General features: G+C 48.2%; 1 protein-coding gene and 1 long non-coding RNA gene across 4 annotated transcripts; one reads left to right on the forward strand and one right to left on the reverse strand.

Moving 5' to 3' along the window:
- Positions 1-12,672: 12,672 nt before the first annotated feature.
- Positions 12,673-56,605, reverse strand: LY86 (lymphocyte antigen 86). Of its 2 annotated transcripts, XR_014061410.1 has the most exons (6): positions 56,459-56,590; positions 30,141-30,227; positions 28,798-28,926; positions 17,095-17,147; positions 14,577-14,785; positions 12,673-13,054 (listed from the first exon to the last, which is right to left on the reverse strand). XR_014061410.1 is itself a non-coding variant. In XM_081517708.1 (5 exons), the coding sequence occupies exons 1-5, from the start codon at positions 56,583-56,585 to the stop codon at positions 12,971-12,973; spliced, it is 480 nt and encodes a 159-aa protein (XP_081373834.1). In that variant the 5' UTR covers positions 56,586-56,605; the 3' UTR covers positions 12,673-12,970. The 2 variants fall into 2 exon arrangements, 1 of the variants encoding a protein (XP_081373834.1); XM_081517708.1 differs by lacking the exon at positions 14,577-14,785 and having other exon boundaries at positions 56,459-56,605.
- Positions 48,170-52,356, forward strand: LOC145516463 (uncharacterized). 2 transcript variants are annotated; one of them, XR_014061411.1, is made up of 3 exons: positions 48,170-48,273; positions 50,916-51,462; positions 51,738-52,356. It is a non-coding gene; the product is annotated as an uncharacterized LOC145516463 (long non-coding RNA). The 2 variants fall into 2 exon arrangements; XR_014061412.1 differs by lacking the exon at positions 50,916-51,462.
- Positions 56,606-70,840: the final 14,235 nt, after the last annotated feature.

Consider the following 70,840-nt stretch of genomic DNA (forward strand, 5'->3'; position numbering starts at 1 on the left):
GTGCAGGGGTGTGTGTGGGGGTGTGTGTGTGCAGGGGTGTGTGTGTGTGGTGTGTGGGTGGGAAACCCCCGCGCGCGCGTGTGCACTCCTGTGCAGAGTCTACAGACTCGCGCATGCATGGGATGAGCCCCAGGCCTCCATCAGCACCTGCTGGTGAGCTTGCTCTGCTTGGTGACCACTTCCCAGGTGGTCTCGGTCTGTGGTACCCAGCTTACCGAGCACGTGTTCTGGCTCAGGCACCATCCTAGGGACTTATCTGTCTGGTCTCGTTCCACCCTCGCAGCAGCCCCTGTGGTAAATACTTTCACCCCCACGTAACACATGTGGAAACAGAGGTTTGAGGCCTTCTGCTACGTCTCCGAATCCTGAAGCCGGGTCCCTCTGATGCCACAGCCCACAAGCTCTTCTGCCATCACTTGTCTTGCTGGGGACTCCATGGAAACAGGGCTATTTTTTTGGCAAAGATGAGGCAGAGGAAGGAACCCGAAAAACATCTCCGCTCGTCTCAGCGTGCCGTGAGGAGCACGAGAAGGGTGACTGGATGCTGGGAGTCGGGGACGGCGGAGAGCTTCCTGTCTCCTCCCGTTCGCCACTTCTGTCTTCTGCTCCATCTGCCCTCTCCAGCTGCAAACTTCAACCGGCAGCACTGGGTCAGGTCTGGACTCCTTAAGTGGCTTTCCCAATCCTCCCAGAACCCTTCGCTGTCTGAGCAGCCGGCCTAGATCTGTAGCTAGAGAGGTGGCGATGATGCCGATTCAGTGATCACCTCTCGGGAAAGACCATCGGACCCGTGTTTGAATGAGGAAGGCATGTGGGCATCACTGGTGGGAAACACTTGGCGTGAGTGAGTCAGGACGCGGGGCCAGCACGCCGACCTCAGCACAACAGCCACCCGGCTTCTTGTTATTTCCTGCAGAATCCTCCAGCTGCTCGGCCTTCCCGGGGCTGGGATCAGTCTGGCAGTCTGCGGAGCCCGCCCCGTTTGGACCCCTTCTGATAAGACGGTGGGGCTTCAGGGAGAGGTCTGCGGCCACCCGGCTTCCCATGATGTGCCAGCCTCTTGCTGCTGGGAAAGTACTTACTGAGGGTCTGGCTAGAGCTAAGAGAGCTTGTGAGGCACAAACAGTCTTTATCTGCAGGATGAGGTTAGTTTCTGTTTGGGCCTGATGTTTTCATAAGAAGGAAATCGCTTTCATAAGAATCAGATTAAGTCCAGGAAGCATCCACCGGCCATGAACAGCTGATAGAGGCAGAGCCGCAGGATTTTTCTCATTGGTCATGACTGCCACCTGCTGGTCACGCTTGTGAACTACACAGTATGGACTTGTGCACGCGTGCCAAGTCCCTCCAGTCCGACTCTTGGCGACCTCACGGACCATAGCCTGCCAGGTTCCTCTGTCCATGAGATTCTCCAGGCAAGAATACTGGAGTGGGTTTCCATGCCCTCCTCCAGGAGATTTTCCTGACCCAGCGATCAAACTCGAGTCTCCTGCATTTCCCGCATTGCAGGCAGATTCTTTACCACCGAGCCATTGGGGAAGACCTAATTTGTTATGTGGAAAGAGGCAATTCATACAGTCCTCTAGCTGATGCTTCCCATCAGACAAGTTGTACAACTTGCAGGAAAGGGCTGCCTTAGTGTTACTGATGCACTCAGCCCGGAGCAGCTTGCAGGAAGCATGACCTCCCTGCAAACGCAGTGAAGGTTTTTGGAACACAGCAGCTGGGGACGTCCAACGATTGTACTCCCTCCAGTCAGAAGTCTGAGAGGCACATTCGCGTGTTGCTGCAGACACACCAGATCAAAGATCACATTCCTTGTCCTCCCTGGGAGCTTTGATGGCCGTGTGTTGGGCTCTGGTCAGCATGGCTTCTATGTAAGCTGTGTATACAGCTTTCAGAAAGAGTCCTTAAGAGAGGGGTTATTCCTTCCCTGCCCTTTCATCTCTTTTGCTGGCTGGAATATGATGATATGGCTGGATCTGGACAGCCATTTTGGTCCATGAGACAGAAGCCATCTGGGGAGGGTGATAAAGCCACAAAATAAGACAAACTCAAGCCCTGCTCATCACAGACTGCCTGGGTTCTTGGAGGAGAGAACTGAACTTCTAACTTGTGTAAATCACTACTTGAGTTTCTGTCCCTTGAAATGGAACTTGATCCTCCTACATTTCATAGGTTCTTTTCAATTAGGATAGTGAAGTCTTTAACAGAGGTAAATATTTCCCAGAGGATAAACCGTGGCACAAAGAAAGGTGCAATTACTCAAGTCTATTGCTGGGAGGTGATCTTTTTTCCAGTTGTTGAGGGTGGGGACAGATCTCCCCTTCCTGTTGCTAGGAAGTCATCTCTCTTGGTTTTCAAGGACAAGAGAAGGAAGCCACAGGTGCCCATCCCGGAGAAGTGTTTGAAAACAGCACGTGAGAAAGCAGCTACCCTCACCCTCCAACCGTGTGCCCGGCTAAGAACACTGGCCCCAGAGGCTGACAGAGTTTGCTCCATGAAGGAACAAAAAGGAAACCAGCTTGATTTTAATCATCTGTCAAAACTGTTGAAAATGAACTTTCTCTCAGCTAATTCTTTTTGAAGCTTTCAAAGCCTAAGAACATGATAAATGCTACCCTTTGTCGTGTTTCTCATCCATTTTTCTGGCCATGGCACAGGGAGGTAGCTTTTAGAAGTATACGGCTGTCCTCTCTGACTTTCAAAACAAGGATTTGCTCGTCAAAACTTTTTTGCTATCTAAGGCTTAGCAAATCCTGTGCTTACTAAGTGTTCCATAGGTCAGGAGGCAGTGGAGATGAGTGGTAAGGACAGTCTCTTAATCTCTGAGGCTGTTTCCTCGTTTGCAACATGGGGTTAATACCTGTCTCTAGCTTGTGGGATTGCTGTGAAGATTAAGCTTATTAATGCATGAAAAGTCTCAGAGGCTCAATAGAGTCCTGGGCAAGTGACAAGGACATCGTCTCCACTAGTTATTACTACCCCACCGCCTGTCCTGTGCTGTCCAGGGCGGCAGTCACTGGCCACCTCTAGCCACTAGGCAACCAAGCGAGACGAGGGTAGTCTAAAGTGAGATGCGCAGTCAGTGAAGAGTGTAGATGAGATGGTGAAGACTTAGCATGAAAACAAGAATGTCAGATATAGTCCTGACAATTTTTTACAACTATCGATTGCATGTTGAAATGATGACATTTTGGCCATATTGTGTCAAACAAAATATATCATTAAAATTAATTTTACCGGTTTCTTTTTCCTTTTTAATTTTGTTTGCTTATTTGTGATTGGCCGTGGTGGGTCTTGGCTGCTGTGTGCCCTTTCTCTAGCTGCGGTGAGTGGGGTCGCGGTGCTCGGCTTCTTTGGCCACAGACGCGGGCTCTCAGGCGCATGGGCTCAGTGGTTGCAGCTCCTGGGCTCTCACAGGCTCAGGAGCTCTGAGACGCGTGGAATCTTCCCAGATCAGGGGCTGAGCCCGTGTCTTCTGCTTTGGCAGGCGGATTCTTTACCACCAGGGAAGCCCTCTTCTCTGTGTTTTGAAATACGGCTTCTAGAAAATCTAAAATGGCATGGATGGCTTCTGCATCAGATTTCTCAGGGATGGTGTGGGTGTAGGCCGACAGGTGGGGCGGGGTGGAAAAAGTGAGCTGGGAAATGGTGGTCCACATGGTCAGTATCGGTGGTCGAGATTCAGACAAAGGAGACAGAGATGCAGAGGGGAAAGTCTAATTCCCCGGGCACTGTGGACTCTTGTACGGTTTAATTCCACAGATGATGTCTGGGATTAAAGGGCAGCCCTCACAGGGACCAGCTCTCTGTCCTGTGAGTCTGAAAACAGGCTAACAATCTGTGGGCTCAGATAAGGGGGGGTCTGGAGAGGGCACACCACGATCCCCTGTGGGGAGACCAAGCCCCAGGGGGAGCATATATTTGACAGGAAACCACACAGCGGGTAGTTATCAGGGACCTCAACCAAGGGGGTGGCAGTGGAGAGGTAGGAAGCCCACTCTGGGGTCTCTGCTGCTACGGATACAATTCAACCCCACAGATGATGGTCCACACTCACTCAGGGCCAGGCCCTCTGGTAGAAAAAGCAGATTGAACACAGAGCCTGCCTGCAAAGAAGGGTGAGGAAGACAGAGAGAAAGAGGTGATCGTGGGCCAGAGGGATTAGTGCCGTGAGAGGATGGGATGGAGCTCACTGGCAGGAAAGCGAATCTGTTCTCTTGGATAAGGGACAGCTCTCCGGAGAGCAGCACCCTAACAGAGACCTTCCCGTGGGAAGCAGCCAGGGAAGAAGGGAGAAGCAGGGTCTAGGTGGAGGGAGAGTCTGTGCGAAGTCAGGGGAGCTCTGTGCTCCAGGAGGTGTGAGCAGATCCCGGGTAGCTTCACAGTACCATGAAAGGAGGGGGTGCTGGCCAGTGGAGAGCGGCTGGCTTAGAGTCTCAGCATCGCAGAAGCAGGCATCTGTGGGCACAGGGCAGGGGGCTTTGAAGAACTTTATGCAGAGGAGTAGGGTGACCAGGTTTGTGCTTTAGAAACATCTCTCTGATAACACTGTGGGGTTCGGGACCTCGTTCCGGGTAAAATGGACTAAACACACATTGCTACTGTTCTAAGCCATTCATTCTGTGTTCTTTGCTATAGCAGCCCTAGCAAACCAGCACATCATCACCTTATTTTTCTTTCTTAAGCCACTCATTCCCATCTCATGGCCTAAGTCTCTTCCTCCCAGTTAACTTGCTAGTCTGAACTTTTGCTATACGTCTTTTGGTTCATGACGCTGAGGTTGAGATTAATATCTGGTTTTCATGGAGCCTAAAGAGAAGAGGACACAATTTCTCTGAGTGATTAGCTAATAACTCATAAATATTGTCTATGTAGGTAGGACATTGTCCCCTACACAGTTCACTTTTGTCCTTTACATAGTAAAGATCTAATATGCTGTAATACATTGTAAAAAGATGCTTGCTCCTTGGAAAGAAAGCTCTGACAAACCTAGACAGCGAATTAAAAAGCAGAGACATCGCTTTGCCAACAAAGGTCCATATAGTCAAAGCTGTGGTTTTTCCAGTAGTCATGTACAGATGTGAGAGTTGGACCATAAAGAAGGCTGAGCAACAAAGAATTGATGCTTTTGAACTGTGGTGTTGGAGAAGACTCTTGAGAGTCCCTTGGACTGCAAGGAGATCCAGCCAGTCCATCCTAAAGGAAATCAGTCCTGAATATTCATTGGAAGGACTGATGCTGAAGCTCCAATACTTTGGCCACCTGATGTGAAGAACCAACTTGTTGGAAAAGACCCTGATGCTGGGAAAGATTGAGGGCAGGAGGAGAAGGGGATGACAGAGGATGAGATGGTTGGATGGCATCACCGACTCAACGGACATGAGTTTGAGCAAGCTCTGGGAGATGATGATAGACAGGGAAGCCAGACATGCTGCAGTCCATGGGGTCACAAAGAATTGGACACAATTTAGTGACTGAACAACAACAATGTTGTAAATTACCCTGGGTTTGGTGTTTCTTCTGCTATACACCCCACCACAAATTTCCTTTGGGAGTAAGGTGAACGGGGAGCCATAAGGATTGGGGGTGCGTGTGGTCCAGACCGTAAACAGAGTCCAGTGCTTCTTGTCAGGAGAGTGCTGAGGGAGGGAGTCCAGGGTGAGGGCAGAGCATCCCGCCTGTCATCAGGGAGACAGGAAAACAACAGAACTGGGACAGCGTGGAGGTTCCAGGGAGGTCCAAATGGACCCCCACATGTCTGCGGGGAAACAGAAGGAGCTGAGGTGGGAGCATGTGGGGAGGAAATGGGATTCCAGTTCTGGGGGGAGGGCTCTGCGGAAGGGACACCCCACCCACCAGCAGAGCTGGAATGTCTCAGGCGTCTGTTTGCGGGTTCACGTGAAGAGGTTCTGATGACAAGAGCCGAATTAAACGTCCCTGACGGAGCCCTCGACTCGCAGACTCTCCTCCCGTTCCCCGCTGGTTATTTCTGGGGCCTCTGTCAGCAGAAGAGCAGTTCTTTCCTCTCTCATTCTCGGGTGCCTCCCCTGGGCCCTGATGCAGGCTCTCGGGGTGCAAGAAGGCTGAACATCTCTGCCCTTGGGTGTCCTGGGGGCACATGGCACCGTGCCCAGACCTGGCTCTCCCCTCCCTGCTTTGTGCTGGGTCCCCTGCCCCCCGGTTCGTGGAGAATCCACCCGATATTCTACCCTCTGGTGCCTGTACGCCATTGTCATGGGGACCCCACAGCATGCCACGGGGGGTCTGGAGGCCCTAAGCGCCTGGCGCGTCAGCTACTGGCTCAGACTCCCGCGGGCATTCATTCTCTCTCCTCGAGGCTCGATGCATGTCTGCAGGGCTGGGTGGGGGCGTGGGACCCCAGGCCCCTTCCCCTCTGTCTCTGTCCTCGGAAGCTCGCCCACAAGGCAGAGCCCGCATCACGACTTCCACCCTGAAATATCCAGAAGAGACGACATGGTGCCCTTTGCTCCGGGAGGACTGGCTTCCGTCCACAGCTGTGCTGAGTCTGTTTCCAGTTTGAGGGCCGTTTCTCCAGCATCTGGGGGAGCTCCCCGAGTGGGGCAGGTGTGACCCAGCTCCCAGGGGTGACCTTAGCAGCTCGTCCCCAAGTCCAGCGTTCTGCAGCCTGAGCGTGGCTGTGAAATATTGAAGTCAAAACACGTAAAATATTGAACAGTGAGATCCAATTAAAAAATTGAACAAGAAGCAAACAGCTGCAGACAGACAGCCCTCAGGGTATGTGAAAGGGAAAGGAAAAAACGCAACTGAGACCAACAGTCTGGTACCTTTGGAGGCAACAAAGGGAAAATCCAGCGCGATGATGAAAAACTGTGGACAGGAAACGAGGCAAGAGTGAAGGCACCTTTCTCTTCTAAATGACAGCAGACCAGACGTTTGTCACCCAGGATGGTGGAGAGGGTCATCACTGAGAGTGCAGACATGGACAGGTGACCACGGATGGTTTATTCCTTCATTTTTTTTTAAATCAATTATATTGACATACAACATTGTATATATTTAAGATGTACAAGATATTAAACAATACAGCCATGTACTGTAATGATTGCTGTCAAAGTGATATTTACGGCTTCGATCACACTGCATAACTGCTCCTTCTTTTTGGCGGTTGGGATCATTCATTTTCAATAGGGGAGTTGCATCGTTAAGCTATCTTTCAGTTTCTTCCATTTCAAGATAAAAAAGGAGCTGGGAAAAGGAAAAATAGGAAGTGTGAGGTCTGAATGTGTGCGTCCCTCAAAAATTCACATGTTGAAACGGACCCCACTCCTGTGATGGTGTTGCCAGGTGAGGGCTTTGGGGAGTGGTTGGGTCAAGAGGCTGGACTCCCCTTGGGTGGGTGTGCAGTGCTTGTCAAAGAGGACGCAGGGAGCCCCCGTCCCTTCCAGCGTGCAGGACACAGCAGGAAGACAGCCATCCGCCTAGAACCAGGAGTCAGGAGGGCCGTCCCCAGACACCCTGGACTCGCAGCTTCCAGAAATGTGAAAAGGGGCGTTCCTGTTGCTCCTAAGCTGCCCATTCCATGGTGTTTTTGCTCCAGCAGCAAACGGAACTAACACAGGAGGAGAGGCTACAAGCACGTGGCCCTTTTCTGGGGAAAGGTGTGACTCGGGGTGTTACTGCGTCTGGCTGGAGAAGTGAGTGCGCGAAGAAGCCGATGGACACGGGCGCCCCGAGGGCCCCACTGCTCACGGTCCCACTGATCCCCGAAGGCGCAGGGCTCTGCTTCTTCACTTCGCTAATCCTGACTTCCTCTTCTATAAAGTGGGCCATGGGATTATCCTCCACGGGCTCAATGAGACCACGTATTGAGACAGAGGTTGGACTCCCCTGGTGGCACAGTGGTAAAGAATCCACTTCCCAATACAGGAGACACCAAGAAACTCGTGTTTGATCCCTGGGTGGGGAAGATCCCCTGGAGTAGGAAATGGCAACCGACTCCAGTATTCTCACCTGGAAAAATCCCATGGACAGAGGAGCCTGGAGGTCTATAATCCATGGGACCTCAAAGAGTCAGACAACGCTGAGTAACTGAACACAAAGTATCTAACACAATGCCAACACATAGCAAGTGCTCAAAAAGTTGTTAGCTTTTAAACTGACGATATTACTATTGCAGTTGTTCTCTCTTCTCAAACGTTATTTTTCTGTATCATATATTTTAACCTTTTTAGCCTACCTTTATGTGGAATCCTTGATTCCTGATGCGAAGAGCTGACTCATTTGAAAAGACCCTGATGGTGGGAAAGATTGAGGTCAGGAGGAGAAGGGGACGACAGAGGATGAGGTGGTTGGATGGCATCACCGACTCAATGGACATGAGTTTGAGTAAACTCCAGGAGTTGGTGATAGACAGGGAGGCCTGGCGTGCTGCAGTCCATGGGGTCACAAAGAGTCAGACACGGCTGAGCGACTGAACTAAACTGATGTGGAATCCTTGCTGTAACCCTATGATTATTTCAATAACATTCTCTGGCCCCTTCTCCAGTTTTCTCCAACCATTTCTGAGTAGAGGAAAAGGAGGGAAAACCTGACATGAGCTTGTGTGGCATGGACTTTTTCCTCCTTTGCATCCTTGGTTGAGTTTCAAGGAATCCATAAAAACATCAGCTGGAGGAAGAAATTATTATTTTCAGCTGAAATAGCATCAATGCAAATATTCTTTTTTTCAAGAGTGAGGGACCAAGAAACTGAAAGAAAGAATTTAGTGTGGTCCTACCTTTTAAAGGAAATCTGGGTTTGGGGAGAAAAAAAAATGAGGTTGGTACATTTGAAGGCAGCTAAGGGCTTCAGTTCCAATGGAACAACTGAAGTTATTTACGAACTAGATGTTAAGTGGCTGATTCCCAGTTCCCCTGGAACCCCTGCATGCCCAGATCAAATGATGGGAAACTAGACAGAGGAACTTGTCTGAGATAGCTGGCTGGGAAAACTGTAGCTGATTCAAATCCGAAACTGAACCGCTGGGATAAGTTTTCCCTCCTTAACAAGTCAGGGTTAAAATCAGCATGTGGCCTTTTTCTTGCTCTCACTAGCTATTTTGGGTGATTTTTTCTGGAGGCAGACGTAATTGTTAAATTTGCAGATGTTACATTTAGTTCTTCACATCCCCAATGTGTATCTTTTCTTTTTTTTTTAAACAGGAAACAAGTTTAATTAAAAATTACATGCATTTTCTTTCCTAGGCCTTTTTTTCGGCCTGGAAAGTTTCTGTTTCAGGGGAAACTTGTCCCTGAATATTTCCCTTAAATTCTTTTCAGGGTTTATGTAGTTCAGCGAACATGTCCCTAACCCAGATCTACTTAAACCAGTCACACTTAGAAGAAATCAAGGTGCCAAGGAACCATGTCAGGACATAAAAGGAATGTGGGCTTCTGGGTGAGGTCAAGGCTCAGAGACAGTTTGCACCCGACAGTGTTGAAGGGAAATTAGGAAACAGGTCTTCAGCTCCAAGGTGAGTACCCATCTGCTTTGGATTGAATATCTGTGTCTCTCCTCAGTTCATAGGTTGAAATTCTAACCTTCATCGTGATGCTGTTAGCGGGTGGGTCTTTGGGAGGTGATGACGTGATTCTTGCTTCTATAAAAAGGGACCCCGGAAAGCTCCAGCACCCCCCTTGTCATGTGAGGACACAGCAGGAGGACAGCTGTCTGTGGTCCAGGAAGCAGGCTCTCACCAGACATCGAATTTACCAACAACTTGGTCTTGGTCTTTCTGAGCTCCAGAAATAAATGAGAAAAATGTGAGAAATCAATGTCTGTTGTCTGTAAGGCACCCAGCTTATGGTATTTTTATTATAGCATTCTGAACTGACTCACGCACCTCCTGAACAGAATAATAACTCGCATTCATTGAGCTACACGCCTGGCACTGTTCTCTCATTTACGTCTCAAGGTATCCTGGTAAGTAAGGTGGGTGTTATTACTGTGGATGAGTGCAAATGAACAAACAGAGGCTTAGAGAATCTGAGGCCCCTGCCCAGTTAAGAACTGAAACGATGGCCTAATTCTAGACGCTTCTTCCACCCCCTCTTTCCTCCCTTTACACTTTCCAACCTCCCCAGGGTCCACCAGGGGATGGTAGGGTTCCAGTGGGACTAATGCCAATCCAGCTCTGGGGTGGGTCATGTGACACAGGCAAGCCAATCAGCACTGGGGCAAGGTGATTGGCCAGGAGTGGTCACCTGATCCAAACCATTGCACTCAGAGTGAATGCAGGGCCTGGGGAGAAAGGCCCCTCTCTCTGTACTTTGGACAAGTGTGAAACCATTTACTATTATAGGAAGCACTGTCGGAGGGTGAAGCCGGTATTCGGGGAGGCCAGAGGTAAAAGAACCGCAGAGAAATAGAGGTGACATGCTGATGACCGCGTGAGGCTGTCTAGCTAACCGTGGCTGAAGCCTGAACAACGAGGCCTCAGCAGTGAGCGCTGAGCCGTATGTGTAACCAGACGGAGCTGGTGTCCGTTCCTTACAAACATTCCAAGCGGGGCGATCACACTGACCCAATGCATCTTCAGGTTCTGCCTGAACCTTGCCTGGGGAAGCTCTCCTTGGGCACCAACGGTTCCTTAAAAATAATACACACACACACACACACACACACACACACAGTTTCCCTTAAAATATAAGGAAGGGCCTATGGACACTTAAATGACTGGAGCTCGCTTATTTCCACTTGAGTCCCTTGGTTTGGAGGCATCATAGCATAATCTTAAATCAGGGAATTTTTTTTTTCAGAGAAATTTATTCAGGAGTAAATCTTAGAATTCCCAATGGTGATTTTTAAACAGTAGCAAATCACTGATAAGAAGTAATTAAGTTAAATTCTTTGGCAGGGCCCCCTCCCCCCTCCCCCCACCCCCACTCTGCCCCCTGGGCACACATGGGTGACCAGCCTAAGAGAGCTTGCCCCCAATACCTCCCGCTTCCTGTGTTGGCAACTCCAAGCTTCACCCTAGTTATGATGTTCTGCCTGAGTTATGATAATTACTCTGGCATGTCTCCTACCAGGACAGTTTGTACTTTTTACTAGGAGAGTCATAAACAGGGAAAATCTTTCTCAACTTGCAGGAGTGAAGCTCGGTGAAATGTAAGGGCAGACATATCTAGAGGCCGAGAAACACTTTTTCCTCCTCAAATCACACCCTTAGTGCAACTGCTGTGAGCTCCTGTGTGCTCAGCCAAGGCAGGGTCAGCCCACGCGTGTGTGAAAGTCTCTGTTTAGCTAAACCTACAGCATCTAAAACTACCCCCACCCCCCACCCTGTCTCTCTGGCTCTCTCTTTCCTTCTCTCTCTCACACACACACACATACACACACACCGTCAATGAATTTTAAGAAGAGAGCAAAGAATAGAAAAAGGAACAGCTGAATTGTGGAAGATGAGACGTCCACTGCCACTTCTTCCCCGTCCCCATCTTTGGAAGGTGGCGACAGCTGTCTTGAGCCGTCTGTGGAACCTGTGAATTCTTGGACTCCACCCAGGGCCGCTACTGGACGTGGGGATGTTTCTGGAAAGGGAACAGGGAATGTCTGGCTGGGAGGAATGGAGAAGGACCAGCAGTCCAGTCTGCCGTCTGGATCCACAACCTTTCCCCCCGCCCCCGGCCACGTGTGTGCCTAGAGCTCTGCCCCCGAGCCTGGCATGGCCACTGCACGTCTTTACCCGGGAGCGTTTTAGGAGTCAGCGAGAACACTGCTGTAATTTTGTCTCTCCACAACCCAGGAAACCTCAAATGCTGGGTTTAAGGTTTTGATTCACCAGGCATTTATGGCCTGCTATTCCGGGTAGTTCAACTACGGACAGACGGTAATTAATAGCAACAGACATTTTAAAACTATGCTTTTCTTTCCTCTTTTCATCGCTAACACAGTGGCACCTTTATGGCTATAAAAGACCTACAAACAAGACGGTCAACCCCAGTCTCTCAACTCTAGCCCCTTCGCAGGAGCAAGAGGAACAGACGTGGGAGCTGGGGGTGCTGGAAGCAGAAGCGGGGAGCAGGAGGGTGTGGAAGGGGGTGGGGCCCACCGGAGGATTCTGCACATCCAGGGACAGGAGACATCGAGGGCTCCATGGGTTCTGGCAACAGCAGGCGACCTCGTCGTTTATGGGGGGCATGGAAGGAGGCAGCTCTACACATGCGTGATATGGCCCTGGGGGACACGTGAATTCTTAATATTTCAGGGGTCCGCAGGCTCCATGAGGGCAGAGACAAGGTCTCTTTTGCCCCCTGGAGTAGCCTAAGTGCTGAGCAGAGGGCCTGGTACGTGAGTGACCGGCAGTGACTCGGGGTGAATTAACGAGCACACTCAGGAGAGCCGAGGTGCACTGGGGCCAGGACAGCTGCCCTTCAGGATGAAGTTATCAAGAGGTTAGTTCAGTGGAGACTGTGATGTCTGCGTGTGAGGTTTCACCAGCTTCCGGGCCTCACGTCCAGAGTGTGGGGCTTCCCGGAAGAAGGGACGGCTCCCCCCCAGCTCTGCCCTTTCAGGCAGGCTGTCACCTTCCTGCTTCTCTCAGCATCACTTATGTTGTGGCAGCCTGCGGCTCTGGGTACAGAGGAGCTCACGCTGTAGCTCCAGGGCTACACCAGGATTCTTCAACAAACCATGAGGCACTCCTTGTAGGCCAGTTTCTTTATTTGATCCTGGGCTCCCAGGAGCTGGAAAGAGGTAAGCTTTGTCAGGAGAGCACTTAGGGACTCAAGACTGCTGGGTTGACCCCCAGGAGCTCCTGGGAGGCAGATACTCCGGGGACTTCGTTGCATCCATGGAGTGCAGGGACCTCTGGTCCTGGGGCTGACATCAGCGCTGGCCCCTTCTGAGAGGCTTGCTCTGTGGTCCGCTGGTCCTCCCTCTCGGCAGGGTCTGTGGGAGGAGCCGCTGTTGCCACGGGACAGCTGACCTCGCTTTGAGACGCTCAGGAATAGAGGATGGTGGCGTTGGCGCAGGCCACGGTGGCATGGTCTTGGTTGTAGAGCTCCAGCAGGACCTGGTAGTCTCCCTGAGGGACACGGGGAAGCAGCAGCTGTGAGACCCGCAGAGCCATCACCTTCCAGCGGGCGCTCACCGAGCTCATCATGTGCAGCCTCGGCTCTAGACCCTGGGGGTTAGGTCAGCGGGACAAACCACGCCCGCCCCGTGGGCCCCCAGGCTGGCCAGGAGAGCAGAGAGCGCCCGGGATGGATGGCTAAGCCTGAGATGCCGGCGCTCCAGATGGTGCTTCCGCGGGGAGCGGGCCGATGGGGTGGTGGGGTGGCTGGGGCTGGTGTGCAATTTTGAGTAGGGTGCTCAAGGCAGGTCCCCTGAGCAGGTGACCTCGGGGCCAAGACCTGAAGAAAGTGCGGGAACTCGCCATTCCCCTGGAGGCTGGGGGCCCCGCATTTGAGGAGGTGGACAGGACTCCCGGGAGAGGCCTGCAGGAGGAGAGGGGAGGAGGCAGGGGACGGCCCCGCGGGCCGCGGTGGGGGGCACTGTTCTCCACTCCGGGGGGTGGCAGGGTCCCTCCCGCTGCCTCGTTGGAAGGAGATGGGGGGAGACGTGGGAGAAGCAGGTAGACCAGGTAGGAGGGGCTGCAGAGCCAGGTGAGAGGTAGGGGGCGGTTTGGAGCAGCTGGGGGAGACAGGGAGAGGTGGGTGTCCTGGCTGGATTTGGAAAGAAGAGCCGAGATGGTTTGCCGAGGAAACCCAGGTGGGTGGGGAAGAGAGGGGTGAAAGCTGACCCCAAGGATGCTGGCCTGAGCAGCGGGAAAGACAGTGCTGTGTGCTGAGACAGAGGAGACAGCTGGGGGGCAAAACTCGACAGCACAGAGCCCGAACGCGCCACTAGAAAAAGTGTTCCTGCCTTTCAGGGGTCCTTTCTGGCCGTGGCCGGCCACAGAGGAGCCCCTCTGCCTGTGGTCAGGGCCGGCCGGCCAGGCTGTGTGTGGCGCAGCAGAGAGGACCCGGGCTGGAGCCATGTCTGCAGTGCTCACGGCCAAAGCCCTGCCCGCCCCCACAGCCCGCGGCTGTGGACACTCTGCCCTGAGGAGAGAGGCTCTGCGTGGTGGAGGGTGGAGGAAAGTCCTGGAACTCTTGGCCCATCTCTGAGGAGCCGGTCACCCAAGGGAAAGTGTGTGTTAGTTGCTCAGTTGTGTCCAACTCTTTGCAATCCCACGGACTAAAGCTCATCAGGCTGCTCTGTCCGTGGGATTCTCCAGGCAAGGATATTGGAGTGGGGTGCCTTTCTCTTCTCCAGGGAATCTTCCTGACCCAGGGATCAAATCCAGGTCTCCTGTGCTGCAGGCAGATTCTTTACCATCTGAGCCACCAGGAAAGCCCCCATCCAAGGGAGGGAGGGCGTTTAATCTGTATCAGCCGGAGGGCAAGGCCAGATCAGACTACCGGATGGACGGTACATGACTGGTCTCAGGCTAGGAGAGAAGAACTTTCTAGCAATCAGCAGAGGCCCAGGAGCGAGCGGGTTCCCCAAAACTGATGGTGTCTTGGGTGTGAGGGCTGCTGAAGGTGACCTTAGGCACATTTTACCTTAAAGACTCTATGACGGTCTAGGCTCCCTGGGTCTGCTCAAATAGCAGCAGCTATGACTTCAGAAGCAGTGTTACGGGTTTCAATCGCAGTGTAAAAGTCAGAGAATTAGGTCTGGATAAAGACCAGCTCACACATGCACCTGAGTGGGTTTCCTCCTCATTGCCATCATCGTCATCACCATTATCTACTCTTCACAGTTCACGTGCCTTTAAGAACATGCCACACAAAATTATTGTAACCCAACTGAGTCTTTCATCCTTGCTTTAGAAGCCTAACAAAAGATGCAGTATTTAAAGGAAGGGGAACACATGTAAACCCATGGCTGATTCATGTCAATGTATGGCAAAAACCACTACAATATTGTAAAGTAATTAGCCCCCAACTAAAATAAATAAATTTATAAAAAAAAAATAAAGGAAGGGGTTCAGGATTCTGAATCCCAAGATATATTAATACATACTCTGCTCTAAGGGGTGAAAGTGTTCAGGCAGTTGTGCCCATCTGTGGGCAGGAGGACGGGATGAGGCACAGGACAGGGGCCTTTCTGCGGTTTGGATTTGCCAGGTAGGAGACTGTAGTTGCACCCTTGACACTTATATGGTTCAGGCCGTATCTGCAAGTTGGCAGCCAAGTTGGAAGCTCATAGGGTCTCTAAATTATAAGTCAGAAAGCAGCCTCCACAGACAGATGCCCGCTGCAGGGGGGACTTCAGTGGGGCCAAGAACTGGTTGTGATAAAGAGAAAACAATACCGACATGGAAGACTGGTGGCTAAATGGGAAGTTTTCAGCTGAGCAAGGGTGGAATTAGCATGAGCCCATCTCTGGGGGGTTTGGTGGGAGGAGGGGGGACCTGGGGAAGGTCTTCTAAAACCGAAAGTCTGCGCACCATTTCTGTCCCACATTAGGAAGCAGCGTCTCTGTGGCCTGCAGGCTGGTGGCTGGCCAGGGGCGTCTGGGCTGGCCAGGCTGGTCTCAGGCCAGCAGGGGAGCCCAGGTTGGGATTAAGGCCTCCAGCTGCCTGTGCGGCTCACGTGATGGGTTCACATGTGTCCGCTCTGGTTCTGTCCCCTGCAGGCCTGGCTCGGGGGGTCAGGACTGGCCAGGTTCCTGCTCCACAGGCCCAGAAAATCTTGAAGAGGTAGGAGGACCAGGCAGAGAGCTTCTGTGGATGCTTGAACAGGCAGGCGGGGGCAGGCAACCTGACCACTGTCTTAGCCTCACACTGGGCAACATCTCAAGGAGCATTGTTAATGGGCCATGGATGCAGGTAACGCATTCACCCACGTATCGTACGTGGATGCAATAAACCTCCTTACATCTGGGCTTCATTTCTTTCAAAGCGATCCTATGACTTTTAAGTTGTTCCTATTTCATTGCTAAGAGTAAATGCTTTTTTTAAAGTCAATAATGCAAAACAAAAGTTAATTGCTTGCAAATTTCAAGTTGATGGATTGGAGGTGCTTTGGGAAGGATCCACAGAAAAATGGAGAAAGAAAAAGAATTCAAATAGCAAAGATTTAAAGCAAAAACTTTGTGGGAGAAATTTGGTCTCACATCCTAGAAGGGAAGAGAGTTTGCACAACTTGTGTGTTACCCTGAAAGGGCCGAGGAGAAGACTCTGGAAAGCTGGCCCTGCCCCAGCTGCCAGAGCATCGCTGGAGAAAGACCGAGGTGGTCTGGAGACTTGGAGGCTTGAAACGGAGGAACCCAGCAGCTAGGACAGAAAGGGAACACGCCCGGGGGATGAAACAAGTTCAAGAGATTCTTTATGGAGAAGGAGGTCCTCTTCTAGAGTCATACTCAGGCTTTGGAAGATGAAAAGGATGAAATTGAAAACCAAAAAATGAAACTGATTACACTTCTGTGATTCTCGTGATGTTTTTCCGAAGGATGCTCTCAGGAGTAGCTATTGAGCATGTCCAAGCTGCTGGAATTAGGCTATTTCATAAAGTAATGGTATTTTAAATAAAAAGGACTTGTTGGAAAAACAGTGAAGGCGTAAGACATGGGCATTTTATTTACTGGGTGGGAGCTTGTGGGTAACTGTGTAACTGAGTAACTGTGGCATAGTAACTGGGGAGCTTAGCACTTTCTGGGCTGTCTCTCTTCCTTTCTCTGAACAGCCAGCCCTCCTGGGGCTGCCTCCCTCGCCTCTAACAGCTCTGGCCACGCAGAGGCCCCTGGAAAGAGCACTCCAGCAGGACAGGGCCCCAGGGCCCCTGTCTACAGGTGCTGTCTCCACAAGGGGTGCCCCAGGGTCCGGCAGGACAAAAATGTTAAACACCAAAATGCCAAAACCCGAGCGTCAAGCTTTAATTAGCAAGTGCCCATGATGAAGTAACGGCTTCACCCAGAACGGATCTTCTCCGTGACCGGCTACACAAAAACTTGAAGGTTTTAGTTTAATTCCCTCTCCTCCTCCTCTGTTCTCTCTCTCCTACCCACCTCCTTCTTTAAGAAACGGCTCGATACAATAATTAAGGAACAAAATAAAACAGAACACCAAACCCTTACCTCGGGAATTTCAAATCCGGGATTATTGATAGGGCCGGCATAATAAATCTGCTCTGGAAAAACAGACAAAATGCATATAACATCATTCAATCCTCGAAAACAAAATTGACTTGCTCTATTATCTATGCTTACTGTGCCCTGGGGATCCAGCGATGGAAGGAAATGGTCTCTGATCATGGTACATAAATCCCTAAGTGAGACAGAATCCAGGCTGTAGCAAGTAGCAGGAGACACTCAGGTCGTGAGAGAGCCAGGCAGAATGAGGGCTCAGAGGCTAGGCTGGCCCTGGGACGCTCAAGGTTAAATCCTAAGACAACTTCCCGTAACTGATTGACCTTGGACAGTTACGATCCCTCTGGGCTCAGTGCCCTCGTTTTTAAGAGTGTTAAAGTAAGGACAACAACAGAGTTTCGAGGAATGAAGAGAGTTAGTCCGTATAAAGCACTAAAGATGTCTGGAAGCTTTGCTAAAGTTACGAACGGAGATGCTGCGTTTGAGATGGTGGTTGGTGAGGGAAGACATCACTAAGGAGACGCCGTTTGGATGACAAGATCTCCCCGAGGCTTCTCGCTGATTCTGTGACTTCTCGGTAGCCTTTCAAGACAATCCCTTTGCTGTTGTCGGCAAAGGGATTGTCGACACCACCCTTATGGCAGGTTTCTGCTGCTTGCAGCTCAACAACCATAACTGCTTGGACCAAGAACCAGTTAAAGTCCCTCAGGCAACGGGACCCAGCTGACAGAGGAGCAGAGTCCCAGCACAGCCGTGAGTTCGCCCTTCCCCGTCAGGTGTGGCTGGATTCTGCTTGGATTCCCTTGGACGCGTTTTATACCGACCTCATGATTCTACTTGGTGTTCTAAGCTGACATGGTGCAAACGGCTGGACCCTGGGGGCAGGACCCAGCTCTCCTCCCCACTAACTGTTGGTGGACGGTTTGCTTAACTATCCTGTGACTCAGTACTGCACTTAGAAAACAGAACTAGGAGCGCCTTTCCCACAGGGCACCGAGAGGATCAGGAGCTCGTGTGTGAGCTCGTGGAGATCGGGGCCCCGGTAAGGGCAGAAGCAGCAGGTCTTCACCGTCCGGTTATTCACCTTACTCACCCAAAGTGAGGGAGAGGGACATGAAGGTTCCTGTGGGGGACGCGGAGAAACACACCAAGGCTGGGTTTGGGAACCTTCTTCCTGAGCCAGTGTGAACAATTGCTAGGTTCTAATGGTGTCTTTTTTTTTAGCTTCCGTTTTAAAAAATGGATGAGTGCTGTTTTTTGAAGCATACCACACAAATGCTACCTAGCACTTTGTTATGCTCACTTAATGCTCTGAGATCGGCTGATTTGTGCTTCACTATGAGGGACCTTTGCTGGGTGAGAGATTGCCATGAACTCGGTCTTCACTTTACCGTTTCACCTGGAGCTTTTCTGTGGGCCCTTGAAGTTCCTGAGAATTGCTGCAAGTAACTCGCGAAATTTTTTTTTTTTTAACCTGATGAAACAACACCTAAAATTAAATTCTTGCTCCTTCCTTTTCCAGATCATCTCGGGTTCTGAGATTCCTTTAATTAACACCCTCACACTCCAGGCTATAAAAAGGGCCGCAGCATATCTATACCCACCTCTTCCTCTCCTTCTTTGGGAGTCTTGATCAGTTTTTAATACGGAGCGGATTAAAAATTTCACCCTCCTGCTTCTGAATACTTGAGGTCGTTTCTGCCAATCGACTTTTTTGGGGGACCCAGATATTTGTGTGATTGGCACACAGTGTCTTTTTAGAGAGGGAATGGATTTTTAAAATGTGGAAATAAAAGCGCCCAAAGAGTCGTGGACCAGACTGCTGCCCTTTCACTAAGAGAGTAATCTAATGTTGTTTAAACTTGGCCACATTCACTGTGAACTTGCAATGGGGCATTTATAAAACTATGAAATGAGCAGCCTTCTAGGGCTTACTCACTCATGGTCCTGCCACGCCCCCTCTCCAGGCATTCAGAGATGTGCTTGTTACTCCAGTCTTTCTGCCCTAATATCGCCTCCTCTCAATGACAAACTCCTATAAGGACTCGTTGACAATCTTAGCCTCTTTCTCTGCCAAGAATGGTTCCGACAGACACATGGGTTGTGTCCCCCACTTCTAGCCAGATAGTTTCTCCTCTGGGCAGGAGACTTGGCTGGTGGGAGCTTTTTGGGGTCTGGGAAAGGGTAACAGGAACAGTGCAAGAAGGCAAACCTATTCTGAGCAGTGATAGGATCCCCTAACAGAGAAATTCACATCTCACCCCAGCTACATGAGCAGCTGTATCACCGGTGAAGTTCTTGGAACTTCTTGGAGGGCGTTTTCACTGGAAACATACAGAGTTTGAGTTTTCCTTGAATGATGCACAATTACCTGGCCTCTTCACATGGTCATGGTATGCGCAGGTCAGACAAGCTGTACTGGTTCTCCATTTGGAGGCTGTACAGGCTACTAATGCCCGCCCCTTCCCCCCACAAAATGTCCATGTCCTGATTTTTAGAAGCCGTAGATACTTTACAAGGCAAAAGGGATTTTGCAGATGCAGTCATGTTAAGGATTTTGAGATGGGGAGATTATCTTGGATTGTCTGGGTGAGTCCAGTGTAACCACAAGGGTCCTCATAAACTGGAGAAGATCAGAAGGGGATGTGAGGATGGAAGCAGAGAGGAAGGATGTGGCTACAAGTCAAGGAATGCCAGCAGCCTCCAGAAACTAAAAACCTCAAGGAAAAGCATTTTTATCCATCCTCTGAATTCTCCAGAAGGAACACAGCCCTCCTGATTCTGGTTTGAAGCTTCTGAGGTCAAGAATCGTAACAGAATTCCTTTGTGTGGCAAGTCACTAGGGTCCCAGCAGCAGTAGGGCATTAATACACTGATATTGGGTTCAGAGAGGAGACTCTAGATTGGTTGACTTCAGAAGGGCCAAGAGTGGTGGCTTATATATACTTGAAGTGAAGTGAAGTGAAGTGAAAGTCGCTCAGTTGTGTCCTACACTTTGCGACCTCATGGACTGTACAGTCCACAGAATTCTGCAGGCCAGGATAATGGAGTGGGTAGCCTTTCCCTTCTTCAGGGGATCTTCCCAAAGAATTGTCACTATTAATCTGTTAGGCAGCCCTTTGAGAGCAATGTCTAACCAAATAGAGAATATCAATGAAGTGCTGGGCTGGAAGAAACACAAGCTGGAATCAAGATTGCAGGGAGAAATATCAATAACCTCAGACATGCAGATGACACCACCCTTATGGCAGAAAGCGAAGAAGAACTAAAGAGCCTCTTGACGAAAGTGAAAGAGGAGAGTGAAAAAGTTGGCTTAAAGCTCAACGTTCAGAAACTAAGATCATGGCATCTGGTCCCATCACTTCGTGGGAAATAGATGGGGAAACAGTGGAAACAGCATCAGACTTTAGTTTTTTGGGTTCCAAAATCACCGCTGATGGTGATTGCAGCCATGAAATTAAAAGACGCTTACTCCTTGGAAGGAAGGTTATAACCAACTAGATAGCATATTTAAAAGCAGAGACATTACTTTGCCAACAAAGGTCCGTCTAGTCAAGGCTATGGTTTTTCCAGTGGTCATGTATGGATGTGAGAGTTGGACGGTGAAGAAAGCTGAGCGCCGAAGAATTGATGCTTTTGAACTGTGGTGTTGGAGAAGACCCTTGAGAGTCCCTTGGACTGCAAGAAGATCCAGCCAGTCCATCCTAAAGATCAGTCCTGGGTGTTCATTGGAAGGACTGATGTTGAAGCTGAAACTCCAATACTTTGGTCACCTCATGCGAAGAGTTGACTTATTGGAAAAGACCTTAATGCTGGGAAGGATTGGGGGCAGGAGGAGAAGGGGACGACAGAGGATGAGATGGTTGGATGGCATCACTGACTCGATGGACATGGGTTTGGGTAAACTCCGGGAGTTGGTGACGGACAGGGAGGCCTGGCGTGCTGCAATTCATGGGGTCGCAAAGAATCGGACACGACTGAGTGACTGAACTGAAGTGAAAAAGTGAAAGTTTCTCAGTTGTGTCTGACTCCTTGCAACCCATGGACTATCCAGACCGTGGAATTCTCCAGGCCAGAATACTGGAGTGAGGTAGCCTTTCCCTTCTCCAGGGGATCTTCCCAAAGAATTGTCACTATTAATCTGTTAGGCAGCCCTTGGAGAGCAATGTCTAACCAAATAGAGAATATCAATGAAGTGCTGGGCTGGAAGAAACACAAGCTGGAATCAAGATTGCAGGGAGAAATATCAATAACCTCAGACATGCAGATGACACCACCCTTATGGCAGAAAGCGAAGAAGAACTAAAGAGCCTCTTGACGAAAGTGAAAGAGGAGAGTGAAAAAGTTGGCTTAAAGCTCAACGTTCAGAAACTAAGATCATGGCATCTGGTCCCATCACTTCGTGAGAAATAGATGGGGAAACAGTGGAAACAGTGTCAGACTTTAGTTTTTTGGGCTCCAAAATCACCGTTGATGGTGATTGCAGCCATGAAATTAAAAGACGCTTACTCCTTGGAAGGAAGGTTATAACCAACTAGATAGCATATTTAAAAGCAGAGACATTACTTTGCCAACAAAGGTCCGTCTAGTCAAGGCTATGGTTTTTCCAGTGGTCATGTATGGATGTGAGAGTTGGACGGTGAAGAAAGCTGAGCGCCGAAGAATTGATGCTTTTGAACTGTGGTGTTGGAGAAGACCCTTGAGAGTCCCTTGGACTGCAAGAAGATCCAGCCAGTCCATCCTAAAGGAGATCAGTCCTGGGTGTTCATTGGAAGGACTGATGTTGAAGCTGAAACTCTAATACTTTGGCCACCTCATGCGAAGAGTTGACTTATTGGAAAAGACCCTAATGCTGGGAAGGATTGGGGGCAGGAGGAGAAGGGGACGACAGAGGATGAGATGGTTGGATGGCATCACTGACTTGATGGACATGGGTTTGGGTGGACTCCGGGAGTTGGTGACGGACAGGCAGGCCTGGCGTGCTGCAATTCATGGGGTCGCAAAGAATCGGACACGACTGAGCGACTGAACTGAAGTGAAAAAGTGAAAGTTTCTCAGTTGTGTCTGACTCCTTGCAACCCATGGACTATCCAGACCGTGGAATTCTCCAGGCCAGAATACTGGAGTGAGGTAGCCTTTTCCTTCTCCAGGGGATCTTCCCAAAGAATTGTCACTATTAATCTGTTAGGCAGCCCTTGGAGAGCAATGTCTAACCAAATAGAGAATATCAATGAAGTGCTGGGCTGGAAGAAACACAAGCTAGAATCAAGATTGCAGGGAGAAATATCAATAACCTCAGATATGCAGATGACACCACCCTTATGGCAGAAAGCGAAGAAGAACTAAAGAGCCTCTTGACAAAAGTGAAAGAGGAGAGTGAAAAAGTTGGCTTAAAGCTCAACGTTCAGAAACTAAGATCATGGCATCTGGTCCCATCACTTCGTGAGAAATAGATGGGGAAACAGTGGAAACAGTGTCAGACTTTAGTTTTTTGGGCTCCAAAATCACCGCTGATGGTGATTGCAGCCATGAAATTAAAAGACGCTTACTCCTTGGAAGGAAGGTTATAACCAACTAGATAGCATATTTAAAAGCAGAGACATTACTTTGCCAACAAAGGTCCATCTAGTCAAGGCTATGGTTTTTCCAGTGGTCATGTATGGATGTGAGAGTTGGACGGTGAAGAAAGCTGAGCGCCGAAGAATTGATGCTTTTGAACTGTGGTGTTGGAGAAGACCCTTGAGAGTCCCTTGGACTGCAAGGAGATACAACCAGTCCATCCTAAAGGAGATCAGTCCTGGGTGTTCATTGGAAGGACTGATGTTGAAGCTGAAACTCCAATACTTTGGCCACCTCATGCGAAGAGTTGACTCATTGGAAAAGTCCCTAATGCTGGGAAGGATTGGGGGCAGGAGGAGAAGGGGACGATAGAGGATGAGATGGTTGGATGGCATCACCGACTCAATGGACATGGGTTTGGGTAAACTCCGGGAGTTGGTGATGGACAGGGAGGCCTGGCGTGCTGCGATTCATGGGGTCGCAAAGAATCGGACACGACTGAGCGACTGAACTGAAGTGAAAAAGTGAAAGTTTCTCAGTTGTGTCTGACTCCTTGCAACCCATGGACTATCCAGACCGTGGAATTCTCCAGGCCAGAATACTGGAGTGAGGTAGCCTTTCCCTTCTCCAGGGGATCTTCCCAATCCAGGGATCGAACCCAGGTCTCCCGTATTGCAGGCAGACTGTTGGGTTCCCAGCAAAGATCTCTTTGGAACCATGACACCCGCGTGCTCTAGGTATTCAACAAAAGAGAAAGTACCTGGGCTAGAGAGTGAAATTTCCAACACAAATTCCAACTAAACTCAGGACAGGTGGTTAAGAAAAATGTAGAGCAACATAGAGCCTACCAGGTCAGTGATGCTCAGCATAACATTCCACAAAGGTGTGACTATCCTGGATCTGCATCACTGAATAAAGCAGACGCTATCCACACGTGGCCACTGAGAACTGGAAAGGTGGCTAGTGTGGCTAAGTTTTTAATTTAATTTAAATGTAAGTGATTTCAACAGCCCCCTGTGATGAGTGGCTATCATATTGGACATTGCGGTTTTAGGTCAGCACTATCTAATGGAAATATAATGTGAGCCACATTTGTAATTTGCATTATTTTTAAAAAGGAAAAAGAAACAAGTGAACTTAATTTAATAATACATGTATATTAACCCCAATATTAAAATCATTATAATTTCAATGAGCCTATTTGCAAAGCAGAAATAAAGACACAGACATAGAGAACAAACGAATGGACACCAAGGAGGGAAAAGAGGGTGGGATGGTGAATTGAGAGGTTGGCATTGACAGATGTACACTATGGATACGATGCATAAAATACATGATGAGTGAGAACCTACTGTATAGCACTGGGAACTCTACTCAGTGCTCTGTGGTGACTTAAATGGGAAGAAAATCCAAAAAATGGGGGATATGTGTATGTGTGTAGCTGATTCACTTTGGTGTACAGCAGAAACTAACACGACATTGTAAAGCAACTATACTTCAACAAAAACATTTTTTTTGCAACAGAAAATATAATTAATACATTGCATACAAAATACAAATTTTGAATTTAATTTTTAAAAAAAATCTAAGTCCCTAAAGGCAAAGAAAGTGTTAAAGAACTTAAAGCCATTGACAATGAATATTTATCTGGCAGAGTGAGACCAGTTAACAATTAAAGGGAAGAAAAAAAAAAAGATGATGCCTGTAAGACAATGACATGCATATGAAAGTTAAGTTAAACTTGAAAAATCTGATCAAGCCTTTCAAAATCCTTTTTCAAAAATGGCACCCTTTATGATCATATTGAAAGTAAAACATGCATGAATTAAAATATGCCATTAATAATTTTATCTTGAAGTTATGTGAATCATCTCAGCTTGAAAGATTTTTTCAACAAAATTTTTAAAAAGGCTATAATTTCAATATATTACCAATATAGAAAGCATCAGGACGAGATTTTTAAATTCTTTTTTCATACTATGTTTTGTACAAAGTCTTCAAAATTCGGTGCAAACTCTGCATTCAGAGCCCATCTCACTTGGGTGGGCCCCATTTCTGATTATCAGGAGCCACACGTGACTAGTGGCTCCTGGACTGGGCAGGGTCAACGATGGAGCCATGGATGGCCCCGGAGGTGAAATGATTTTCTCCAACTTCATTCCTCCTACAAGAGCTTTCTGCCTTTGCCGCCCAGGTTTTCTCTGTAAGAGCTATAACTTCTGGCAGCAAGAAGGGAAGGAGGATTTAAATTTTTTCTTTCCTTACCAACCTATTTTTGGATTTCTGTGGATAAACACTTAATATAACTCTCAAAATACAGCTTGTGAATCGGTGGGCTGATTGCATTGCCAGAACTGGAAGCAAAGAAGATGGTGATGGAAGAAAGAGAAGTAACGGAGACGATCTTCAGAAGCCTGGGGCAGCCACAGGAAGGCGATGTGACCGAAAGTAATGAAACAGACGTCACAGAGGGTGGTCGTCCTCAGGCTGGGGGCTCAGGTGTTCACGCACACCAGAGCTCTCAGGATGTTTGTTAAGATGCAAATACCAGCAACCCATGGGGTCCAAGTTTTGGAGTGGTACAGGAGAGCTGCCAGTTCGCCTTCTCAAATAGCTTCCTACGTGGTGATTACACAGAATTGTGAGTACTGGCTTCCCCGGTGGCTCAGACGGTAAAGCATCGCCTGCAACGCGGGAGACCTGGGTTCCATCCCTGGGTCGGGAAGATCCCCTGGAGAAGGAAATGGCAACCCACTCCAGTATTCTTGCCTGGAGAATTCCATGGACAGAGGAGCCTCGTAGGCTACAGTCCATGGGGTAGCAAAGAGTCAGACACGACTGAGCGACTTCACCTCACTTCAATTAGATTTAATGAAATTCCACAACAGGCTGAGAATTTGTAAAGGATCCCATATTACCTTAGAGAATTAAAAACACTTTGGTCCTTTGTTGCTGTTCAGTTGCTAAGTCATGTCCGACTCTCTGCCACCCCATGGACTGCAGCATGCCAGGCTTCCCTGTCCTTCACCGTCTCCCAGAGTTTGCTCAAGGTCATGTTCATTGAGTCAGTGATGCCATCCAACCATCTCATCCTCTGCTGCCCCCTTCTCCTTCTGCCCTCGGCCTTTCCCAGCATCAGGATCTTTTCCAATGAGTTGACTCTGCATCAGGTGGCCAAAGTATTGGTGCTTCAGCTTCAGCATCAGTCCTTCCAATAAATATTCGGGAATGATTTCCTTTAGGATTGACAGGTTTGATCTCTTTGCAGTTCAAGGGACTCTCAAGAGTCTTCTCTAGCACCACAATTTGAAAGCATCAATTCTTTGATGCTCAGATTCTTCATGGTTCAACTCTCACATTCGTACATAACTACTGGAAAAACCATAGCTTTGACTATCCGGATCTAGGTCCTATGTCATTATTAATCTGAATATTCTGGGCTCAACAAAAAGAACTGGTGGGTCTCAAAGGACAAGTTGAACACATTCTTGGCTCATTTATAAGAGGCTTGATTTTGAGGATGGAGGGAAGCTCCCAGGGCTACAGGATTCCTTAACAGGCAACATGTCTTTCTCTTTCTTCTTTCTTTTCTTCCTTTCTTCCCTTCTTTCTTGTTTGTCCTTCTGTATTTTCTTCCTTCCTTCCTTTCCTTCTCTCAGTAAAAAAAAAAAAGTCTGAGGTGATCATTGTTTCTATTTTTTTTTTTTTGTAGTTCAAGGGTGGGTGTTTCTTGCCAATGCAGTAATAAACCACTGTTTTTGTTGATTCTTCATGAACTTGCAGCAGCGGCAGCTGCCCAGTCACTGCAAGCAGGAAACCCACAGCTGCTTCAAGTATGCAGACAAAAAATAAAACATGAAGAGAAGAAAGGCTGAAGACTGAGTTGCTGGTGCTTCCAAATTGCAGTTTCATGAGAACTGCAGGCAGGGGTCTCTCCCCAGAGGTGGAAGGGGGTTTCGGGGGCTCTGCTCTCTCAGCCAGCAGAGGATATACAACCTGGACCTAAGTCAGGCTCCCGCTACCTCCAAGGAAAAAGGTCTTAAACTCCTAAGCCCCCGAGGCTCTGCTGCCTCTCCAGGCCTTGTTAAAATGCAGACTTCCACTCTGAGATTGATGACTTCAGGGGCTCAGAGCCCTTGCTTGAGAAATCCCTCATCTCCTGCGGGCAGTTGCTGCCATTTATCACTTACTGAGTCCTGTGTGCCAGACTCTGTCCTAAGGACTTTGTATAATTGTCCAATTTATCCTTACTAAGAACCCCATGAGGTCTGTGTAGAGATGTGGAAACTGAGGCTCAGACACATTGAGTAATTCTGCCTGAAGTCCCATAGCCATGAGGGACAGCAAAGGTCTGCTTCTGTATAAGCCTGGCTTCCGACCCCATGTTGGAAAAAGCCCAGGGACCAGGAGGATCAAAAGCCTGAAAAAGCGAAGCAACTTGGAGACACAGGAAGTCTTGCTGTTGTTTAGTTGCTCAGTCGTGTCTGACTCTTTGCAACTCCATGGACTGTGGCCCACCAGACTCCTCTGTCCGTGGAATTCTCCAGGCAAGATTGGAATGGGTTTCCATGCCCTCCTCTAGGGGATCTTCCTGACCCAGAGATCGAATCTGCATCTCCTGGGTCTCATGCATTGGCAGGTGGATTCTTTACTGCTGAGCCACCTGGGAAGCCCAAAGATGAGTAGCTCCCACTGAGACTTGAACTCGGATTGCTGGATTCAAAGTCCAGAGTGCTAACCATTGCACCACAGGGCCACTATAGGAGGTCTACAATGGCCCAGAAATCACGGATGTGCAAACAGGTAGGAGATGCTACCCCAGAGAAGATGTATTTTAAAACTGAGGCCTCAGACACAGCCACTGGCTCCCCTCCTTTCAGAGCAGAAATCAGTGGCTTAGTTCCTGGGACTGCATTTGTTACGAACTGGCTTCCCTGGTGGCTCAGACGGTAAAGCATCGCACACTAACGTGTGCCGTGAATGCAGGACAGTTGCAAAGGGAGGCCCCAGGCGGGGCTCTGGGTGCGTTCAACAGAGGCTGTCCGGCCCTCGGCATAGGTTATCGCTGGAAGTCTTCAAGGTGGCCTTTGCCCGGAAGGTGTTTTGTCTTGTTTTCTACCATAGCTGTGTGAGGTATAAGGCGTTTTGCAGAAAGTGTTTGGGGCACTTTTTCCAAATCTAGGCAATTTCCAAATTTCCTTCAGTTCTTAGACCCACAAAAAGCAGCACTTCGAAATGGAGACAGTGAGGCAGCGGAACTCTGGCTGATGAAACGTGAGGTGCTGACCTAGACAGAGCTGTCAGGACTGACTTTGAACAGCTAGAGACAGTGAGACTGAGAGGCCTCTGCAATCGATAATCTCAGGGCATGGCCAGGCTCACGTGTTCAGCGTGAACCAGGACTGACAGGATATGCCCATGTTTGCGAAAGGGAGGGCGGGGAGGTGCCCAGCCCCAGCGTCCACTAAGCTTCCCGCTTTGTCTTACTTGCAGGTGTGAGATCAGTGACCTTTGTTGCGGAAGCCCTACAATTCCAGCTGCTGTCAGGAATGACACCTGCCTCACGGGCGATGTCCTGTCAGACCTGAAAAACAGCTCTCAGGAGACCTTCTCCGCTGTGTATTGAAATTCATCTTATTATGATGTGTTCCCCGCTTTGGACAAACTCTTAACATAGGTAAGATCGGAGTGACACAAAAGATGAACCAGGGAGCAATTATCTCTTTGACTAAAGGACTCATCAGCTTGCAAAAGGTGTCAGGGTCATGTTCATCTTAACTCCAAGCTTTGCAATGCCTTTAAAATTAAGTCCACATCTAACGTTTTCATGTAGCTTACTTACTGTACCGGTCATTTTTCACAAGGTGCCACTGCTAACACTAACAACAATTTTCTCTTTGCAAACACCTGATAAACACATTTCATTTCATGTCCACACTTGCCCTGTAAAGCAGGTCCTGTGGGATGGGCTGTGTGGTCATTTTTATACAACACGTGATGATACATGAGGTTAAGCTCATCCACAGGGGAGGGGGGACCCTAGACGCTGGTCTGGATATCGTGACCTTGGCCGCAAGCTCCCGTCCACCTCTCTCTGGGCCCCAGCCGGCCATCAGCCGACCGAACACCTACCTCCTTTCCTTCTGCCACAAAAAGAAAACTTGGGAAGATCCACTTCGCAGACAGGGTAGGAGAAGTTAAGGATGGAGAGTCCTTTACTGAAGAGCGCGACGTCCAGAAACAGCTGCTCGATGTCCTCCCCTGGGGGCAAAGCGCAGACCCGCCTTCCTGTTAGTGTGGGTTTCGCAGAGCATCAGAGTGTGCAGAAATCATAGAAGCCTGAGCTGAAGGACCTTTCATCGTCAGAAGTCTGCGCTGTATGGCAAACAGCTTTCTGTTTTGGTACAACAGCATTTGGCCAATGCGACTGGGGCAAGTCTGCGGATGAAAGACAGCCCTTTCACGGACTTCCCTGCCTGGAGCAGCTAGCTGACCTGTGCCCCTACCCTGATGCTGTGGAGCCAGGAGACTTGCCTCCTACGGCTTCTCAGCTACGTGGTCCCAGGTGCCTCCCCCAAGAGCAGCGGGCTGCGGTCCAGCCTGCAACCCCCACTGTTGATGCCCATTATCACACAGGCAGCTTCCGGCCGCCCTGCACGGCCAGCTCCTGACTCTCTGCCTTTTTCTCCTTTCCTCCCGTTTAGATTCTCTCACTCCCTTCCTTCTAGTCCTCTGTTTCTCTGTACAGCATTCCTGGAGCTGATGGTATGGAGCCCAGACACTGTGCAAGGTCTGGAAATACCAAGATGCCTGAGAGTTCTTGGCGTCCGGGAATGTTCCCTTCATTTCTCTGGAAAGATTCCACGCGCTCAGTTTATTAAACCCTTCTGCTCTGATTTTGAGGAAACTGTTAGAAAGGAGAGTCTAGCATCTATAGCAATGTGATGACCAACTGTGGTGACACGGCCACGTAAAAATAAAAATAAACAATCTGAAAGCATTCTGGCTCGTTGACTTGGTGGTGGGAGAAGATGTCCCATGTCTTTGCCCGTGTCCGGGTTTAGGAGCTTAGATGAGCTATTTGTGGAATGAAATAACGCAAAGATAAACCATGCTGCTGGTACCAGACTTGTTTGTGGCTGAGCAACTAAGCAAAAAAGCTCTCTTTTGAGCAGGCATCGATACTTAGGCTCAAAATATTTTCTTTTTTTTTTTTTTTGCTGGATATACTGATTCCAGGTGCTTATAGCATCCAGATGAGTGTCTAGGGTGTCTTCTCACAAAAGAACAGCTTTAAATGAGAGTTCTGCTCTATCTGGATATTACCCAGAGAGAGAAATGAAAATGGAAATAGTTAATTCCAGAGAGTGATGGGCTGCAGTGGCTCAGCCACTACAGTAAATACGAATAACTGGGTGCCTGGGCCACACAGAGGTTGTGTCATGTTTTATATTATGTCAATAATTTTTACTTACTCAGAACAATTCCAAATCTAATGTTGAGATTTGGTTTTAATTGTCTGGAACACTGGTCGACAGAAAAGCCAAAATCTTGCAATGGGTCTGCCAAGAAGTAAACAACGGGTTAGATGTGAGGACACCACACGGTCTGCAAGCTCACGCTCAAGACTCACACCCACTCTGTGCCTTTTTTCCACGTGAGTCACTGAAATGGACTTGGCAGCACATTGCCCAGTACCCTTCTTGCCGAAGTCCGTGATGCTTTCAACCGCCCTGCCCCGTCTCTGCAAACTTGATGTCGTGTTCACTCTGACGGCAGGTCTCAGGCTGAGAAAAGAGTGCAGGGTCCTGGTGGGTGGGTTTCCTCTTTTTTTTTTCCCCTAACTTTTTGGCCGTGCCACTCAGCACATGATACTGCGGCCCCTGCAGTGGAAGTGTAGAATATTAACAACCAGACCACCAGAGAAGTCCTGGGTGGGTTCTATCTTTACTTGTTAAAGCTCTGATTATTGTTTGCTTTTATTTCCTGAACTTTTGTCCTTAAAATTGATTGCCTCAAATATTTCACAAAGCATTTGGTACTAACCCTAACCCTATATTTCAAACAAGGGAAAATAGGTGCAACTTTTCAAAGTTAAGACCTGCCTTTATCATCACTCCATCCCACCCCATCCCATTCAACATAGCAATTGTTTCCAAACATCCCACTATCTGAAAGGTATTGTGTTAAATAGAAAAGCTACAAAAGCAATATTTTTTAAGTATAATTTCTGCTCATTCCGAATATCCCAGTGGCTCGTCTATGCCTTAGAGAGAGTCAAGAAATTCTCTACTGGCCCCAAGTTCCGTTTCCCACATCACGAGTCCACACTCCATTCTCTGAGGTCTTGGTGGCAATGTCAGCCCAACCTAGCAAGTTTTCCAGCAAGTTCCAGGCGCTTTCTCCTGAGTCTCATGGTCTTACCGATTCAGGCCATTGTCTAAACACTAAAGTCGCTCATTCCCACTTTTTTTGTGTGTGTGAAGGTTTCTCTGTGCTGCGCTAAGTTGCTTCAGTCGTGTCTGACTCTTTGCGACCCACGGACCATAGCCCACCCAGCTCTTCTGTTCATAGGATTCTCCAGGCAAGAATCCGGGAGTGGCTTGTCACGCCCTCCTCCAGATTTCCCTGACAGTCCCCCAAATATTCTTCTGCTTCTCTGAGTTCTTCAAACAGTTGTGTCTGAAGTACTGTTTAAGGCGTACAAGCACGTGTGACTTTGTCCCTTGATGTCTGACTTGTCTCACAATAATTAACCTAAATGCAGACCTCCCAAAAGGCGAGAGCCAGAGTTTTGTTTCTTTCGTGTTGTTTTGTTTTTCATTTCCTTTTTCATTATGTTTCCCTCTGGGGCCCAGAGAAGACAGCTGATTTTAAGTGAGGCTCTGCGTTGTATGAGTCGCTGAGCCATGCACTTCATGGGGTTTGCACTTAATTCCCCAGACTCCCCTGCACCCAGCGCAGAGCCTTGAGGTCAAACGCAGAGTAAGCCCTCCATAAATGCACACAGTGCGTGGACGAATGGGTTATGTATTAAGCTATTTTCTCTCAGCTTCAAATCTAGCCTTCAGGGCTCTGCTGTGTGCAGCTGGGGGCTCTTTGCATTCACATTTCCGCTTTGCCACCTGCCAGAGATGTGCCAGAAAGAGACAGGCTGAGCGGGAGGACTTCTCCTTCTTACACTCTTGCTGATGCTTGAGAGTGTCCCCTGCTGGTGGCCTATCGCCTGGCAGTGGCAGCTGGTCCCAGTGTCCAGCTCTCTTTTGTACCTTCCTAGAATCAGCTGAGGCTCAGCTCTGCCAGCCCCAAAGCCTCTGTGGCGATGGTAACTCAGAGGGTGGCATCCCCTCCCTGGCTGCCTGCATCTCAGCCCTTCAAGGGCTCTTCTGTCAAACCTGCACATTCTAACAATCTTCACCTCTGTCCTTTGCTCACAGCCCTTGGGCGGCAGCTGCTTCCTTATTGGTTTTTTTTTTTTTTTTTTTTTGCTTTTCTGGTTCTCTAACAACTGCTTGTGAGAGTTGGACTATAAAGAAAGCTGAGCGCTGAAGAATTGATGCTTTGGAACTATGGTGTTGGAGAAGACTCTTTCAAGTCCCTTGGACTGCAAGGAGATCCAAACAGTCCATCCGAAAGGAAATCAGTCCTGAATATTCATTGGAAGGACTGATGTTGAAGCTGAAACTCCAGTACTTTGGCCACCTGATGCAAAGAGCTGACTCATTTGAGAAGACCCTGAGGCTGGGAAAGATTGAGGGCAGGAGGAGAAGGGGACAACAGAGGATGAGATGGTTGGATGGCATCACCGACTCAATTGACATGAGTTTGGGTAAACTCTGGGAGTTGGTGATGGACAGGGAGGCCTGGCGTGCTGCATTTTGTGGGGTCGAAAAGAGTCGGACACGACTGAGCGACTGAACTGAACTGAACAACTGGTTAACCAATACCCTGTATTAAATTTTCTGTTGAGATGACTGACGGGGTTTCTGAATTTCTGACTGGACCTGGACTGATGGAATGAATGACAATCTTGAGAGACAGGCATGGTCATCCTCATTTCACAGATGGGAAAATAAAGACTCAGAGAGGTGGGGTTGACTTATCCAGGTTTAAGAACTAGAAAATGGCAGAGTCGGGATTCAAACTCAGACTTAAAAACAAACAAATAAAAAGTTGCCACCCAGTGTTGCGCAGAGGCATGCACAGAGTAGAGCCCTGAAGGTGTATGTCACTGATCTGATTAGTAAGATTGCCTGGGATATTTTGTGTGCAGGCGTGTGGCATCTGGCAGTTCTATTTCATAACTGGTTTCAATTTCAGCTTAGCTATGAGCTCACATTTGTTGGTGGGAGCATTCCAGACAGTTTAATCATCCACACTGCTGACCTGGAAGACGCATAATTGTCTGTGGTATCCGCCGTGGAAATGATCACTAGGCTATTCAGCCCTGTGAATCTAATCTAGGTGCCCTTTTGTCTGATGAAACTCCTATCATCTGGTCACTAATTTCCTGGCGGGATAAGCCATTTCTCTTATGCCCATTTTACTTGTTCATCAGCATCTTTGAGCCCTCCTGGCATTTATTTCAGCTTGGAATATGGGAGCAGGGTTTAAGGAGACAATTTTTCCCGCTACATATTTGGCCCTCGGTATTAAAAAAGAGGCCAACCAACAGAGGCTTAGAAAAGTGCATCCCCAAAATTGTGAACAAATTTAAGTTGCGATTTGAGGAAAGATAAAAGAGGATAAGCAGGTGTCAATTAACTAATTATCAGGCACAGAATCCCACTGTGTTTATCGATATTTTAAAGGCGTAGCTGGAGAGGGTAAAGTGAGGCCAGAAGAAGGAAATAAAACATCTCCCTGCTACTGGAAAAATATTATTGTGAAGAAAATCATCTTAATAAGGAACAAAGTCACAAAGAACGCAGCGGGTTGCTTCTCTCTGAGGATGTGAATATAAAACAGAAAGATATAAAAGATATAAAACAGTGCTTAGGGCTTCGGTGATCTTTCCTGGCAGTTATTTCAATTTTATATTTGAGAGTGAATTTTATTTTTTTAAATTTTTTTTGAGAATGAATTTTATAGAGTGAACATGCATTGCAGTTGTCTCTGTTCCTTCTGTCTCCCAATCTCACCCTCACACACTTACGGCCTTTCCTCTGTTGACTGATATTTTCACTCGGGCACTTAGCATGCTCCGGAAAAAATATTGTTTACTTTCTTGTACACCTCTGTCATTCCTCTGCTAGATGCGTCAAGGCGAGCTGCCCAGCCTCAGAGCCCAGCATCCTGTGCTAAGATTATACTATGTGGGACTCCCCTTGTGGTCCAGTGGCTAAAGCTTCTTGCTTCCACTGCTGGGTGCGCTGGTTCAATTCCTGGTCAGGGAACTAAGATCCCACATGCCATTTGGCATGGCCAAAAAACAAAATAAATTAAATAAAACACAAAGACATTCGTAAGAGAAAGATTATACTAGGTTCCAAGTAGTAGTTTGTTGAATGAATACATTAAACTCATCAAGAATTTGAAAGCCAGATTTCTCAACTTTGTCACTATGGACATTTTGGGTCAGAAATCCTTTTGGGGAAAATCCTTCTTTTTTTTTTCTTCCTGTGTGCTGTAGGATATTAGCTATACCTCTAACCTACTAGACCCCAGTAGCATCCCAGCCCCAAGTTCAACAAAAAAGGTTATGGATTTTACTAAATACCCTCTTGGGAACGAATTCGCCTGGTGAAGGACCACTGCTTTGAAGAACTGCTTTCTCAGTTGCCAGACAAACGTCTATAGGATCAGCTACCACAATAAAGAAAGTGGGCTGCATTTTTAAAGCAGTCTCCTTATATGGTGTGAGAGTTGACTGGAGACCAGGGTGGGAGGTGTTTCCTTGGACACTTGCCCCAGGTAATTTTGACCACATAGAAATGGGTTTATCTGAATTTGGATCTTTTGAAAGGATAAAACTGGGAAGTTAATGAGAGTGGTGTTCCTGGTCTTCAAGGACAGAGATAAATACTTCTTCCCGACACTTCACCGTACAGCAGCGAATGAACCAAGAAAAGAGGAGAAGCTTCAGGGTGAGATATACGATCGCTTCATTGATGTTTTTTTCCTTAGCCTCTAAGCTCTACTTCTATCCTGTCTGCTCAGTCCTTCTGTACAGTGTCCGCCCGAGAGAGGGCAGTAGTTACAGTGGGTGAGTGTAATGCTCCCCAAGCTGCCCTGCTGCCCCCACGCCCCTGGGACAGGTGTGCCTGGACGGCAGGCTCCCCCAAACAGCGGACACTAGATCCCCGGGGAGAAGGGTGAGGGAGCGGCTGGGGAAGCAGCCAGGAACATCTGCCCTCTCACTGAGGGCAGGGGCGGCCACATGCATCCTGGAGCTGGTTCGTGCTCCTTCGTGGAGCAGAAGAGATTTACACAGACAGGTGTGGCTTAGCGTGTACAGGGTCTTTACACATCTCAGCTCCAGAGCCATTCTGGGGCCTTAAGATCTGTTGGTTGCCTGTGCTCTCCCAGGAGGGGCTGGACTCAGGCGGTCATCCGGGAGAGGATGAGTTGGCCTGAGGTGTTTCTGGCCAGTGTTGGGCTCTCAGCTGGCATCAGGGCAAGAAAACAAAATCCAGTGGCACCGGCTCGGGGAGTGCAATTCCTCTCCAAGGTCGGTGCGGTCTGATGGGGCCAGATGGGTGCACCGGGCTGGGCTCCCCGCTGGTATGTCTCAGGCACACGCGTGTCCCCAAGTCCTCGAGTCCTCGGCAGTCACTCTGCTCCCTGCAGCCTCCGCGCTGCTGGTTGGGTGGTCTGAGGGACACGGCAGGGGACAAGTCTCATGCTGCTGGTCCCATTTTCCAAATTTCACAGCTCTGCCTGTTGTTGTTCAGTTGCTAAGTAGTGTCCGACTCTATTTGACCCAGTTGCCTGCAGTGCGCCAGGCTTCCCTGTCCTTCACCATCTCCCAAAGTTTGCTCAAACTCGTGTCCATCGAGTTGGTGATGCCAACCAACCATCTAAACCTCTGTTGCCCTCTTCTCCTTTTGCCCTCAATGTTCCCCAGCATCAGAGTCTTCTCCAAAGAGTCGGCTCTTTGCACCAGCTGGCCAAAGTACTGGAGCTTCAGCTTCAGCATCAATCCTTCCAGTGAATATTCAGGGTTGATTTCCTTTAGGACTGACTGGTTTGATCATAGTGGACATGCCCACAAATCACATATCTCAGCTGGCTGGATACATAAACGGAAAAGAGGCAAGGTTGAGAGTTGGATGAGAGCAGGAGGGAAGCTGGACTTTCCCGTCGGCTCTGGTGGGCGCCAGCAGTCACTTGGGAAGCCTAAGTTTTGAAGCCAGTGACTAATTTCCCCTGTACTTGGAAGACTCTTCGGAAAGGTGTTAGCACATATTAACTTTATCATCATCATAACAGAGGTATTTGCTTTGGCACTCAGGATAGAGTTTCTGAGTGTGGATGAAAATCTAGTCTCAGGCCAAATATTAGCAGATGTACCTCTGCTGTCTTTCAGAATTCTTCTGCAAATAAAACAAAATAAACAGATCTTCCTTTTGACTGCTTCCTTTAGGTTGGGTGGTTACTAGTTTTGCAAGCTTGTGCTGTGTTCACCATACAGGCCTAGTTGTGCATGGATCTGAAAGTTTGCCTTCTTATATGGCTGTGTTTTGATGGGGTGTTTTAATTTTCTTGCGTGATTCCTATGATAACATTCAAGGGTCATTGTGGATCCTTGAAAAAAAAAAAAGATGATGGGAAGGCTTCTGTGAGATGCCATGGCTGGAAATCTGTTGCCATGGCAACACAAAATTAATTTCCTCTTTTCTGTCCTTGGCGTGCTGTGGTGTGCTCCTTTCCCCCTTGCCCCATCCTCTTTTCCTGCCTTTGAAGAGAAAGCGATGACTTACGAGGTGGTGAATGCATTCTAGCTAGTTGTTCTGCTATTTCCTGGTCTCTCCTTTTCCCCCACCTGTCAAATCTTATTACTGTAGAATAGCATGGCCGAGCTCCCCAACGGGCCATTGTATCTCAAATAATAGCAGTTCTGCCCTCATTCCAGGCTCCTTGGTCAACATTTCATTGAGAATTGACTCACACAGCCAGAGGCGGGTATGTGATCTGGATTTTTGTTTCTTCAGTGTGGTTATGTAGAAAAGTGAAAGTGTTAGTCACTCAGTCATGTCCGACTCTGTATGACCCCGTGGTCTGTATAGCCTGCCAGACTCCTCTGTCCATATAACCCTCTAGGCAAGAATACTAGAGTGGGTAGCCATTCCCTTCTCCAGGGGATCTTCTTGATCCAGGGATCGAACCCGGGTCTTCCACTTTGCAGGAAGATTCTTAACCGTCTGAGCCACCAGGGAAGCCCTGGATATATAGAGTGGGTATTCAAAAATGCTTAAACATTTGCACAATGTAAACAATCCTGATTTCAAAGACAACAAAACGCAATGAACACCGTCACAGCGGAACAGCTACTGTTTGTAACACAGAGGGCAAGAATGCCTACATCCCACAGCCTGCCTGTAAGCTTGGCGAATGCATTTTTGAGTGTGAACGTAGGTTTTGGCTGCCAAATTCAAAATTCTGTATCCTTTATCTTGTTTACTTCTAACTGCAAAAGAAACAGGATTCATTGGAACTCATTACTGACAGATAAAGGGTGTGAATCTGCACCCTCTTTTGGCCTCTGAGTGAGTGGAACTCACCCAGGGACAACTGGAGTCTGGCTTCCATGAGCTTAGGCGGAGGTGGTTTTTTATATTATAAACATTTGAGGCCAAAAAGAGATAAAAAGCAATGAAGATGAGCTTTCATCCAAAACACCTTGCCAAATGTCTCAAGGGAAACAACGACCCATTTGAAGCTCTCACGATTGATCTTTTGCACCCCAAGGGTAGATGGATGACACACACTAAATGCGGTTTTGCTGTGTGTTACCACGGGGGCATCACACACACCGTGCTCAGTCACTCGGTCGTGTCCGACTCTTTGTGACCTGTGGACTGTAGCCCACCAGGCTCCTCTGTCCATGGGATTTCCCAGGCAAGAATACTGGAGTGGGTTGCCATTTCCCACTCCAGGGGATCTTCCCAATTTGGGGACCGAACCTGCATCTCTTGTGTCTCCTGCATCGGCAGGCGGATTCTTTACCATTAGTGCCACCTGGGAAGACCTGGGGGTATCGTGGTGCCACATAAAATCTTAACATGAAAGTACAAACAAACTTGAACTTGTCTTACCACTGACAGTGCACATTAGCGGCTGAAGAATGAGCAATGCAACTCAACTTCTCATTCATTTTACTGAGGACCTGATACACGGCCTTGGGGATACACAAACGAACCAGAAAAGGCTTCTGCTTTCATCTGGAGTATAATGCTTCCATCACCTAAGTATGATATTACATGGCCAAAACATAAACTCAATAAAAGATACATGTGTACTCTAAATCTCTTATTTTATAGTCAACGCAGAGTCACACGGTCTTTCGTGTGCAAGCCGTGTCTGCCATACGCTCACCCCACATTACCTGGCCTGATCCCTTTGCGGGTTAAAGTCAATCTTAGTGGTGGTGTTGCTGTTCATAGCTTCAACTTCCACCACTACATTCAAGACACAGACACGAAGAACCTTCCTGGTGCTGCACCTTGACAATCACTCCTGACTCCACCTCCCCTTTCCCACCCCAGCAACCACAAATCACTGCTTCAGCAACATAATTCTGTCATCTTGAGAAAGTTACATATGTGGAACCATATGGTATGTAAGCATTCTTCTTAATCTGTCATATATTTATTAAAATATAAAAATATGTACATTTTTAATTGAGTATAGTGGACTTACAATATTGTATTATATTAGTTTTCTGCATGCAGCATAGTGATTCAATGTTTTTAGACATTATAAAATGGTCAGCACATATGCAATCTTTTAAGATTGGATTTTTTCTTTCTCCAAGTGGCCCTGGATACCCATTCAGGTGGCTGTGTATCTCAGGAGTTTTTTCTGCAGCATGGATATTTCACAGCCTAGCTACGTACCTGTCCTTCATGTGGAAGGACATCTGTCCAGTTTGGGGCCATTACGAATAAAGCTGTCATGATCTTTCACACACAGGTCTTTGTGTGAACATAGTCTTCATTTCTCTGGGATATATACCCAGAACTGAGGTTCCTGGGTTCTATGGCAAGCCTATGTCCGGTTTTACAAGAAACAGCCTGTTTTCCAGAGTGACTGTGCATTTTACATTCCCTCCCAGCATGGTAGGCAGGTTCTCTTGGGATAAGCTTGTTCCCTGGGAGAAATCAGGAGACGGGCTTGTGGTCACTATGGGGTCAACAACTTCTATGCTCACTCAACCTTCAAGGTTCAGGCAAAACTCCTTCCATGACATGAGATGAATGTTCCCAGGAAGAGCGAATCCTGGAAGCCATGAGCTGGGCACGCAGCAGTGGCTCATTGCTGTTAACGTGTGTCGGGGGAGGCTGGCTTGGGTGGCCAGCGATGGGGGTTTCCTTTCTCAGCCTCCCCTGCCTCCTTCCCATTGCTGTCTTCAAGACCCCCAGGGCAGTTTTGGCCACACTCTGTCACACGGAGGCCGGCAGAATTCCTAAGACTCATTTCCCCTGTGCTTCTAGTATGAGGTCAATTTATTAAATATTTCTTCTCCCTTGAGTACTGCTCTCCCCACACTTGGTAAGAAATTGTCCACTGCTGCCTCCAATCCCCCATCAGAGTCACATGATGAAACATCAATTTACACTTTTCCTAGGAAGCAAGACTACTGATGGAGCTGATGGTCTATCTTAGTCTGTCGGGCTGTCATAATAAAATACCACAGACTGAGTGGCTGAAATGACAAACAAATGCTTATTCCTCAAAGTTCTGGGGGTTGGGAGTCCAAGGTCAGGATGCTGGCTGATTCGCTGCCTGGTGGGAGCCCTCTTCCAGGTTTGCAGATTTCTGTATGTGTCCTCACCCAGCAGAAGCAGAGAAAGCATCCACTCTGGTCTCTTCCTCTTAGAAGGGCACTAATCCCATCATGGGCCCCCACCCTCCTGACCTCATCTAATCCGAATTACCTCCAAATACCATCACCTTATGGGCTTCCTCAGTGGCACAGTGGTAAAGAATCTTCTGCCAATGCAGAAGACATGGGTAGGGAAGATCCTCTGGAGGAGGAAATGGCAACCCACTGCAGTATTCTTGCCTGGGAAAATCCCATGGACAGACGAGCCTGGCAGGCTGCAGTCCATGGGATTGCAGAGAATCAGATTCGACTGAGAACACACACACACACACACACACACACACACACACACACATACACACCTGTCACATTGGGTTTTAGAGCCTCAGCATATGAATTCTGAGTAGCAACATTCAGTACATAACACGTGTAAAGAACTTCCTCTCCATGGTTAGCATTCAGCCAAGGGGACAGAGGGTGACACTGTTTCTGAGTCCGACCACCCTGATTTAGAAAGACCGTGAGTGCCCCACGAAGGCCCTGGAATGAGGAGGGACGTGTTCTAGGGGGCCCACAGACTCATTCTTTATCCGAGAATTAGAGACCCAGTATCTCCAGGACATGCAGTTGACTCTTCCTAAAGAGACCATGGAGCTTTCCTGGGAAGGCGTCTGTTGTCGTTCAGTCACTCAGTCGTGTCCTACTCTCTGCGACCCCATGGACTGCTGCACGCCAGGCTTCCCTGCCCTTCACTATCTCCCTGAGTTTGCTCAGATTCACGCCCATTGAGTCAGTGATGCTATCTAACCATCTCATCCTCTATCGTCCCCTTCTCCTCCTGCCTTCAGTCATTCCCGGCATCAGGGTCTTTTCTAGAGTCAGTTCTTTGCATCAGGTGGCCAAAGTATTGGAACTTCAGCATCATTCCTTCCAATGGATATTCAGGGTTGATTTCCCTTAGGAGTGATTGGTTTGACCTCCTTGCTGCCCAAGGGACTCTCAAGAGTCTTCTGACAAGGTGGAGAGGTTCCCTAATGGGAGTTTCTACCAGGATGCCTTGTACTGATCAGGGAAGCAAAATTCCTCATTCCTAGAACTACGCACCACCCTTTCCCCCTGCCTCTCTCACATTATGCGATGAAGCCAGAAGGAGTCTGCTGGACATTCCAATTCTGCAACAGAGCTCTCCCTGATGGGAAGGAGGGAGCAGTTTCTCATCTGCATGGCGTGGACCACCCAAGAGTAGGATCTCGTGGCATGAATGACACAGGTCTGCAAGCACTCACTGCTAGATGCCAGAGGAGAGAAGAACCAGCTGCCTTTGGTTTGGACCCTCTGCCAGCAAAATAAATTCCTAACTGAGAAGAGGAATCATTCCTCTGCTTCCTGAATCAACACAATTCTATTATATTTTCCTCCTGTTTAGAGAATTAAAAATACTTGTGCTAAAAATATAAAAAGAATTCTGTTGGAAGATAGCAAACTGAAATGAAAGATAAGATGGGAAAGCTGACTTCGGATTGATAAATGAGAGCCATGCACCGGCTGAATAACCACAGCCTTCTTACGCCCACCGAGCCGCACACAAGTTCAGGGCAGCCCATGAGCTGAAAGTAAAGTTTCAAGCAGGCCTGACTCAACACCTCACCCGTCTCCTTCACGCCATCGCTGGAACCATTTGGATATCGTTCAGCCTTTTCTTGCCATCTGCTCGTGTGTTTTCAGAACATAGCATTTAAAAACCGTTACTGTATGGAAACATTACCAGACAAAACTGGTGAAACTAGAGAAATTCTGCTTCATACCTTTGCCCAGGCTTAAGCCTCAGAGAAATGGAAAGAAAAGTCCTGGGCTGGGAAGCTTTTTTCTGACATAAGGAGACATAAATAATAGATGCTCACAACAGTTTGTAACTGTGAAAAATTGGAAGCAACCTAAATATCTATTAGAAGGAGAATGTATATAATTGTAGTCTATGCACAAATGATATGTTCTACAGCTGTGAAAGTGAATTCACCAAAGCTATACATACCAGCTATCTCTTGGAATAATGCGATACATTAATTTAAAATAAACTGCTAATTCAACTGTCATTAATTCCACACATTTTAGGTTAGACGTTTCTATGTTGTCATATTGCATGCCTACAATACTATTTTGTAGCCTCTCTTCAGATCCTAAAATGCTGTATTTGCGGTGCTGGTGAGGGCCTTCAGCACCATGTTGAATAGAAGTGGTGATGGTGGGCACTCTCATTTGCCTGATTCTTGGTTTTAAAGAGAAGCTTCCAACGTTTCACCATTCAGTGGGATGCTCACTGTAGAACAGCATTCTAGGTGCATTTCTTTAAACAGCAGGGAGCTGATTTTCAAAATCCAAGCTGGCAGACCCTCAACAAATTAAAAATAGAACTACCATATGATTTAGCAATTTTACTTCTGGGAGTACATCCAAAGGAAACACAAACGCTAACTTGGAAAAGATATCTGTACCATCGTGTTCATAGCAGCATCACTTACAATAGTCCAGACGTGGAAACATCTTAAATGTCCACTGGTGGATGAAAGGATAAACAAGTTATGATTATATATATATAATGCTATTCAGCCATTAAAAACTGTGAGATAATAATGTTTGTTGTTTTAAGCTGCTAAATTTTAGGGTAATTTATTATGCAACAATAGGAAACAAATGCATTCCTATTTCAAATTAGATATTTTTTATCATCCTTACATTCATTGCTTATTTAAATTTATCAGTTCTTTTATTCCAGTCCATATTGCAATTCAGAACTTATTTCTGGGATTATTTTACTTCTTTCTGAAGTGTCCCTTAGAAAGTTCCATTACTGAGAGTCTTTTAGTGGCAAACTCTAGATTTTGTTTGTCCAAAAAAGTCTTTAATTCCCTCTTGTTTTGGCATGGTAGTTACCTAAATATAGAAGTCAAGGTTGATTGCTCTTTTCTCTTCTGAGTATACTGATGTTGCTATATTGAAATCTGCTATCATTGTAAATAAAATTTCTTGCTGTGTGATTTTTCTTGCTCCTGACACCAGTTATTTTTTCCCTTTGTTAACTTGTGGTTTTATTCCAGTGGGTCTAGTTGTGATATTCTTTTTACGATTCCCACATGGAAGTTGTGTGCAGTGAATTTGGTGGTTTAGGTCTTTCATTAATTCTAGAAAATTCCAGTATTTTTCTTCAGAAATTGCCTTTTTCCTATTTTTTCTATTTTGCTTTGTAACTGAAGCTTATGTCTCTCTATTTCTCTGTGATACATTTTGAATAATATTTCCAGCCCTTTCGTCCAGTTCATTAGTTCTCTCTAAGTTAGTGACACACGGGATCTTTGTTGCGACAGGCAGTATTCTCTCTCTCTTTTTTTGTTTTTAGTTGCGGCAGGCGACTCACAGTTGTGGTGTTTAGGATCTAGTTCCCTGACCAGGGACCCAGCCTGCACTGGAGCACAGAATCTTAGTTGCTGGATCACCAGGGAAGTCCTCCTCTCTAAGCTATTTTTAAATCTGTGTTGTCACCTAGCCATGAGACTTTTTATTTCAACAATTAAATATTTTAAGGGCTTCTGTTTGATTCTTTTTCAAATCTTTCAGATTTTTTTTTTTGGGGCGTTCTATTTTTTCCTTTTTCATGTTTCAGATTCTCTCTTTCACGTCTCTAAACAAATCACGTGTTCTCTATTTTATAGTCTGTAACTTATATTTTCCAAATCTAGTATACTTAGGGGTAGAATTCTGCATTTTGTTTTTCTGCTGACTTTCCCTTATGGTGGTTTATTTCCTTGTGGTTTTAAATTTTGGATTGTAAGTTGAATCTTCAGAAATTGTGTGAAAGTTGAATTGAGAGTATGCGTTCCTCCAGAGAAAACTGACATTTTCTTCTGCCAGCATGTCTCAGGTATTCCCAGCTAAGGCCCACTTTAATGTAATTTCTAGACTTGGGATTTCCTGGATCATGAAGGGACCATACGCTTGAGCCTCAAAACCATGTTGATATCAGGTCTGGAGCTCCTGGTTCTCAGGGAAGAGTTATTTTCTCCAGAGGCCACGCAAAGTCAGGTAAGCTTCTTTGTTTCTCATCCACTGTTTATTGGGGCTATCACTGCTTGCTTCACGATGGGCTCGATCCCCATTTTGCACAGCATGGGGCGTGGTGGCCAGACCACCGCACAGCTGCTGAAGCCATGCTCTGGCTGGTGGAGCCGGAAGTACGGGCTGCGGGCAGACACGGCCTCAGGGCCTTCTTTCTGCTCTGCTTTTGTGCTTTCTTTCTGTTTTGGCTCCCCGAGAGCTCCCGTTCTCTCAGGCAAGCTCAGCTATGCGTGTAAAAAGATTTGTGTCACATTTTACCCGCAGATTTTATAGCAAGACAGTTTTTCATCATGTGGAGACCGAAGCATGCCCATTCTAGGATGCGTCGGTCATTTTTTACTGACTGTAAATGAAAGGGCTGTCTGGGTCTCTTTCACCAGTGTCCTCTTTGTGGAGGCTTCTGTGTATAGGAGAGATTTCAATGCACAGGGACACTGTAGCAGGGCATTTATTCTCTCCAGAGTCTTCCTGAAAATTCCCCCGGCTCTGCCTGAGGGCTTTCTCGGGGTGTGGGAGTGAGCTTGTTCTGCACACAGTCAAGCCAGATGTGCTGGGGAAACAACGTACCCAGGAGCCACTATGACACGTAGAAGTTGCCAGACCAAGACTCCAGTTCCTTCCCCCTTCAGATCTGACCACCCTGAGGCAGGTCTCACAGGTCTCCCAGGAGCCCCAGGAGGACTGGGCTTTAGCTGTCCACAGTGGCCACCTGGATCGGCTTCCTTTTCTTCCCTGACTCACTTCTTCTCTCTCTTCTGGTTCTTCCCAGAATCATTTCTCAAATAAATTTGCACTTGATTCCTCGTGTCACTGGTCACTGCTCAGGAAACTCTATAACTTAAACCTACTCCTCTAATTTGTAACGACTACTGACGATGTATATGGTGCTAAATGTTGTGGACTCAAAGATAAAAGCAAAGAAATAGTTTTATCTGCAGAGTTGTTCATATTCAGGCCTCCTGCTTTCTTGCCTTTTATAATAGAAATATACATTTCAGTGATGATTGTAGGTAGCAAGAAACAGTTCAACAGATTTTGGTCAAAATCTACCTAGCAATGTCAGGTGTTGGGATGCTGATGGAAATAGCATGAACTGCACATGCTTGAACACTTGATTCTTGGGCTAGCAAGAACACTCCAAATTGAGTAAGTGGATTCCTTACCTTGGAGGCTTTGCACTAGTGGTAAAGAATCTGCCTGCCAATGCAGGAGACGCAAGAAACCTGGGTTTAATCCCTGGGTTGGGAAGATCCCCTAGAGGAGGAAATGACAACTCACTTCCATATTCTTGCCTGGGAAACCCCACAGACAGACAAGTCTGGCGGGCTACAGTCCATAGGGTTGCAAGAGTCGGACATACCTGAGCACACACACACACATACCTAACTTACATATTTGTAATTCTTGGGGATTCATGTGGTGATACCACTTCGATAGAGGATAGTGATGGTAAAACTGAACAGTAAGATGTTTTTTTTGAGATGTTCTGCATCCAGGAAGGGAAGGCCTTCAGGTCTAGGTGTCAAAAAAACAAAAAAAAAGTGTGACCAGACTAACATCTCCTCTCTCTACAGCAGAGGCTGTTTAAGTTGCTAGAGCCTGATTTACTCCTAGCTTTCAGAAGTGTTTTGTTGCCTTTCACAATGTTAAAGAACACTTAGGCTAGTTGCCATGTTCATAAATCAGGAGGCTGTGCTTCTAGATTAGGAGCTTTTCTTTCAAAAAAGGAGAAGGTTGGATGTCTTAGGTCTCCAAATCCCGCCTGGCAGTCAAATGGAGCAGAAGAGTAGTTTTCTCCTTGAGCTGAGCTGAGCTCTAGTCCTTGCAACTTTTATTGTGTATTACGACGGACCCCCTTCCTTCACAACTTGCCTTTTCCACGAAGGTGTTTGAGCATCTGACTTGGGCTCTGGAGCGGGTGAGAGGTAAGGAGATGGTGAGTATGGCAGAAAGGGAACAGTGGTCTCCGTTCTCTGACTTCTTCTGTCACTGCCTTCCTGAAGCTCCGCTCCCCCAAGAAGACGGCGTCCCTGAGGCCCTGGGGCAGCGTTTGCACAGGTGCCTCCTGCTCCTTGTTTTGGCGACTGGCTCTAAAACCTTAGACACAATTAGACACAACACTTGCTGTTCAACCGCTGCTTCAAATAAACCAGGAGCCATTGGCAATGCTCTGTTCTCCTCGGGGATTTTTTTTTTTTTAGAAATGTGCATATTCACTGACACAAGAGTTGCTCTTTCATTTAGTTAAAACCGAAGCTAAGTGTGAGGCAGAAAAGCTGTGCACCTTGGAAGAGGCTCTTCCTGCCCACTCTCCATCCGGCTTGGATTTCAGCAGCTCTGTGCCGGTCAGGCTGGAATTTAGGTGCCAGAGAACCAGGGCTCCAATGCTGCGCTTCCGGAATAGGCACCATCCAGGATCTAGACCCGAGCCTGCGGATCCCGATCCCGGGGGAGGAGGGTGGGACTTGGGCGTTTTCCTTGATGGCAGAAGCTGGCTGCTCTCAGCAAGCTTCTGTACACATTGAGAAGGGACGGGAGGAAGCCGGCCTCTGGCATCAAGCTGTGGGGGTTCAGGGGTCTGAGCCTCCTGGCCTGTTTTCATCAGGTGTCCTCTGTGATGGTCATCTGCTTCCTGAGTGCCGTGAGAACCCCCGATGGGGCCATAACCACAGAAGAAGGCCGCTTTCCTCCTAAGCAAGCTTTGCCTTCACTGTTCTGTGAAACCATGTCACTTCTACCTACAGCTTGCAGTGATGGAAGCTTTATGGAACTAAATGGCCCTCTCAGTATTGTAAATGAGCCCCCTGAGTCTTGCAAACACAGAGGCTCTTGTTTTTCCCGGGCCTGGCAGGAAGGGGTGTGGGCACACCGCTTTCAGAGAAGGCCTGCCTAGAAAGAGGGTCCTTTGCGCGCTGGGGGTGTGAGTAGGAAGGAGAGGGGCTGGTCGCAGTGTAGGTGACATCCTTGGTCTGAGATCGGGTGTGTTCACACTGTGGCGTTCATGCAGGAGACAGGGGCAGGGCTGGCCGGGGGGTGTCCAGGGACGGGGCTGCGGCCGCGCTGGTCCGGGGCTTGTGGTCGGGACGAGCTGCTTTTTTGGCTCCATTTCCTCTTCTGAATGAGGAGACGCTTGGAACGAAGCCCTGAGGTTCTGTCCGGCCAGAACATTTCCCAGTTCTGTACGAGGTCCCCTGTCTGCCCCAAGCCTGTTGGGGGCGCGGGGGTGGGGGTGGAAGAATGCAGACCCCTCCCCACATGCCTGCAGAGCACCGGGCTTGTGGAGAAATAGGTTGTCACGTGACAGACCCTGGCTGCCAGGCTCCTTTCAAGGCCGAGTAACATGTAGGACCACAATAGACGGCCACAAGGCCCCCGTCAGGGACGCATGCATCAGCCCCGCAGAGCGTGAGGCCGAGACCGGCAGCTGCTCTAGGCACCCCATCCAGGCTGGAGCGTGCCTCTTTCCACTCTGTCTGCAGCTACACAGCCACTGCAGCCCGCGGTCAGGGAGACCAAGTCCTCTATGCTGGCCTTGGAGCTGGAAACAGACTGCAAGCCAATGCAGGGGGTGGGGGGCTGTGATGCCATCTCTGACCGGGAAGGGGCAGGTGGGAGGGGACCACCAGGGTCTTGCTCCCTTCTGCGGATTGGGGTGACACCAGGCAGTTTCTGGGACCAGGAACAAAGGCAGTGCCTGCTGTGTGGGGCTCCTGAAGACGTCATCTCTGGGGATTCTGTCTTTCAGAGTCACTTCGCAGCCCTGTCTGGGTGAGGTAGCCTGAGCAAAGATGAGAAGGAAGTTGCATCACACCACAAACACTGGATGTGCATGAAGCCTTGTTCTTAGTTCTTTGGGGATCCAGAACGTTTCCACCAGTTTGGATAGGCTAGAGAGAACCACGGGATTTGTTTCTATCTTTGTAAGGAGGTAGGAGTGAAGACAAAGCAACGTGAATAAGCCAGGAAAAATGTGTGTGTGTGTGTGTGTGTGTGTGTATAAAATGTGTATAAATATATATATGAACACAAGGGCTTGGAAAAAATTAGAACAGAAGGATTGATCAGCTCAAGTAGTCTTATATAAAAATTGGATTGAAAGCTGGATGAGAGTCAAACCAGCACCAGCAAACACAGAGAATATGCAAGTAAAAAGATAACCCAGTGCTATGTTCTAAGAGAATTAGTTTGCTAAATATGGTAAAGGTGAGCCTCAGCTGTGCAGAAGATAAAATCCATCATGGCTTCTAAATGACCCCCTCACTGTATTTCTGACATTAGGGTGGTGGGTGCATATTTCCAGCAATGCTGACAGGCCAGGTTAATGCATAATGATGCTACAATGGCTTCACAATGACCCAGAGGAACACGCATCAGTGGTTGAAAAAGCAGTAGGACACAGGGAACCCTGAGACAGGAAGGGGCTGAAAAGGTCTTCAGGATGTAACAGGTCAAGTTCAAGTGCAGAGACGTCAACTTGCTGGCCAGCCACCAGGCCCAGGATCAGTTGACTGGTAACTCAAAACCTTTGTCCTGGCTGGTCTGAATGATAGGCTTTATGTTTGGTCTGGAACATACCCTAGGAAAATACTGACCTAGGTATTGCTATAATTGGGCTTCCCTCCTGGCTCAGATGATAAAGAATCTACCTGCAATGCAGGAGACCTAGGTTCGATCCCTGGGTCGGGAAGATCCCCTGGAGAAGAGATTGGCTACCCACTCCAGTGTTCAAACCTGGAGAATTCCATGGACGAGGAGCCTGGCGGTCTTACAGTCCATGGGGTCACAAAGAGTTGGACATAACTGAGTGACTAACACTTTCACACTTTCATTGCTATAACTCCAAAAAAAGTAAGAATACAAGGAAGAATAAATATCAGTGTAGAGATGATTAAGTAAAATCCACAGTAGAGATGGTTGGATGGCATCACGGACTCAATAGACATGAGTTTGAGGAAGCTCCAGGAGATAGCGAAGGACAGGGAAGCCCGGTGTGCTACAGTCCATGGGGTTGCAAAGAGTTGGACATGGCTGAGCAACTGAACAACAACCTATATCTTGACACTAGTTTAAGAAAAGGGTCCTAGTAAGTGAACAATCACTGTGATAACCTGTGCTTGCTTTGTCTGATTTTAAAGATTTTAAAGCATTTAAGGAAATCTGTTGTATTTGTTTACCTGCTTAAGACAATTCTACTAGTAAGTTTTCGACCCATGGATGTATGCCTGTGATAAAACCAATTTTTTAAATTTACAAAGTTTTGGTTTATTAATTATGCAAATAGGCTTTAATTGTTTAAAGGGATATTTTAATAGAACATGGTGGCGGTTTAGTCGCTACAACTGTGTCGAACTCTTGTGACCTCAAGCACTGTGGCCCGCCAGGCTCCTCTGTCCATGGAATTCACCAGGCAAGAATACTGGAGTGGGTTGCCATTTCCTTCTCTAGGAGACTTTCCTGACCCAGGGATCAAACCCTCATCTCTTTCACTGCAGGTGGATTCTTTATTGACTGAGCCACCAGGAAAACCCCTTTAATAGAAACCCCTTTAATAGAACTGAACACTAAAACACAGAGAAGCTCCCCGAGGATGAAGGACCCCCGCTACGGGAAAGGATGCTAAGGGTGAACAGCTGAAGGGAGCACTGATCGTGCTCCTCTGGATTTCTACTGGGGGCTGACACAGCGCCCACCCGGCCAGAGGAGAGACGCCAGGCCTCACCCAAGGGAGCCCACTGCCCACTGTGGCTCCTGGCGGCCGGCGTGAACCCCCCACTGGAGGCTTGGAAGCAGCGCCTTCTGGGCCCCAGATCTTTTTCCTCCTCCTCCCGGCCATTGGCTGGTTACCACTCCCTTCTGTTCCAGAGGTGGAGAGGCTCTGCAGGGGAAACTGGTGCAGAATCTCAAGAAGGCGCAGAGGCACCACTCGGCCTTGTTGTGTCCCTTGCAAGGAGGCAGGTCCCTCACAATGCCGGCTTGCCCTCTGCCTGTCGCGCAGAAATACCCACTGGGGCTGCACCCAGATCCCAGATGGACTCGTGAGTACCGTAGCGCTTGGTCCCTGGAGGACCGCAGATAGGTCCCTGGAGGACCACAGAGGGCTCCCCAGATGCTCACTTGGCTATTCTACATCCTAGAGGGAAGTCCTGGAGCATCACAAGGCTTCCCAGAGAAGGAACCAACACCCAGCCATATGCACACAGTTCCTGGGCGGGTGGCCCTTTTCTTTCAGTTAACCTCCTCTCCCGAACCGTTGTTTAGGGTTGAGGTTTGGAGGGGAGCACCTGTTCCCCACCTGTATACACGTCTCTTACTTTTTCTGACCCTCCTTTTTGCCTGGTTGATGTCAAGGCATGTTAACTGACAACACTAGGATCTACACTCAGGGCTGTTGTTGGAAAATACAACTTCTCTCCAACTCTTACCAAAAACCCCATCACAGTAGTAACAGCAGCAATGGCCATAGTGACATTGATGGATGGAATCAGTCCTGGACCACGTGTAACTCACTCATTCCTATGGGCACCCAACTTCCCCTTGAGCAACCCAGACCTGCAAGTGCCACACTCAGAGAAGCTTCCACTGCAGCCCTTTGCAAAATCGTTCCCAGTTGCATTTTGGTGATGAGCCCTTGGTTCACACTAAGGAGCACCAGGCGTGAGTCACTGTGGCTTTGCCTGTGGAAATGCTGTCCAGGGTAACATCTACTCTAGGGAGAAATTCCAGAGTATCCCAGGGTCAGGAAAAGCTGAACATCTCCTTAAAAACTGGTTTGATTTTGTAAATGGTCTAACATTAGTTGCTCAATTGTGTCCGACTCTTTGCAACCCCATGGACTGTAGCTCGCCAGGCTCGTCTATCCATGGGGTTTCCCAGGCAAGAATACTGGAGTGTGTTGTCATTCCATTCTCCTGGGGATCTTCCTGACCCAGGGATTGAACCCAGGTCTCGCATATTGCAGGCAGATTCTTTACTGTCTGAGCCACCAGGGAAGTCCCAACTTCTAGGAAGCTCATAGTCAAATATACCTCTAGTGACTGTGAAGTATCTTACAAGTCACCAACAGCAAAGATTTATTGAGCGCATAGTATATGCTCATCACATTTCACTTAATCCTCACACAGCCCTGAGATGCTGATAAGATTCTTATCCCTAGTGTAGTGGGCTGGAGAATGGTTCCCAAAGATATCCACGTCTCGATCTCCAGAATCTGTGAGTGTTCCCGCAGGTGACACAGAGGACTGTGCAGAAGTGATGAAGCTAAGGATCCTGAGACTGTGAGATTATCCTAATCACAGGGGTCCTCCCAAGAAGGAGGCTGAGGGAGATGGGACACAGAAGAAGGAAGGGATGTGAGCACAGAGGTCAGGCACTGTGCTGCTGGCTTTGGAGATGCAGGAAGGGGCTGTGAGCCAGGGATGCAGACGCTGGAAGAGGCGAGGAAAGGCTTCTCCCCTGGAGAGTTCGAGGGAGGGTCCCTTTGGGCCCAGCGAAACCGACTTTGGACTCCTGGCCTACAAAACTCTCAGGATTTAAGGATCCTTTAAAGCTGCTCAGTGCCAAGTGGTATCTTGTTACCGCCACTGCAGGAAACACACACCCTCCTGACTGTCACCGAGAGGAGACAGGATTGCTCAGGGGCTGGAGTGAGGTTTGCAGACGCCAGAGCCCAAGCTCTTAGGCCTCACGCGGCCTCCCTTGTTGTAAGTTTCCCGACCTCCCGGCCCCCACACACTGGCTTCATTATTCCCCTCCCGGCTGTGTTTCCCCCCATCTCTAGTTCATCTTCCCATCACTCGCATCTGTGTCCACCTCCCGTCTTTGTGTGAGAGAAGCAGCAAATAACCACAAGGGTGGACGTTTGGGCAGGTGTGCGGGGGGGCCCCTGGGCTTTTTCTAGCCCTGGGAACTGTCTTGGGATTTAACAGAAGAAAGTCCCCCCCGACTGCTTTCATTTTCCTTTTTGCTTTTTGTAAAGACCGTCACTCTCTTCTCTGCGGCAGCAGCGCCATTTGGACGGAGCAGGACTTCCGCCTTTTCAGACACTTCTGCTCACTTCCTGGTCTAAGCCCAGAGCCCAGTAACTGCTTGTGAAGTTCCTTCTTTCACCTTGAGGATTTTTATATCGTTCAGAACAGTTTCTAGCCTACGATCTCCCCTTCCCACTGAGATTATAAAACGAACAGAGAAGGGGGGAAAGGAAGCACTAAACCCGGAGGACAGTGAATCCTTTACTGCTGATTCCTCCACATCTGTGGACGAATGTGATGTGAACACATCCGTACTGGGATTCTAGGAGCCTCCTGCGCCCCAGGACGTCTAAAGCCCAGGCCTGGATGAAGCTTCACAGCACACAGTCTTTATGTGCATCACTGGTGGGACGCCTTGAGATGCTGCCCTGCAGTGAATGCAGTAGCTGAGGAGGCATCTCCATCGGGGAGGGGATGCAGCCATTCGGTCCCCCATAGCTTGATGGCTGGCAAGGTAGGAGGGAGACCCATCTCTGGAGGAGCTCCCAGGACACCACCTTCCTCTCTACTGACCCCGGCGTACACCAAAGTCTCCCTCTGGCATTAAAGCTGTTGAAATGATGCTAATTTAGGCTCCCAGTAATTCCTTCCTGAATTATTGATTTTTTTTTCTTTTGCTGCACCATGCATCATAGAGGATCTTAGTTCCCAGACCAGGGATTGAACCTATGCCCTCTGCGTGGAGTCCTGTACCAAGGTCACAGGACAAACATCTCTGGAACTGACTGAGCCCCATAGCAACTACTGCCATGAGCCTCCAGCCAGTTCCCCGACTCCATATTAGGTAAAATTTCCATCCTGTTACCCACCCTATAGCATCCTAACCAATCACCTAATGCCACCCTTCCAGTAGGAACTTTTCCTGTCTCAAGGCTATAAAAATTGGCTACTAGCCCTTGAAAGGAGAAGGCAATGGCACCCCACTCCAGTACTCTTGCCTGGGAAACCCCATGGACGGAGGAGCCTGGTAGGCTGCAGCCCATGGGGTCGAGAAGAGTCAGACACGACTGAGTGACTTCACTTTCACTTTTCACTTTCATGCACTGGAGAAGGAAATGGCAACCCACTCCAGTGTTCTTGCCTGGAGAATCCCAGGGACGGGGGAGCCTGGTGGGCTGCCGTCTATGGGGTTGCACAGAGTTGGACACGACTGAAGTGTCTTAGCAGCAGCAGCCGCAGCCCTTGAAAGGGTTGTCTCTCCCTTCAGCCAGCCCGCTGTCCTAAGAGCGTCTCCCCTCTAATAAGCTTTATTCTCCTTTCATCCTGCCTGGAGATTCTTTTCCAGCCCCTGCACAGGCCATGACGTGTTGGTGATCATGCCACATATCTGTATCTATCCACTAAAGAGACCTGTTACATGGTGTAGGCTCATGTGATGATGGAACCTGAGACGTTCAGAGTCTGCCGTCTGCAAGCTGGAGCCCCAGGAAGGCCGGCGGTGTGATCTGAAGGCCTGAGACCTAGGGTGGGGGGACTGCAGGTGGGAGACAGGCACCCCAGCCTCACAGTCAGGCACAGAGTGAGTACTCCCTGCCCCCGCCTTTGTGCTGGCGTCAGGCCTCACAGGTCGGGAGCTGCCCGCCTGCACTGGGAGGACCATCTGCTTTACTCAGTCCACTGATTCCAGCGCTCATCTCATCTGGAAACATCTCAGAGACACCCCGGGCATGATGTTTAACCAGCCATCTGGCATCCCGTGCCCTGGTCACACTCGCACATCAAGTCACCCATCACCCCTGGGCTCTGCCCACCCTTCCCGCTTCATCTCTCACCCTTCCCCGTGTCCCAGCCCTTCCCCAGCCCCCGAGTCTACGCCTGCTCCCCAGCCTTCACTCATGTGGTCCTCGGCCTAAATGCTCCTTCCCGCTCCCACCCCTACGCCATTTGCCTTCTGACAACATCCTAGACACCAGGCGATTCTGGTGTCCCAGGCCCACCAGAGTGGGCCTGGGATCAATGTATTTTAATGCCACACGTATTCACTTACTGCCTGTTCTGTGCCGCTGGAGATGTCATTCTGCCACTAGTAGCTGGTGGCCTCAGAAACGTTATCCGACGACATTCACCCTGAGTTTGTTGATTCACTGCTCATTATGTCTGACACAAGCTTTGATCCCTGGTCCTGGGAGATCCCCTGGGGGAGGGCATGGCAACCCACTCCAGCATTCTCAGGCTTCTCTGGTGGCTCAGAGCGTAAAGAATCTGCCTGCAATGCGGAAGACCTGGGTTCGATCCCTCGGTCGGGAAAATCCCCTGGAGTGGGAGGGCACGGCTACCCACTCCAGAATTCTGGCCTGGAGAATCCCACGGACAGAGGAGCCTGGTGGGCTACAGTCCATGGGGTGGCAAAGAGTGAGGCACAACTGAAGTGACTTAGCATGCACCCTCAGTTTACACATCTGTAAATAAAAATAATGCTTAGAAAGCACTTAGCGTGATGCCTGACACATATAGCCTCCATGAACATGAGACGCTGTAATCACTATTCTCATCATCCTACGTGGTTGAACTCAAGCTTGAGGATGGGTTCCCTGGTGGCTTAGACTCAGCCTCACCCTCTGCAGCCATCATTACATCCCTGGTGCAGGACACCAGACTCTAGTCCAGCCCTTCCCACAGGGCGTTTACCCTGATGCTTGGCTCCTCCTCCCACCACTCTTGGACCAGAACTGTGTCTCCTCCATTCCTTCCACTGAGTGCTTCGAGCAAGGCTGTGACCATCACTCACTGACTCCACGGAGCGGCTGTCCCTTCAGAGGGAGGAGTTCTCCCTGGGCGGCAGCAATCCCAATCCTTTCCCTGGAGCATCTGCTCCTGGCAGCAGCAGGAGAGGTGCTTGCCAAGCTTGGACGCAGGCTGCAGGCTGGTCTGAGGGGTGGACCAGCCATGGCAACCGTTTATGGGAGGATGAACTGAAAAAAGAAATCCTGAGCAGTGCATTCGTCTCAAGTTTTGCTTCTCATCCTGCCCTGAAAATAAACAGATGCCAGCAGAAAGCATCCCATCCACAAGGGAAGAGCAAGAGGAAGGTGATGAATATTTTCAGCACCCAGCCTTTCCTTCTCTTCCACATTAAACAAAATGTGTGTGTGTATTTCAATCTTCAGTGTTCCCTCTTTCTAAGAGTCAAGTCTGGACATCTGTGAGGCAGCTCCTTGGGTGCCAGTCGTAGGGCCCAGCTTCTGCTCAGTGTAACACTGATGCCCCTCCTTGGCATACTGTGGGGCCGACTTGGATACTTAAAAGGCATCTGCTTTCCACCACCTACAGTCTGAGTAGCATTTTGCCCCATCTACCGCCAAGATGTCATGTTTCACAAGGCCATGACTTCGTGAGCCAGTCTCTCTCATCTTCATTCAACATGTGACCCTGAGACTGGGCTCATTTCTCCCCACTCAGGCCCCCTTTATGAACTGAATGTGTGTATATGTGCTCAGATGCTCAGTCCTGTCTGGTCCCCTGCAACCCTATGTACAGTAGCCCGCCAGGCTCCTCTGTCCATGGGATTTCCCAGGCAAGACTCCTGGAGTGGGTTGCCACTTCCTCCTCCAGGGGATCTTCCTGAAGGGGTGGGCTGTGATCTGATACGACTGATGTCCTCATGAAAAGGGACACAGACACACTAGGAACATGTGGGCACAGAACAAAGAGCACGTGGAGACAGAAGAAGGAGGCCACCTGCAAGCCCAGGAGAAACGAGTCCTGCTGGCACCTCAGTCCGTGGTGTTCTGATGGCGCCAGTGAACAAACATACACTCCAAAGACTTGGTTCAGACACTGACCACGGCAGCTCCCTGCATTCTATTCACTAGGTTGCAGCACTGGTTGGTGTCTATGCTTGCCTGGTGGGGTAACAGCCATGGGTCATTCCCTCTTGTCATGTCCAGAGCTAGAGAAAACTGTGGCATTGGCAGCTGCCAGTAAGTGTTTGTTGAATGAATAAATGATGTTGCTGCTGTGAGAGGAGCTCTGGCTGCGTCATCAGAAGGACAGGGATCTTCCCCTTTGTCATAAATGATCTTTTCACTCAACTCGTAAACAGCGTAACCTGGAGAGGTGCCCCGGGTGAGCAATCTGGGGAGGTCATGGAAGCTTCACCACAATGGCATCACCGACTCCATGGACATGAGTTTGAGCAAGCTCCGGGAGCTGGGGATGGACAGGGAAGCCTGGCGTGCTTCTGTCCATGGGGTCGCAGAGTTGGACATGACTGAGCGACTGGACTGAACTGATGGAAGTTTCTCTTCCTGATCCTGAACTGGCGAGATTTCATGACTTGGTGGACTCACTGGTCGGTCTGCTCTTTTTCGGGCTCTGTGAGGTTAGTGATCTTATGCATGGTAGCCCCTCTGTGCATGGAATTCTCAGGCAAGAATACTGCAGTGGGTAGCCATCTCTCTTCTCTGACCCAGGGATCAAACCCAGGTCTTCTGCGTTGGAGGCAGAGTCTTTCTTTCCCTTTCAATCTAGGGTCACTGTGTTTTTCCGGCCCTCTGGTCGTACTCTCCAGCTGTCTCCCACCCAGACCGCTTCTGCCCGGGGCTTCCCGTGGTCCGCACCTACCCGTTCAGCCGCTGTCTCCCTGCCCTTCCCCCACTCCCATAAAGCGCTCAAGCATCTCACATTTGCCTTCCCCGTAAACAGAAACCGACGTTCAGAAAGCACTTACCGCAGCTCTGGTACATCACGCGCAGATTCCCGTTTCTGCAGGCCGTGTGCGTGGGCCAGGCCTTCCCGCCAGCTCTCTGGGGGGACAGCAGAGTCCAGATGAGGAGGGCAGCTGTGAACCCTTTCATGGCGCAGAGACCCTGTGTGTGACAGCACAAGAATGGGGCCCAACAATCAGCGTCATCCATGTGCTTCCTCCCCCATCATCAAGGGGTGACGTGTTCAGTTTCACTTCTATTTTATGCTCCTGGGGAACCACTGTGAAAAGCAAAAGGCAGTTGGTGGTGATTTAGTCTCTAAGTTGTGTCCAACTCTGTGACCCCAGGGACTGTATAGCCCGCTAGGCTCTCTGTCCATGGGATTCTCCAGGCTAGAATCCTGGAGTGGGTTGCCATTTCCTTCTCCAGGGGATCCTCCGCACCTTGGGATCCAACCTCGGTCTCCTGCATTGCAGGCAGTTTCCAGATTCTTTACTGAGCCACCAGGGAAGACCAAAGGCAGCTAGCAGTGGCCTTTGAATCGGTTCCCTGAACCTTTGGAGCTTGAATCAACAGGTGAGGCTAGTCTGGGTCTGGGGTGGGTGATGTTTGACTTTCTGTTCTCAAAGAGAGGGGCAGCAAGTAACACGTGGCCTTTTGGCTGGGCCCCCCAAACAGCCCTCCTCGCAGCCCCGCCCTCCTCACAGCGCTTCCTTCCTTATAAGCAGCTCCTCTTTGCAGCTTTGCCCACAGTACAGACCCACCCTGCCTGGAACCCCGCCCCCAGGTTGAGCGAAACCACAGGCCTCCACGAGTTTTCCATCACCCGCATACTGTCCCAAGGGGGCTCTGATGTGGGTTACGGACCGGGGGTCTGCCTGGGGCCGGCCTGTGGCGTCTGGCCTTGGGGGGCTGCGGAAGGACCTCTGAGGTCTGGAATGAGGCTCCTGCCCTGTTGGCACTTTGCTCTGGCTTCCAATCCGGGATTCAGACTTCAGCTGGGGGAGCAGGGCTGTGCCTTTGGGGGCAGCTGCTGTGGTCTCTGGAGAGGAGAGGCAGGCGAGAGCCCTGAGATGTGAGCTGGTTCTGTTTCTGGGCTCAGCTTAGTGGGAAGGGCGAGGAGGGGTGGAAAAGTGAAGGCTTCCCTAGGAAGCCTGGGGCCTGATGGTTTGGGTCAGTGGCAAGGTTACTGATGTCACGTCCCGCTTCCTATTCAAAGCCGAGAGTCTGTCTCCCTGTCCCCATCCTCCACCGTCCTGCATTGACAGCGAAACTTCTCAACCCTGGTCCCCAGCCCAACCCCAGCTCCTCCTTAGCTTAAGGGAACCAGAGTCAGGGCTGGGGCCAGCAGATTTTAGAAGCTACAGAGAACATTATTTCCCGTGGGAGGAAAAGTATTTCTCTGAGTGCATTGGGTAAATTGACTATTTCTGCTGATGGCTTAAATAAGAATTAATTTCAAAACTTTTTATCACAGTAAGTGGAACTTAATTACCAGTGAAATAAGTTGACTTAATTGATGGATACTTCGGGTTTCTTGGGAGATGAAAGGATGTGGTCATTTGGGGACTTTTTTTTTTTTTAGGTTCAATGATGTTGGCTTTCAACAGAGACGCTCAAAGTAAGATTCCTGGACCACAGCATCAACTTGCACCAAGAGCTTGCTAGAAATGTAAATTCCTCCGCTGCAGGCCAAGACTCGCTGAATGGAAACTCCTGGACGGGGCCGGCACTATGTCTTAATAAGACCATCAGGCGGGTCTGACACCTGTTCAAATTGAAGAACCACTGGCTTTTTCTGAAACCCAAGGGGAAATCTGAGTCCCAGAGGAGAGGTTAGTTAGTTCAGTTGCTCAGTCGTGTCTGTCACTTTGCGACACCAGGGACTGCAGCACGCCAGGCCTCCCTGTCCATCACCAACTCCCAGAGCTTGCTCAAACTCATGTCCGTTGAGTCGGTGATGCCATCCAACCAGCTCATCCTCTGTTGTCCCCTTCTGCTCCCGCCTTCAATCTTGCCCAGCATCAGGGTCTTTTCAGATGAGTCAGTTCCTCACATCAGGTGGCCAAAGTATTGGAGCTTCACCTTCAACATCAGTCCTTCCAATGAATATCCAGGACTGATCTCCTTTAGGATGGACTGGTTGGATCTCCTTGCAGTCCAAGGGACTCTCAAGAGTCTTCTCCATCACCACAGTTCAAAAGCATCAATTCTTCGGCACTCAGCTTTCTTTATAGTCCAACTCTCACGTCCGTACATGACCACTGGAAAAACCATAGAGGAGAGGAGAGAGGGGTAAACTTCTGCGAGAAGAGATGAGCTTGCTCTGCAGGGTCCGAGTGGGCAGGACGGCACACTGTGAACGGAGTTGAGGAGGTGAGAGCGCAAGACGAGAGCTGGGGCCCCTGGGAGCCTGCGGCCAGCAGTGACTCCAGGACAGGGACGGGGAGGCTTTCTCTAGGGACCTCTAAGGGCTCCTTGCTGAGACAGCTCTGAACAGTCAGGGTAAAGAGTGGCTGAGGCCACGCCCCTCCACCCCTGGGAGCAGCCCCACCCACCAGGTGGAGGACCAGGAGGGGCGGGCAGGAGAGATGCCCCATGAGCAGCCCCAAGAGGGAGACCAGCTCATCTGAGGACTGGGCTGCAGACTTTTGTAAATCAAAGGACCTTGCCATGAAAAGAGTCATTATTCAGAGGTTGTTTTGGCATCTAGGGGCTTTCCAGGTGGTGCAGTGGTAGAGAATCGGCCTGCCAATGCAGGAAACGCAGGTTCAGTCTCTGGGTTGAGAAGATCCCCTGGAAAAGGAAATGGCAACCCGCTCCAGTGTTCTTGCCTGGGCAATCCCATGGACAGAGGAGCCTGGTGGGCTACAGTCCATGGGGTTGCAGAGAGTTGGACACGACTGAGAGACTAAGGGCAGATGCTGGAATCTAGAAATACTCAATATGGACTGTTGAGAGCCTCTGGAGGTGGGGTGGGTCTGGAGCAGTGGTTCTCGGACTTAAGAGGGGGTCAGCCTCAGCTGGAGGGCTCGTTCACACCGAGTTCCCAGTCCAAGAGGTCTGTGGTGGGGCTGAGGGCTTGCGTTTCTAACAAGTTCCCAGGGGAGGTCATTGCTGCTGGTCTGGGGGCCACGGTGTGAGAAGCTCTGCTCTAGACCAGAGGACTTGGTCTGTTGCAGAGTGTACAATTTGTTCAAAACCTCATCTAAGTTCTTGATAAAATATTCTGTGCTAAATGACAGGCAACACTTGGTATAAAACGTAGCACATCTGTAAAAGAATGAGGAGTAGCCATTTGCTCTAAGGAGTCCTGCTTCCTGAGAACTAGGACTTGCCTGAAATCATCAGCTACGGCTCGCCTAGTCCAGTCAATGCAGAGTATGTTGAGTCCTTTAACCAGAAGCTTCATGAAGACGGCCAAAGAATCCACTGAGAAGGTCCTGTTTCCTAGTTATAAAATAAAATTAGGGTCAGTTTGTGTCCTTATTTGAAAGATGATTGTGTGCCTGTGTGCTAAGGCACTTCAATCCCGTCTGACTTTTTGCAACCCTTTAGCCTGTAGCCTGCTGGGCTCCTCTGTCCATGGGATTCTTCAGGCGAGAATACCAGAGTGGGTTGCCATTTCTTTCTCCAGGGGATCTTCCAACCCAGGGATCGAACCCACATCTCTTACGTCTCCTGCACTGGGGGTGGGTTCTATTCCACTATCACCATCTGGGAAGCCCCGAAAGATGGTTCAGATCAGTTCATTTCAGTGGCTCAGTCGTGTCCGACTCTTTGCGACCCCACGGACTGCAGCACACCAGGCCTCCCTGCCCATCACCAACTCCCAGAGCTTGCTCAAACTCATGTCCATCGAGTCGGTGATGCCATCCAACCATCTCATCCTCTGTCCTTACATGTATGTAACTATGTTACATGTATGTATTGTTACGTGCATGTAAATAGTTACGTGCATGTAAATAGTATGTGTATGTAAATAGTGACTGAATATACCCCCAAGCTCAGATGTTGACTTCCAGGCCCGGACCATGCCCTGCTGAAGACCCCACACTGTTCTGTCTCGTTCAGATTTCCCTTCCACTCTTTTAAACAACCCTCTTCTTCCCTGTCGCAAGCTGCTTTCTTTCCACAGAGGTTCGCTTGGCAATGGTGGCTTTCTTTTCTTGCCAGAGAAGAATGTTCTCATTAGGGTGGCTGTCAGTGACCATGCTCTTACGAAAACTCTGAGGTTTAAGGAGAGACTGTAAGGATGAGAGGGAGGCTGAGGCCAGGAGTTCAACGACGGAAGTTGAGTTAGGGCGACACCGCTCCACAGGAGAAGGTAAGATGACAGTAGATGACTGGGCTCTGCTGCAGAGCGTGAGGGAAAGGAGAGAGAAGGAGTGGGAGGAGGGAGCGAGATGGGAGCCTGGGGGAGCGCGGGTAGCAAGCGGCCGGGCTGCAGGTGGGGCGAGCCCAGGGTCATCTCAGGATGGATTGGATGCTGAAGTTCTCGCTGTGGGGACTGGATTCTAAGGTGCTTCCTCGCCACCGCGTGACCCTCACGGATTCCCTAGAGACTTAAACACTCCAGGAATGCATGTATGTGTGTGTGTATGTGTGCGCACTGAGAACAGGACAGGGTTTCACGCATGCCTCAGCCTATGTTCCCCAAAGCAGTACAGCGCCCTCGGGAAAGTGGTTCAGCCTTGGGGCGCACACTGCCCTTCTGCAGTGCTTGGATGGGGCTTCAGGCTGACTTAAGCTATTAATATATTTCACGTGCCGACAGTGGGCCGACAGCTCTGACTACACAGGATCTGTCTCCCACGCCAATGTGTCTTCACGGTCAACTGTATTGGACGGTGGCTGCTCTCCAATATTTGTGATACTAGGCAGTATTTCCCCCTCCTAGAGTGCTGCTGCTTTGCTTCCTCCTTCTGTGGGCTGACCCTGATCTCTGCCACCCTACAGAGGGAGGGGACAGGTGGGATCTCTTCTCACTCACGTCTTCCGGGTTGAGCGCAACCAAATAAACAGCTCCTCTCCTGTGCAGACGGCAGGAAGCTGTGCTACTTCCTGTGTAACAGCATTTAGTGCCCCCTCCCCCGCCACTCCAGGGCTGAGTGGTGAGGTTTTGCTCTTTGACTATTTTCACATCTACTGTTTGTCGTGTGGGTAACATGTGCGTCTCATAGGGCTGGTGCCAGCCAGCTAGGGTCTTCAGTAGAGTCTTCCCACAGTCTCTCAGGCCTCTGGGAGAGTCACCCCCAGGAAAGTGTGAGACCCCACCTGTTTTTAAAAATTATACTTACATTTTTAGAGGCAAGCAGACACTGGGAGAAGTGCCATGTGCCAGGTTCAAGAGTTCCTCAGTAATCTAGTTTGCAGACATTTCTTTTCAGCCAAAGCCAGGCCCTGCATCCCATGGCAAGTGACTAAATGGACGGACATAAATGCCTTCTCATTAGAAGAAATCTCTTCCCCACTGGAAATGTGAAGTCACCGTGGAAAACAGGCCCTTGAGCGTTCAGAAGGGAGAGCCCGCAGAAGGTGGCCAGCAGCTGCCCAGCCATGAAGGGGTCTAATGAATGTTAGGCTCCTTTTCTGTCACCACTGGACGCCGCTGAAATGTAAGGGTCAGACCACCTCTCGGCAAGCCGCTTAATATTCACAAACTGAGCTCTTTGCTTTCTCTTTGAAGCCTGGATGTGTCAGCTCCAATTGTAGGGTTATTGATGAATGAAGTGGGAAAAAGGCGCTTTGTACTTTTCAGGCAAAACCATGCTTTCCATGGCTGTGGCCTCTGCTCATCTAGAATTTAATTGTGTTAGAAAGCCACAGCCCCGCGTTGTCACTTCACGCTCAAAAAGCTGGTCTTTCCTTTGTTCGAGCTTTTGAACCTTAAGATTAGAGACTCCCCGACAGGGAGTCAAAGATGAAGTCACTTAAAAATAGTCTGTGCATCACCAGGCGATTTCCTTGTGACTGTGTGAGGGTCTCTCTTCTCGCTCATGTCTGCCCGCTGCCTCCCAGGATGTGTCTCCTAGGATCCCCCGGCCGCTCTCAGATCCAGAGCCCTTCAGTGGCCCCAGAATGTGGCCACAAGACTCGCCGGTGGTTTGGTCTCTTCTGCCCCAGCCCCTGCTGGCCCAGGCCCCTCTCTGTCTCTATAGCAACCCTGCTCCCTCCTGAGCCAGCGTCTCCAGCCCGCCCTGTTACCTTGCACTGGCTGCTCATCTTCCTCACCTTAATGCCTGACCTTCCTTCAGAGCTCAGCTCTGCCACCCCTGGCAACTCCCTCTACAACAAGCTTGTGCACCTGAGGGCTCATTCACAGCACTGCTCCAGGCCACCATGTGGTTAAGGTCAGAGTCCCTCATAGTACATTAGAAGTCTTTCTTCTTCCCTCCCTCCTTCTCATCCTTTCTCCTCTCTCTCTCTTCTCCTCCTGACTATTGTGTCCCTAGTGCCTAACACAAGTACTCGGTAAAACACTTTAGACTGAATGGATGAAATATAGAGGATGGGTGTGACCCAATAAGCTTGTCTTTTTGGCCTTGGAGACTGGACTTCTGGACTCAGTGAGTCATCTCACAGGTGGGGCAAAGCAAGAGCTCGCCCTTGCCTGAGAGTCTGGGCTCCGCAAGAAGTTAAAGTGTGATGTCATTGTTTCTCAAAAATACATCACGGTTTCTTTTAAAGTAATACATCCTAACTGAAAGATTTGGAGATGACCCTCCCCTGCAGGGAGATGGGGCAGGGAAGCTGGACAAACAAGAAAAATTATCACCCATAATCTCAACATCCGGAGAAGGCAGTGGCACCCCACTCCAGTGCTCTTGCCTGGAAAATCCCAGGGACGGGGGAGCCTGGTAGGTTGCAGTCCATGGGGTCGCGAAGAGTCAATCGGACATGACTGAGCGACTTCACTTTCACTTTTCATTTTCATGCATTGGAGAAGGAAATGGCAACCCACTCCAGTGTTCTTGCCTGGAGAATCCCAGGGACGGGGGAGCCTGGTAGGTTGCAGTCCATGGGGTCGCGAAGAGTCAATTGGACATGACCGAGCGACTTCACTTTCACTTTTCATTTTCATGCATTGGAGAAGGAAATGGCAACCCACTCCAGTGTTCTTGCCTGGAGAATCCCAGGGACGGGGGAGCCTGGTGGGCTGCCATCTATGGGGTCGCACAGAGTCGGACATGATTGAAGCGACTTAGCAGCAGCAGCAGCAATCTCAACATCCAAAGATTAGCACTACTGACGTTTTGTGAAATGTCCTTTTGGTTCTCACACACACAATCACAGTGTACAAAGTGCACACACTGTAAAATACTACAATATTTACACTGGTCGTTTACAGTCCCTTCCATGATGTGACCTTTAGTAACTGTATAGTATTCTACTGTATGGGTTGATCATGATTTACTTACTCAGTTTATGCTTTAGACATTTAGACTATTGTTAACAGCAAAATAATGGGAGATACTGCTATAGTGAATGTCCTTCTTTCTGTATTTTTGTGCAGCCATGATTATTTCCTCAGGATAAATGCCTAAGAGTGAAATCCTTCGTGAAAAGAATCACCAGATTTTTTTCTTAATATATATATGTTTCTATTGGATTATAGTTGACTTATAATATTTCAGGTGCACAGCAAGGTGAAGAATCACCAGATTTTAAGGCTTTTGATACATCCTATCATACAGTTTTCCAGATACAGTATAACTAATGATCCCCTCAGCAACTAGATGTTATTATTTTTAAATGGTTTTGGTTGATTTAGTAGATAAATATTGGTTCTTCCTTAAACTTATTTATATTTATTTCAGCACTGGCACAGTTAAACACTTTTGATGTTATTATTATTGGTCATGTGTATTTATTCCTTTGTAAATTCTCATGTATGTCTAGTGCCTATTTTTCTGTGATGATGTCAAATTTGCAGAAGAGAAACAGAAAGGAAGAGGCTACTGAATTTAGATCTTCATGAAAATCCAGTCAACAAACATTTACTGCTACATCCTTTTTTGCCCAGTGCTCTTTATCTTTGGGGTAAATGGTTGTATGAGCTGGTGTAGGTAAGGAAGTCCCTGCCATGAGATTTGTTTGAGACTTATGTTTACCCAGAGGATAACACAGACTGTTAAGAAAATATAGAAAGATTTAGTGCTGGTAATATAGAAAAACAAATAAGAATTCTTGATATAAGATATTATATTAACATGAATAATTTCTTTGTAATTGTATATGATTAAACTAGAAGTCAGGTTTCCTCGATGGTGCTAGTGGCAAAGAACTTGCGTCCCAGTGCAGGAGACATAAGAGATGCGGTTTTGGTCCCCGGGTCAGGAAGAGTCCCCTGGAGGAGGGCATGGCACCCCACACCAGTATTCTTGCCTGGAGAATCCCATGGACAGAGCTGTCTGGTGGGCTATAGTCCATAAGATTGCAAAGAGTCGGACACAACTGAAGCGACTTAGAACCCACACACGCAACTTAAAAGTCACGTAGGGAAAGGAGAATTCTTCGGGGGTATCGCTCTGGCCGCCACTCTTGACAGTGAGCTCGTGATCCCAGAGTATTGCTGCCACCGTTGCTACTGCAGGTTGGAGCATATGATCTGCTTGGAGAGCCTCTGAATATTTGGTAAGAGCAACTGAAGATGTGAGACCGATTCCTCATACTCTGAACAAATAGGAAATACTATTGCTCAACCTCTCTGAAGCACCCATCAGGAAAGGAAGCTTCACAAGGGGTGGGTGGAATCAGGCTGACCTTCATCCACATTCTGGCCCCACCACTGACCACTGTGTGACCTTCGCAAGTCCCAGAATCTCATCTATTAAAGGAAGCTTGCTAAATCCATGTTTCAGGCTTGAAAACAAAACTAGATTGAGTAGGTATGAAAAAGTGCTTGTTGTATATTTGGCATCAAAAACCTGGTAATCTTCTCTACGGAATAACTCTCACTTTGTAAACTAGGGGCTAGGTCTGATACATGAATGGCCACAATGCTTTTGTAAAAGGATGCTAGCGAAGAAAAATATCAATAAAATCCTAGTTCCCAACAGTAAGATTCAGAAGATTGGAGCTTCCTAGTGAACAAATAGAAACTGCTCTTTTAAGTTAAGTGAAAGTGTTAGTCACTCATTTGTGTCCGACTCTTTGCAACCGCATGGACTGTAGCCCCCAGGCTCCTCTGTCCACGGAATTCTCCAGGCAAGAACACTGGAGTGGGTTGCCATTTCCTTCTGCAGGGGATCTTCCTGACCCCGGGATCGAACCCAGGTCTCCTGGTTTGCGGGCAGATTCTTTACCATTTGAGCCACCAGGGAAGTCATAAAGGAGAATAATTTACTCCTCATTCACTTGTAGAATAAAGCCTGTTAATTTTTTGATAATGACCAGATCGGAACTTTATTCATGATTATTCCAGGCTCCCTGGATACTGTGTTTTGTCAAAGAAAAAGATTACACATCACATTATGAACACTGACATAAAGAACACGTGTTTTTACCTTAATGCTTCTCTCTGTGTTCCCACTTTAGCCTCCTAATAGCCATGTTAGTAGGCAGTCAGGTGGGTGTCTGGCTTCTCTATTGAAGAAAGACTTTGCCATTCATCCTTGAGTCATCGCTGCCTTGAATGGTGTCTAACCCATAGTTCATGGTCCTAGTTGGCTTAATAATAATAAAGCAACTTAATACTCTCAAAGGCTTCTAAAATGATGGACACTGTGTTCTACGTGGATTTAAGGTAGGCGTTATGTAGTACCCATTATGGAGAAGAAAGAACTGAACTTTGGGACAATTAAGCAATTTGCCCAAAGTTACATGAGGGCAGAGTCCAGATTCAGATGTGGGGCTAACATCCAAATCCACTTGCTGAAATGTAACATTTATTGCTGCAATAAACAGATACACTACATGATAAAGAAATATATGCAAATTGAGAAGGATGAGGTCTCTTGTCTAAATCCCCAAAGATTATCAATGGCATATTTAGGACTAAAATTCTTTGCACAACCTGAGCCTCCGTGCTCACCCTTCCTCCACCCTGGAGGTGAAGAATTAGTGCGCCGTATCCAAATGTGTCAATTGTGCTATCGCTTCTCAGCCTGTTGTTTTCTTCCCTGACTTCTTCTGCATGAATATAGTATTTCCTTAGTATTCCATTTTACCTCTATCCATTTTTCAGCCATCTCACCTTGTTTTGTGTTGTTAGTGATGGGTTTAGAGCTGTGCTGTCCAATAGGTTAGTCTCTAGCTATGTTAGCATTTGAAATGGGGCTAAAACGAACAGATTATGCTGATGGTTTAAGTATACACTCATTTTCAAAGAATTAGTATAGGAAAAGAATGTAAAAATACATAACTGAATTTTTTGATGTTGATTGAATGTTGAAATGATAGTATTTTGAAGACACTGAGTTAAATAAAATACTGACATTAACTTCCTCTTTTTTATGTTTCTAATGTGGCAGCTAGAGAATTTAAGGTTACATATACGGCCTGCATTTCTGGTTTATGGTATGTATCTGTTAGACAGCATTGCTCTGGGGATTATAACATGCATCCATAAAAACTTGCAACAAATACATTTCCATTTAATCTCTTTCATTGTTTATTCTCTCACACTCATTTAACTTCTACATACGTTATAAACTTCATAATGCACTGATTTTTTTCTTAAACAATTCTTAAGAACTGTGAAGACTCACAGACTTTACATTACTTGCAAGCTAAGGAGCTTACCTGTTACTGTTTCATGGATTGTGGGCACAAGACGTGAAACTTGGGGTCAGAAACAAAGGACTTGGTTACTCACAGTATAATGAGCAGAATAAGCATCAGTGTATTGGCAGCGATTCCTCTTGCCCCAAGGCCCAAGTAGACAATATGATAGCCCAGATGGAAGCTACACACAGAGAAGGTTTGTGATGTAACTAGGGAAACAGGGTCAAGAAGCTTGTATCGTTTGAGCAAGAAGTGAACACTGTATCCTTGGAATATATACTGTGAATCTTATGCTGAAAGTTATATATGTAATCATCACAACAGTCCAATAATCTGTGATAAGCAGTGAAGGAGGGAGATTCTAGAAGTGTGTTTCTATAGCATTTGTGTCTTTTACAACAACTACACGGCACTTGGTCAATTTAAAAAGAAAGTTTAAAGGGCGTGTGCAACTAGTTGGTGCAAGCGGAGGTCATCACTTTCATTTTTAATATCATTTCCTCAAAACATAAAGAATATCCACAGGGTCTTCAGTCAGCTTCCTGTTCTGATGTGACTATTTTGTGTTTCTCTAACTTTCACATTTTCCATGGGAAAATCAACTTTTAAAGTGATCAGCTTTTTTTATTTTTGTAAATGTGTTTGTTTTTTTTCTTTTGTCCTGCGGGTAAGCAGGGGATGTTTTTTTGCAGCTGTAACGAGTTGTCTTTGGCAGATTAATATAACATGTTAAAGCTGCCCTGTCAGGAAATATTTAAATAAATCCACATGTCTTTGTTGCAATGTAAATTGTGGAAATATATAAATAGTTTCTCCTTTACCAAACAGGAGAAATAATCTCTCTTGAGAATACACCAGTGTTGAAAATTTCCCCAAGGATGAAGCTTCAGACAGTTGGAGAAACTGGAAAACACACACATGCAAGAAACACTCCCATCTTATCAGCTTAACCTCCTTTGTGTCCATGGCCCAGCCACGGGCAGAAAAGCAGAGCAAACCCCTTTCTGGGAGGCAGATCCGGGGCCACCCAGCCCCGGATGGCTCTAGATCTGATCCCCCAGACTTTCCTCACGGGGGGCAGGGAAGCCTGCCTGTATCACATATTTTTATTTAGAAGGTCAGTTGCAACAAGGAAGAAAAGCTGAAATAAACTGCTTTCTGCAACCTTATTTTATTATGTTTTTTTTGCAACAAGTTTTACATCCAAGACTGAAGATTCCACTTAATTCAAACTGGAAACAGATTTTAAAATGTCAGGGACAGCTGCAGAGTGATTCTCTCAAAGTCTCAGGGCTCAAAATACTTGTCAGGCTGGGAGAACAAGGACAAAGCTGTCCTCCAGCTGTTCAAGTAGAAATATGCCTCCAGAAGATTCTCCCTGGATCTTCCCGCCCCCCACCACCCCGCTCTCTGACAGACGGTCTTCAGCCTCCAAGGGGCAAAGTCAGAAGCTGTTCTTGACTTGCCCTCTCCCTGTACCCCGTCGCCGTTGGGGTCTGCAAGGAGCACAGCCTGAGGAGGAGAGATCCTGAGATGCCCGCCCCGGATCCTGCCGGCCTGGCACGAGGGTCGGCTCTTCCTGAGCCCTGCTTCCCTAACCTGTGTCTTGGGCATGATGGTCTCCCTTATCTCAGGGGAGTTTGAGAAGTCAATGCAGTGGTCCGTGGAAAAGCGTCGGCTGTCTAGTAGGCGTTCACTAAACGTTAAAAACAGACACATCGCCACCCCCACCCCCACCAGCCCTTATGTTTTGTGCTGTCTCGGTCCGCACCTCCTTGGCGGTTTTCACCCCGTCTCCCCAGCCCTGGACTCTGCGCCCTGCTTCCTGAGCTGGTGGAATCATCTCTGGTCTGCTCTCCTTGCCCGGGGTCTCTCTTGCCCAGACCTCCTCCTGCCGTGGGGATGAGGCATTCTGAACCCCACCCACACACGTCTCCCCTAGGACAGACCCATTGTGTGGTCTTTTCTCTCCTCAGGGTGGAACCAAGCTCCTTGGTTGGGTAGCCTTGGCTTTCCTGGTTAATTATCCCAAAGCAGCTCCAAGCTTGCCCTTCAGGCTCTCCCATCCAGCCTTTCTGCTCTCACCAACTGGTTTGCCCCTTTCAAGCAGGTCACATGGGTTCCCACCTGCATCCCTGGTCCGACCCATCCTTCCCCAGCCTTCTCTCCTTTCCTCTGCTCCGGAGCCACGTTTCCATAAACTTGTCCCAATTAGCTCACCCTGGTCATCTCTCCCCTCTGACATCCATCCTGTGACTTCCCCACCCCAGTGACAAGTGTCAAAGGGTGTGCTCTGCCTTCTACGGGTTCCATCTCCCCTCCTGATGCCATAGCTCTGGCTGGGATAATTACTTACCATTTTTGCTCATAGTTTCACTCTTCGTTTGTTCTTTCACAAGTTTTTTATTAAGTGCCTGCTATGTGCTAGGTGGGCTCCCTTGGTGGCTCAGTGGTAAAGAACCTGTCTGCCAATGCAGGAGACGCCGGAGACTTGAGTCCGATTTCTGGGTCGGGAAGATCTCCTGGAGAAGGAAATGGCAACCTACTCCAGTGTTCTTGCCTGGAGAATCCCATGGACAGAGGAGCCTGGAGGGCTACAGTCCATGGGGTCACAAAGAGTCGGACACAGCCGAGTAACCAAACAACAACAATAATGTGCTAGGTGCTGGGGGTGCAAGAGCAAAGAAACTGTTTCCTGGGTCCATTTGCTTAGAGAGGTTTTTTCCAACTCACTTCACAAATACTTGGAGAAGGACAGGAATAAATTTGGGCTTTGTGGAGCCTCAAACTCACAAGTTACAGGTCTTCTTTAAGAAAAAATTAGTAAAATTGTAAATAAAAATGAACATTTACTTTGAATATTTCAAATGACAGAAGAAATGATATATCATTAAATTTAAAATCATTAAATTAAAAATAATAAAATCATTAAATTTTAAATGTCAACAAATAGCAAGCCATTGCAAAATCTGTAAAAATAACATTTTAATTAGCTCTTGATATCCACTTTTTCTCTACAAGTGCTTGTTCCTCCTAGATTTTGTTGCTTTCACTCTCTTCAGATGGCAACTTTGTCATATTTTTCTATAAAGAGACTAGAAAGATAATTTAGTCTTTCCTCCAGCATTGTTGATTGATGTTGATTAGGTTTTTTTGAACTATGGCTAGCTTGCAAAAAATGATTATGTGGTTTCTCAGTTTGTTACTGATTAAGTTTTAGGATTATTGTCAAATTTGGGAAAACATCTACTGAGCTTCATTCATGCAATAAAGAGTTTTCAGTTTTATTTTATTTGTTTGTTTATTTTTTGAGGAAAAGCTTCAGAGGTGAGATTTTTTTTTTTAATTATTGAAGTATATGCTAAGTCACTTCAGTCGTGTCCAACTCTTTGCGACCCCCCAGGCTCCTCTGTCCATGGGATTCTCCAGGCAGGAATACTGGAGTGGGTTGCCATTTCCTTCTCCATACTGAAGTATAGTTACTTACAATGTTTCAAGTGTGCAGCAAAGTGATTCAGTTATACTTATATATACATATTCTTTTTCCAATTATTTTACATGTTACCAAAAGACATGGAATATAGTTCCCTGAGCTATTCAGTAGATTTTCAAGGACTCTTTAAAGGACTTTTCTGTTTTTTTTATACATTGATCAATCTCTTAAAAAAAATCTTTGC

The sequence above is a fragment of the Giraffa tippelskirchi genome, chromosome 8, assembly GCF_054371585.1.
Source record: "Giraffa tippelskirchi isolate mGirTip1 chromosome 8, T2T-mGirTip1v1.2.pri, whole genome shotgun sequence".
In the NCBI taxonomy this organism is placed as follows: Eukaryota; Metazoa; Chordata; class Mammalia; order Artiodactyla; family Giraffidae; genus Giraffa; species Giraffa tippelskirchi.

Bases quoted from the DNA above. Each gene is read 5' to 3' on its own strand.
- LY86 (XM_081517708.1), bottom strand. From the start codon at position 56,585: ATGAAAGGGTTCACAGCTGCCCTCCTCATCTGGACTCTGCTGTCCCCC. The intron at 17,148-28,797 runs GTAGGTGTTCGG...CTGTTTTTCCAG, and splicing joins TTGTGGCAGAAGGAAAGGAG to AGCAGATTTATTATGCCGGC. The intron at 13,055-17,094 runs GTAAGGGTTTGG...CGTGTCCCTCAG, and splicing joins CCGGATTTGAAATTCCCGAG to GGAGACTACCAGGTCCTGCT.